Raw genomic sequence first — 72,089 nt, 5'->3', positions numbered from 1 at the left:
CCGAACCTGGCCACCCAAGCTAGAAATTTGCAAATTTTGCAGCATTTCTCCAAAACTAAAGTGGTCAGAATCTAGGTCCCTGCAAGTACTCGGAGCCACAAACACCAGCTTTCATCTGCTGCCCAGACTCTGGGGAAATGGCTACTCTTTCCCCTGGAAAATGGGATCTGTTTGCGGCCACTTACCCTTGCCCACTCAGGCCACCCAAGCAGGACATTTGGAAATTTTGCAGGATTTCTCCAAAACTAAATTGGTCAGAATCTAGGTCCCTGCAAGTCCTCGGGGCCACAAACACCAGCTTTCATGTGATGCCCAGACCCTGGGGAAATGACTTCTTGACTTCTTTTTCCCCTGGAAATTGGCCTCTGTTTGCGGCCACTCGCCCTGGCCGAACCTGGCCACCCAAGCTAGAAATTTGCAAATTTTGCTGGATTTCTCCAAAACTAAAGTGGTCGGAATCTGGGTCCCTGCAAGTACTCGGAGCCACAAACACCAGCTTTAATCTGCTGCCCAGACCCTGGCGAAATGACTTCTTTTTCCCCTGGAAAATGGCCTCTGTTTGCGGCCACTTGCCCAGGCCGACGACTGCCACCGAAGCTAGAAATTTGCAAATTTTGCTGGATTTCACCAAAACTAAAGTAGTCAGACCAGGCCAATCCAAGTCCTCAGAGCCCAGAATGCCAGCTTCCATGTGATGTCCAGACCCTGGGGAAATGGCTTCTCTTTCCCCTGGAAAATGGGATCTGTTTGCGGCCACTTACCCTTGCCAACTCAGGCCACCCAAGCAGGCCATTTGGAAATTTTGCAGGATTTCTCCAAAACTAAAGTGGTCAGAATCTAGGTCCCTGCAAGTCCTCGGGGCCACAAACACCAGCTTTCATCTGATGCCCAGACCCTGGGGAAATGACTACTTGACTTCTTTTTCCCCTGGAAAATGGCCTCTGTTTGCGGCCACTCACCCTGGCCGAAAGTGGCCACCCAAGCTAGAAATTTGCAAATTTTGCTGGATTTCTCCAAAACTAAAGTGGTCGGAATCTAGGTCCCTGCAAGTCCTCAGTGCCAGAAACACCAGCTTTCATCTGATGCCCAGACCCTGGCGAAATGACTTCTTTTTCCCCTGGAAAATGGCCTCTGTTTGCGGCCACTCACCCTGGCCGACCCGGGACACCCAAGCTAGAAATTTGCAAATTTTCCTTGATTCCTCCAAAATTAATTGGTCGGAAGCTAGGCCAAAGCAAGTGCACATAGCCCCAAACGCCTCATTTCATCTGATGCCCAGACCCTGGCGAAATGACTTCTTTTTCCCCTGGAAAATGGCCTCTGTTTGCGGCCACTTGCCCAGGCCGAACCTGGCCACCCAAGCTAGAAATTTGCAAATTTTGCTGGATTTCTCCAAAACTAAAGTGGTCAGAAACAAGGCCAATCCAAGTCCTCAGAGCATCAAATGCCATCTTCCATCTGATGCCCAGACCCTGCGGTAATGATTTCTTTTACCCTTGGATAATGGGATCTGGTTGAGGTCTCTCGCCCTGGCCGAATAGGGCCACCCAAGCTAGAAATTTGCAAATTTTGCAGCATTTCTCCAAAACTAAAGTGGTCAGAATCTAGGTCCCTGCAAGTACTCGGAGCCACAAACACCAGCTTTCATCTGCTGCCCAGACTCTGGGGAAATGACTTCTTTTTCCCCTGGAAAATGGCCTCTGTTTGCGGCCACTTGCCCAGGCTGACGACTGCCACTGAAGCTAGAAATTTGCAAATTTTGCTGGATTTCACCAAATCTAAAGTAGTCAGACCAGGCCAATCCAAGTCCTCAGAGCCCAAAATGCCAGTTTCCATGTGATGCCCAGACCCTGGGGAAATGGCTTCTCTTTCCCCTGGAAAATGGGATCTGTTTGCGGCCACTTACCCTTGCCGACTCAGGCCACCCAAGCAGGACATTTGGAAATTTTGCAAGATTTCTCCAAAACTAAAGTGGTCAGAATCTAGGTCCCTGCAAGTCCTCGGAGCCACAAACACCAGCTTTCATCTGATGCCCAGACCCTGGCGAAATGACTTCTTGACTTCTTTTTCCCCTGGAAAATGGCCTCTGTTTGCGGCCACTCACCCTGGCCGTCCCGGGACACCCTAGCTGGAAATTTGCAAATTTTCCTTGATTCCTCCAAAACTAAATTGGTCGGAAACTTGGCCAAAGCAAGTGCTCATAGCCCCAAACACCTCATTTCATCTGATGCCCAGACCCTGGCGAAATGACTTCTTTTTCCCCTGGAAAATGGCCTCTGGTCGCGGCCACTTGCCCAGGCCGACCATGGCCACCGAAGCTAGAAATTTGCAAATTTTGCTGGATTTCTCCAAAACTAAAGTTGTCGGAATCTAGGTCCCTGCAAGTCCACGGAGACACAAACACCAGCTTTCATCTGATGCCCAGACCCTGGGGAAATGACTTCTTTTTCCCCTGGAAAATGGCCTCTGGTCGCGGCCACTTGCCCAGGCCGACCATGGCCACCCAAGCTAGAAATTTGCAAATTTTCCTGGATTTATCCAAAACTAAAGTGGTCAGAATCTAGGTCCCTGCTAGTACTCGGAGCCACAAACACCAGCTTTCATCTGCTGCCCAGACTCTGGGGAAATGACTTCTTTTTCCCCTGGAAAATGGCCTCTGTTTGCGGCCACTTGCCCAGGCCGACTCAGGCCACCCAAGCAGGATATTTGGAAATTTTGAAGGATTTCTCCAAAACTAAAGTGGTCAGAATCTAGGTCCCTGCAAGTCCTCGGGGCCACAAACACCAGCTTTCCTCTGATGCCGAGACCCTGGGGAAATGACTTCTTGACTTTTTTTTCCCCTGGAAAATGGCCTCTATTTGCGGCCACTAGCCCTTGCCGTGCCTGGCCACCCAAGCTAGAACTTTGCAAATTTTGCTGGATTTCTCCGAAACTAAAGTGGTCGGAATCTAGGTCCCTGCAATTCCTCAGTGCCAGAAACACCAGCTTTCATCTGTTGCCCAGACCCTGGCGAAATGACTTCTTTTTCCCCTGGAAAATGGCCTCTGTTTGCGGCCACTTGCCCAGGCCAAACCTGGCCACCCAAGCTAGAAATTTCCAAATTTTCTCGATTTCTCCAAAACTAAAGTGGTCAGAAACAAGGCCAATCCAAGTCCTCAGAGCACCAAATGCCATCTTCCATCTGATGCCCAGACCCTGTGGTAATGATTTCTTTTACCCTTGGATAATGGGATCTGGTTGAGGTCTCTCGCCCTGGCCGAATAGGGCCACCCAAGCTAGAAATTTGCAAATTTTGCTGGATTTCTCCAAAACTAAAGTGGTCAGAATCTAGGTCCCTGCAAGTACTCGGAGCCACAAACACCAGCTTTCATCTGCTGCCCAGACTCTGGGGAAATGACTTCTTTTTCCCCTGGAAAATGGCCTCTGTTTGTGGCCACTTGCCCCGGCCAAACCTGGCCACCCAAGCTAGAAATTTCCAAATTTTCTCGATTTCTCCAAAACTAAAGTGGTCAGAAACAAGGCCAATCCAAGTCCTCAGAGCACCAAATGCCATCTTCCATCTGATGCCCAGACCCTGCGGTAAAGATTTCTTTTACCCTTGGATAATGGGATCTGGTTGAGGTCACTCGCCCTGGCCGAACAGGGCCACCCAAGCTAGAAATTTGCAAATTTTGCAGGATTTCTCCAAAACTAAAGTGGTCAGAATCTAGGTCCCTGCAAGTACTCGGAGCCACAAACACCAGCTTTCATCTGATGCCCAGACCCTGGCGAAATGACTTCTTTTTCCCCTGGAAAATGGCCTCTGTTTGCGGCCACTTGCCGAGGCCAAACCTGGCCACCCAAGCTAGAAATTTGCAAATTTTCCTGGATTTCTCCAAAACTAAAGTGGTCGGAAACAAGGCCAATCCAAGTCCTCAGAGCCCAAAATGCCAGCTTCCATGTGATGCCCAGACCCTGGGGAAATGGCTACTTTTTCCCCTGGAAAATGGGATCTGTTTGCGGCCACTTACCCTTGCCAAACCTGGCCACCCAAGCTAGAAATTTGCAAATTTTGCAGGATTTCTCCAAAACTAAAGTGGTCAGAATCTAGGTCCCTGCAAGTATTCGGAGCCACAAACACCACCTTTCATCTGATGCCCAGACCCTGGCGAAATGACTTCTTTTTCCCCTGGAAAATGGCCTCTGTTTGCGGCCACTTGCCGAGGCCAAACCTGGCCACCCAAGCTAGAAATTTGCAAATTTTCCTGGATTTCTCCAAAACTAAAGTGGTCGGAAACAAGGCCAATCCAAGTCCTCAGAGCCCCAAACACCAGCTTTCATCTGATGCCCAGACCCTGGCGAAATGACTTCTTTTTCCCCTGGAAATTGGCCTCTGTTTGCGGCCACTCACCCTGGCCGAACCTGGCCACCCAAGCTAGAAATTTGCAAATTTTGCTGGATTTCTCCAAAACTAAAGTGGTCGGAATCTGGGTCCCTGCAAGTACTCGGAGCCACAAACACCAGCTTTAATCTGCTGCCCAGACCCTGGCGAAATGACTTCTTTTTCCCCTGGAAAATGGCCTCTGTTTGCGGCCACTTGCCCAGGCTGACGGCTGCCACCGAAGCTAGAAATTTGCAAATTTTGCTGGATTTCACCAAAACTAAAGTAGTCAGACCAGGCCAATCCAAGTCCTCAGAGCCCAGAATGCCAGCTTCCATGTGATGCCCAGACCCTGGGGAAATGGCTTCCCTTTCCCCTGGAAAATGGGATCTGTTTGCGGCCACCTACCCTTGCCGACTCAGGCCACCCAAGCAGGACATTTGGAAATTTTGCAGGATTTCTCCAAAACTAAAGTGGTCAGAATCTAGGTCCCTGCAAGTCCTCGGGGCCACAAACACCAGCTTTCATCTGATGCCCAGACCCTGGCGAAATGACTTCTTGACTTCTTTTTCCCCTGGAAATTTGCCTCTGTTTGCGGCCACTCGCCCTGGCCGAACCTGGCCACCCAAGCTAGAAATTTGCAAATTTTCCATGATTCCGCCAAAATTAATTGGTCGGAAGCTCGGCCAAAGCAAGTGCGCATAGCCCCAAACGCCTCATTTCATCTGATGCCCAGACCCTGGCGAAATGACTACTTTTTCCCCTGGAAAATGGCCTCTGTTTGCGGCCACTTGCCCAGGCCGACCATGGCCACGCAAGCAGGACATTTGGAAAATTTCCAGGATTTCTCCAAAACTAAAGTGGTCAGAATCTAGGTCCCTGCAAGTACTCGGAGCCACATACAGCAGCTTTCATCTGATGCCCAGACCCTGGGGAAATGACTTCTCTTTCCCCTGGAAAATGGGATCTGTTTGCGGCCACTTACCCTTGCCGACTCAGGCCACCCAAGCTAGAAATTTGCAAATTTTGCTGGATTTCTCCAAAACTAAAGTGGTCAGAATCTAGGTCCCTGCAAGTCCTCGGGGCCACAAACACCAGCTTTCATCTGATGCCCAGACCCTGGCGAAATGACTTCTTTTTCCCCTGGAAAATGGCCTCTGTTTGCGGCCACTCACCCTGGCCGACCCGGGACACCCAAGCTAGAAATTTGCAAATTTTCCTTGATTCCTCCAAAACTCGGAAACTCGGCCAAAGCAAGTGCTCATAGCCCCAAACACCTCATTTCATCTGATGCCCAGACCCTGGGGAAATGACTTCTTTTTCCTCTGGAAAATGGCCTCTGGTCGCGGCCACTTGCCCTGGCCCACCATGGCCACCCAAGCTAGAAATTTGCAAATTTTGCTGGATTTCTCCAAAACTAAAGTGGTCAGAATCTAGGTCCCTGCAGGTCCTCGGGGCCACAAACACCAGCTTTCATCTGATGCCCAGACCCGGGGGAAATGACTACTTGACTTCTTTTTCCCCTGGAAAATGGCCTCTGTTTGCGGCCACTTGCCCTTGCCGACTCAGGCCACCCAAGCTAGAAATTTGCAAATTTTGCTTGATTTCTTCGAAACTAAAGTGGTCAGAATCTAGGTCCCTGCAAGTCCTCGGGGCCACAAACACCAGCTTTCATCTGCTGCTCAGACCCTTGGGAAATGACTTCTTTTTCCCTTGGAAAATGGCCTCTGTTATCGGGGCCACTCACCCTGGCGGACCCTGGCCACCCAAGTTTGAAATTTGCAAATTTTGCTGGATTTCTCCAAAACTGAAGTGGAGAGAAACCAGGCCAATGCCAGTCCTCAGAGCCCCAAACGCCAGCTTAAATCTCATGCCTAGACCCTGGGATAATTACTTCTTTTTCCGCTGGAAAATGGCCTCTGTTTGCAGCCACTTGCCCTGCCAGACTCGGGCCACCCAAGTTAGAAATTTGCAAATTTTCCTTGATTCCTCCAAAACTAAAGTGGCCAGAAATCCGGCCAATGCAAGTGTTCAGAGCCCCAAATGCCAGCTTTCATCTGATGCCCAGACCCTTGGGAAATGACCTCTTTTTCCCCTGGAAAATGGCCTGTGTTTGCGGCCACTCGCCCAGGCCCAACCGGGCCACCCAAGATAGAAATTTGCAAATGTTGCTGGATTCCTCCAAAACTAAAGTGGTCAGAAACCAGGCCAATGCAAGTCCTCAGAACCCCAAATGCCAGCTTTCATCTGATGCCCAGACCCTGGGGAAATGATGCCTTTTTCCCCTGGAAAATGGCCTCTGTTTGCCAATACTCGCCCTAACCAACCATGGCCACGCAAGCTAGAAATGTGCACATTTTGCTGGATTTCTCCAAAACTAATGTGGTCAGAATGTAGGTCCCTGCAAGTCCTCATAGCTCCAAACACCAGCTTTCATCTGATGCCCAGACCCTGGGGAAATGACTACTTGACTTCTTTTTCCCCCTGGAAAATTGCCTCTGTTTGCGGCCAGTCACCCTGGACAACCCTAGAAACCCCAGCTAGACATTTGAAAATTTTGCTGGATTTCTCCAAAACTAAAGTGGTCAGAATCTAGGTCCCTGCAAGTCCTCAGAGCCACAAACACCAGCTTTCATCTGATGCCCAGTCCCTGGCAAAATGACTTCTTTTTCCCCTGGAAAATGGCCTCTGTTTGCGGCCACTCACCCTGGCCGACCCGGGACACCCAAGCTAGAAATTTGCAAATTTTCCTTGATTCCGCCAAAATTAATTGGTCGGAACTAGGCCAAAGCAAGTGCACATAGCCCCAAACACCTCATTTCATCTGATGCCCAGACCCTGGCGAAATGACTTCTTTTTCCCCTGGAAAATGGCCTCTGTTTGCGGCCACTTGCCCAGGCCGACCATGGCCACCCAAGCTAGAAATTTGCAAATTTTGCTGGATTTCTCCAAAATTAAAGTGGTCAGAAACAAGGCCAATCCAAGTCCTCAGAGCACCAAATGCCATCATCCATGTGATGCCCAGACCCTGCGGTAATGATTTCTTTTACCCTTGGATAATGGGATCTGGTTGAGGTCTCTCGCCCTGGCCGAATAGGGCCACCCAAGCTAGAAATTTGCAGATTTTCCTGGATTTATCCAAAACTAAAGTGGTCAGAATCTAGGTCCCTGCAAGTACTCGGAGCCACAAACACCAGCTTTCATCTGCTGCCCAGACTCTGGGGAAATGACTTCTTTTTCCCCTGGAAAATGGCCTCTGTTTGCGGCCATTTGCCCAGGCCGACCATGGCCACCCAAGCTAGAAATTTGCAAATTTTGCTGGATTTCTCCAAAATTAAAGTGGTCAGAAACAAGGCCAATCCAAGTCCTCAGAGCACCAAATGCCATCATCCATGTGATGCCCAGACCCTGCGGTAATGATTTCTTTTACCCTTGGATAATGGGATCTGGTTGAGGTCTCTCGCCCTGGCCGAATAGGGCCACCCAAGCTAGAAATTTGCAGATTTTCCTGGATTTATCCAAAACTAAAGTGGTCAGAATCTAGGTCCCTGCAAGTACTCGGAGCCACAAACACCAGCTTTCATCTGCTGCCCAGACTCTGGGGAAATGACTTCTTTTTCCCCTGGAAAATGGCCTCTGTTTGCGGCCATTTGCCCAGGCCGACTCAGGCTACCCAAGAAGGACATTTGGAAATTTTGCAGGATTTCTCCAAAACTAAAGTGGTCAGAATCGAGGTCCCTGCAAGTCCTCAGAGCCACAAACACCAGCTTTCATCTGATGCCCAGACCCTGGCGAAATGACTTCTTTTTCCCCTGGTAAATGGCCTCTGTTTGCGGCCACTCACCCTGGCCGACCCGGGACACCCAAGCTAGAAATTTGCAGATTTTCCTTGATTCCGCCAAAATTAATTTGTCCGAAGCTAGGCCAAAGCAAGTGCACTTAGCCCCAAACGCCTCATTTCATCTGATGCCCAGACCCTGGCGAAATGACTTCTTTTTCCCCTGGAAAATGGCCTCTGTTTGCGGCCACTTGCCCAGGCCGACGACTGCCACCGAAGATAGAAATTTGCAAATTTTGCTGGATTTCACCAAAACTAAAGTGGTCAGACCGGGCCAATCCAAGTCCTCGGAGCCCAAAATGCCAGCTTCCATGTGATGCCTAGACCCTGGCGAAATGACTTCTCTTTCCCCTGGAAAATGGGATCTGTTTGTGGCCACTTACCCTTGCCGACTCCGGCCACCCAAGCAGGACATTTGGAAATTTTGCTGGATTTCTCCAAAACTAAATTGGTCAGAATCATGGTCCCTGCAAGTCCTCGGAGCCACAAACACCAGCTTTCATCTGATGCGCAGACCCTTGGGAAATGTCTACTTGACTTCTTTTTCCCCTGGAAAATGGCCTCTGTTTGCGGCTACTCGCCCTGGCCGTGCCTGGCCACCCAAGCTAGAAATTTGCAAATTTTGCTGGATTTCTCCAAAACTAAAGTGGTCAGAATCTAGGTCCCTGCAGGTCCTCGGGGCCACAAACACCAGCTTTCATCTGATGCCCAGACCCGGGGGAAATGACTACTTGACTTCTTTTTCCCCTGGAAAATGGCCTCTGTTTGCGGCCACTTGCCCTTGCCGACTCAGGCCACCCAAGCTAGAAATTTGCAAATTTTGCTTGATTTCTCCGAAACTAAAGTGGTCAGAATCTAGGTCCCTGCAAGTACTCGGGGCCACAAACACCAGCTTTCATCTGCTGCTCAGACCCTTGGGAAATGACTTCTTTTTCCCTTGGAAAATGGCCTCTGTTATCGGGGCCACTCACCCTGGCGGACCCTGGCCACCCAAGTTTGAAATTTGCAAATTTTGCTGGATTTCTCCAAAACTGAAGTGGAGAGAAACCAGGCCAATGCCAGTCCTCAGAGCCCCAAACGCCAGCTTAAATCTCATGCCTAGACCCTGGGATAATTACTTCTTTTTCCGCTGGAAAATGGCCTCTGTTTGCAGCCACTTGCCCTGCCAGACTCGGGCCACCCAAGTTAGAAATTTGCAAATTTTCCTTGATTCCTCCAAAACTAAAGTGGCCAGAAATCCGGCCAATGCAAGTGTTCAGAGCCCCAAATGCCAGCTTTCATCTGATGCCCAGACCCTTGGGAAATGACCTCTTTTTCCCCTGGAAAATGGCCTGTGTTTGCGGCCACTCGCCCAGGCCCAACCTGGCCACCCAAGATAGAAATTTGCAAATGTTGCTGGATTCCTCCAAAACTAAAGTGGTCAGAAACCAGGCCAATGCAAGTCCTCAGAACCCCAAATGCCAGCTTTCATCTGATGCCCAGACCCTGGGGAAATGATGCCTTTTTCCCCTGGAAAATGGCCTCTGTTTGCCAATACTCGCCCTAACCAACCATGGCCACGCAAGCTAGAAATGTGCACATTTTGCTGGATTTCTCCAAAACTAATGTGGTCAGAATGTAGGTCCCTGCAAGTCCTCATAGCTCCAAACACCAGCTTTCATCTGATGCCCAGACCCTGGGGAAATGACTACTTGACTTCTTTTTCCCCCTGGAAAATTGCCTCTGTTTGCGGCCAGTCACCCTGGCCAACCCTAGAAACCCCAGCTAGACATTTGAAAATTTTGCTGGATTTCTCCAAAACTAATGTCGTAAGAAACCAGGCGAATGCAAGCACTTACAGCCCCAAACGCCAGCTTCCATGTGATGCCCAGATCCTGGGGAAATGACTACTTTTTCCCCGGGAAAATGGCCTCTGTTTGCCAATACTCGCCCTAACCAACCATGGCCACGCACGCTAGAAATTTGCAAATTTTGTTGGATTTCTCCAAAAGTAAAGTGGCGAGAATCTAGGTCCTTGCAAGTGTTCAGAGCCCCACATGCCAGCTTTCATGTGATGCCCAGACCCTGGGGAAATGACCTCTTTTTCCCCAAGAAAATGGCCTCTGTTTGCCAATACTCGCCCTAACCAACCATGGCCACGCGAGCTAGAAATTTGCAAATTTTGCTGGATTTCTCCAAAACTAATGTGGTCAGAGTCCAGGCCAATCCAAGTCCTAGGAGCCCCAATGGCCAGCTTCCATGTGATGACCAGACCCTGGAGAAATGACTTCTTTTTCTCCTGGAAAATGGGATCAGTTTGCGGCCACTTGCCCATGCCGACTCAGGCCACCCAAGCAGGAAATTTGGAAATTTTGCTGGATAGCTCCAAAACTAAAGTGGTCAGAATCTAGGTCCCTGCAAGTGTTCAGAGCCCCAATTGCCAGCTTTCATCTGATGCCCAGACCCTGGGGAAATGACTTCTTTTTCCCCGGGAAAATAGCCTCTGTTTGCCAATACTCGCCCTAACCAACCATGGCCACGCAAGCTAGAAATTTGCAAATTTTGCTGGATTTCTCCAAAACTAAAGTGGTCAGAATCTAGGTCCCTGCAAGTCCTCAGAGCCCCAAATGCCAGCTTTCATCTGATGCCTAGACCCTGGTGAAATGACTACTTTTCCCCCTGGAAAATGGCCTCTGTTTGCGGCCACTCACCATAACCAACCATGGCCAGCCAAGCTAGAAATTTGCAAATTTTGCTGGATTTCTCCAAAACTGATGTGGTCAGAATCTAGGTCCCTGCAAGTCCTCATAGCTCCAAACACCAGCTTTCAACTGATGGCCAGACCTTGGTTAAAATAAAGTCTTTTCGCCCTGGAAAAGGGCCTGTGATTGCGGCCACTTGCCCTTGCCGACTCAGGCCACCCAAGCTGGAAATTTGCAATTTTTGCTGGATTTCTCCAAAACTAATGTGTTCAGAATCTAGGACCATGCAAGTACTCGGAGCCACAAACACCAGCTTTCCTCAGCTGCTCAGACCCTTGGGAAATGACTTCTTTTTCCCCTGGAAAATGGCCTCTGTTTGCCAATACTCGCCCTAACCAACCATGGCCACGCAAGCGAGAAATTTGCAAATTTTGCTGGATTTCTCCGAAACTAAAGTGGTCAGAATCTAGGTCCCTGCAAGTGTTCAGAGCCCCAAATGCCAGCTTTCATGTGATGCCCAGACCCTTGGGAAATGACTTCTTTTTGCCTTGGAAAATAGCCTCTGTTTGCCTCCACTCGCCCTGGCCGTACCTGGCCACCCAGGCTAGAAATTTGCAAATTTTGCTGGATTCCTCCAAAACTAAAGTGGTCAGAAATCAGGCCGATGCAAGTGTTCAGAGCCCAAAATGCCAGCTTCCATGTGATGACCAGACCCTGGGGAAATGACCTCTTTTTCCCCGGGAAAATGGCCTCTGTTTGCCAATACTCGCCCTAACCAACCATGGCCACGCAAGCTAGAAATTTGCAAATTTTGCTGGATTTCTCCAAAACTAAAGTGGTGAGAATCTAGGTCCTTGCAAGTGTTCAGAGCCCCAAATGCCAGTTTTCATGTGATGCCCAGACCCTTGGGAAATGACTTTTTTTCCCTTGGAAAATGGCCTCTGTTTGCGGCCAGTCACCCTGGCCGACCCTAGAAACCCAAGCTAGACATTTGAAAGCTTTGCTGAATTTCTCCAAAACGAATGTGGTCAAAAACCAGGCGAATGCAAGTGTTCAGAGTCCAAAACACCAGCTTTCACGTGATGCCCAGACCCTTGGGGAATTACTTCTTTTTCCACTGGAAAATTGCCTCTGTTTGTGGCCACTTGCCCTGGACGACGATGGCCAGCCAAGCTAGAAATTTGCAAATTTTGCTGGATTCCTCCAAAACTAAGGTGGACAGAAACCAGGCCAATCCAAGTCCGCAGAGCCCCAAATGCCAGCTTAAATCTCATGCCTAGACCCTGGGGAAATGACTTCTCTTTCCCCTGGAAAAGGGGATCTGTTTGCGGCCACTTGCCCTTACCGACTCAGGCGACCCAAGCAGTTAATTTGGAAATTTTGCTGGATATCTCCAAAACTAAAGTGTTCAGAATCTAGTTCCCTGCAAGTACTCGGGGCCACAAACACCAGCTTTCATCTGCTGCTCAGACCCTTGGGAAATGACTTCTTTTTCCCTTGGAAAATGGCCTCTGTTTTCGGCCACTTGCCCTGGCATGCCATGGCCACCCAAGCTAGAAATTTGCAAATTTTGCTGGATTTCTCCAAAACTAAAGTCGTCGGAAACCAGGACAATGCCAGTCCTCTGAGCCTGACACTCCAGGTTTCATCTGATGCCCAGGCCCTGGGGAAATGACTTTATTTTCCCTTGGAAAATGGCCTCTGTTTGCGGACACTCGCCCTGGCCGTACCTGGCCACCCAAGCTAGAAATTTGCATATTTTGCTGGATTCCTCCAAAACAAAGGTGGTCAGAAACCAGGCCAATCCAGGTCCTCAGAGCCCAAAAGGCCAGCTTCGATCTCATGCCTAGACCCTGGGGAAATTACTTCTTTTTCCCCTGGAAAATGGCCTATGTTTTCAGCCACTTGCCCAGGCTGACTGGGGCCAGCCAAGCTAGAAATTTGCAAAGTTTGCTGGATTTCTCCAAAACTAAAGTGTTCAGAATCTAGGACCATGCAAGTACTCGGAGCCACAAACACCAGCTTTCATCTGCTGCTCAGACCCTTGGGAAATGACCTCTTTTTCCCCTGGAAAATGGCCTCTGCTGGCCAATACTCGCCCTAACCAACCACGGCCACGCAAGCTAGAAATTTGCAAATTTTGCTGGATTTCTCCAAAACTAAATTGGTCGTAAACTAGGCCAATGCAAGTGCTCAGAGCCCCAAACGCCTCATTTCATCTGATGCCCAGACCCTGGCGAAATGACTTCTTTTTCCCCTGGAAAATGGCCTGTGATCGGGGCCACTCACCCTGGCGGACCCTGGCCACCCAAGATAGAAATTTGCAAATTTTCCTTGATTTCTCCAAAACTAATGTCGTCAGAAACCAGGCCAATGCCAGTCCTCAGAGATCCAAACGCCAGCTCACATCTGATGCCCACACCCAGGCGAAATGACTTCCTTTTCCCCTGGAAAATGGCCTCTGTTTGCCAATACTCGCCCTAACCAACCATGGCCAGCCAAGCTAGAAATTTGCAAATTTTGCTGGATTTCTCCAAAACTGATGTGGTCAGAATCTAGGTCCCTGCAAGTCCTCATAGCTCCAAACACCAGCTTTCATCTGATGCTCAGACCCTGAGGAAATTACTTTATTTTCCCCTGGAAAATGGCCAGTGTGTGCAGCCACTCGCCCAGGCCCAACCAGGCCACCCAAGCTAGAAATTTGCAAATTTTGCTGGATTTCTCCAAAACTAAGGTGGTCAGAATGTAGGTCCCGGCAAGTACTTGGAGCCACAAACTCCAGCTTTCATCTGCTGCTCAGACCCTTGGGAACTGACTTCTTTTTGCCTTGGAAAATGGCCTCTGTTTGCGGCCACTCGCCCTGGCCGTACCTGGCCACCCAAGCTAGAAATTTGCAAATTTTGCTGGATTCCTCCAAAACTAAAGTGGTCAGAAACCAGGCCAATCCAAGCCCTCAGAGCCCCAAACGCCAGCTTAAATCTCATGCCTAGACCCTGGGGAAATAACTTTATTTTCCCCTGGAAAATGGCCTATGTTTTCAGCCACTTGCCCAGGCTGACTGGGGCCAGCCAAGCTAGAAATTTGCAAAGTTTGCTGGATTTCTCCAAAACTAAAGTGTTCAGAATCTAGGTCCCTGCAAGTACTCGGAGCCACAAACACCAGCTTTCATCTGCTGCTCAGACCCTTGGGAAATGACCTCTTTTTCCCCTGGAAAATGGCCTCTGTTGGCCAATACTCGCCCTAACCAACCACGGCCACGCAAGCTAGAAATTTGCAAATTTTGCTGGATTTCTCCAAAACTAAAGTGGTCAGAATCTAGGTCCTGCAAGTCAGCATAGCTCCAAACACCAGCTTTCATCTGATGCTCCGACGTTGGGGAAATTATTTCTTTTTCCCTTGGAAAATGGCCTCTGTTTGCGGCCACTCGCCCTGGCCGTACCGGGCCACCCAAGCTAGAAATTTGCAAATTTTGCTGGATTTCTCCAAAACTAAAGTCGTCGGAAACCAGGACAATGCCAGTCCTCAGAGTCTGACACTCCAGGTTTCATCTGATGCCCAGGCCCTGGGGAAATGACTTTATTTTCCCTTGGAAAATGGCCTCTGTTTGCGGACACTCGCCCTGGCCGTACCTAGCCACCCAAGCTAGAAATTTGCATATTTTGCTGGATTCCTCCAAAACTAAGGTGGTCAGAAACCAGGCCAATCCAGGTCCTCAGAGCCCAAAAGGCCAGCTTCGATCTCATGCCTAGACCCTGGGGAAATTACTTCTTTTTCCCCTGGAAAATGGCCTCTGTTTACAGGCACTTGCCCTGGCTGACTCGGGCTACGCAAGCTAGAAATTTGAAAATTTTGCTGGATTTCTCCAAAACTAAATTGGTCGTAAACTAGGCCAATGCAAGTGCTCAGAGCCCCAAACGCCTCATTTCATCTGATGCCCAGACCCTGGCGAAATGACTTCTTTTTCCCCTGGAAAATGGCCTGTGATCGGGGCCACTCACCCTGGCGGACCCTGGCCACCCAAGATAGAAATTTGCAAATTTTCCTTGATTTCTCCAAAACTAATGTCGTCAGAAACCAGGCCAATGCCAGTCCTCAGAGATCCAAACGCCAGCTCACATCTGATGCCCACACCCAGGCGAAATGACTTCCTTTTCCCCTGGAAAATGGCCTCTGTTTGCCAATACTCGCCCTAACCAACCATGGCCGCCCAAGCTAGAAATTTGCAAATTTTGCTGGATTTCTCCAAAACTAATGTGGTCAGAATCGAGGCCAATGCAAGTCCTTACAGCCCCAAACGCCATCTTCCATGTGATGCCCAGATCCTGGGGAAATGACTACTTTTCCCCCTGGAAAATGGCCTCTGTTTGCCAATACTCGCCCTAACCAACCATGGCCACGCACGCGAGAAATTTGCAAATTTTGCTGGATTTCTCCAAAACTAAAGTGGTCAGAATCTAGGTCCCTGCAAGTGTTCAGAGCCCCAAATGACAGCTTTCATGTGATGCCCAGACCCTTGGGAAATGACTTCTTTTTGCCTTGGAAAATGACCTCTGTTTGCCTCCACTCGCCGTGGCCGTACCTGGCGACCCAAGCTAGAAATTTGCAAATTTTGCTGGATTCCTCCAAAACTAAAGTGGTCAGAAATCAGGCCGATGCAAGTGTTCAGAGCCCAAAATGCCAGCTTTCATCTGATGCCCAGACCCGGGGGAAATGACCTCTTTTTCCCCGGGAAAATGGCCTCTGTTTGCCAATACTCGCCCTAACCAACCATGGCCACGCAAGCTAGAAATTTGCAAATTTTGCTGGATTTCTCCAAAACTAATGTGGTCAGAGTCCAGGCCAATGCCAGTCCTAGGAGCCCCAATGGCCAGCTTCCATGTGATGACCAGACCCTGGAGAAATGACTTCTTTTTCTCCTGGAAAATGGGATCTGTTTGCAGCCACTTGCCCTTACCGACTCAGGCCACCCAAGCAGTTAATTTGGAAATTTTGCTGGATATCTCCAAAACTAAAGTGGTCAGAATCTAGGTCCCGGCAAGCACTCGGAGCCACAAACACCAGCTTTCATCTGCTGCTCAGACCCTTGGGAAATGACCTCTTTTTCCCCGGGAAAATGGCCTCTGTTTGCCAATACTCGCCCTAACCAACCATGGCCAGCCAAGCTAGAAATTTGCAAATTTTGCTGGATTTCTCCAAAACTGATGTGGTCAGAATCTAGGTCCCTGCAAGTCCTCATAGCTCCAAACACCAGCTTTCATCTGATGCTCAGACCCTGAGGAAATTACTTTATTTTCCCCTGGAAAATGGCCAGTGTGTGCAGCCACTCGCCCAGGCCCAACCAGGCCACCCAAGCTAGAAATTTGCAAATTTTGCTGGATGCCTCCAAAACTAAGGTGGTCAGAACGTAGGTCCCGGCAAGTACTCGGAGCCACAAACTCCAGCTTTCATCTGCTGCTCAGACCTTTGGGAACTGACTTCTTTTTGCCTTGGAAAATGGCCTCTGTTTGCGGCCACTCGCCCTGGCCGTACCTGGCCACCCAAGCTAGAAATTTGCAAATTTTGCTGGATTCCTCCAAAACTAAAGTGGTCAGAAACCAGGCCAATCCAAGCCCTCAGAGCCCCAAACGCCAGCTTAAATCTCATGCCTAGACCCTGGGGAAATAACTTTATTTTCCCCTGGAAAATGGCCTCTGTTTTCAGCCACTTGCCCAGGCTGACTCGGGCCAGCCAAGCTAGAAATTTGCAAAGTTTGCTGGATTTCTCCAAAACTAAAGTGTTCAGAATCTAGGTCCCTGCAAGTACTCGGAGCCACAAACACCAGCTTTCATCTGCTGCTCAGACCCTTGGGAAATGACCTCTTTTTCCCCGGGAAAATGGCCTCTGTTGGCCAATACTCGCCCTAACCAACCATGGCCACGCAAGCTAGAAATTTGCAAATTTTGCTGGATTTCTCCAAAACTGATGTGGTCAGAATCTAGGTCCTGCAAGTCAGCATAGCTCCAAACACCAGCTTTCATCTGATGCTCCGACGTTGGGGAAATTACTTCTTTTTCCCTTGGAAAATGACCTCTGTTTGTGGCCACTCGCCCTGGCCGTACCTGGCCACCCTAGCTAGAAATTTGTAAATTTTGCTGGATTCCTCCAAAACTAAAGTGGTCAGAAATCAGGCCAATGCAAGTGTCCAGAGCGCCAAATGCCAGCTTTCATCTGATGCCCAGAACCTGGGGAAGTGATGACTTTTCCCCCCGGAAAATGGCCTCTGTTTGCGGCCAGTCACCCTGGCCGACCCTAGAAACCCAAGCTAGACATTTGAAAGCTTTGCTGGATTTCTCCAAACTAAAGTGGTCAGAAACCAGGCGAATGCAAGTGATCAGAGCCCAAAACACCAGCTTTCACGTGATGCCCAGACCTTGGGGAAATGACTACTTTTTCCCCTGGAAAATGGCCTCTGTTTGTCAATACACGCCCTAATCAACCATGGCCACGCAAGCTAGAAATTTGCAAATTTTGCTGGATTTCTCCAAAACTAAAGAGGTGAGAATCTAGGTCCTTGCAAGTGTTCAGAGCCCCAAATGCCAGCTTTCATGTGATGCCCAGACCCTTGGGAAATGACTTCTTTTTCCCTTGGAAAACAGCCTCTATTTGAGGCGACTCGCCCAGGCCATACCTGGCCACCCAAGCTAGAAATTTGCAAATTTTGCTGGATTTCTCCAAAACTAAAGTCGTCGGAAACCAGGACAATGCCAGTCCTCTGAGCCTGACACTCCAGGTTTCATCTGATGCCCAGGCCCTGGGGAAATGACTTTATTTTCCCTTGGAAAATGGCCTCTGTTTGCGGACACTCGCCCTGGCCGTACCTGGCCACCCAAGCTAGAAATTTGCATATTTTGCTGGATTCCTCCAAAACTAAGGTGGTCAGAAACCAGGCCAATCCAGGTCCTCAGAGCCCAAAAGGCCAGCTTCGATCTCATGCCTAGACCCTGGGGAAATTACTTCTTTTTCCCCTGGAAAATGGCCTCTGTTTACAGGCACTTGCCCTGGCTGACTCGGGCTACGCAAGCTAGAAATTTGAAAATTTTGCTGGATTTCTCCAAAACTAAATTGGTCGTAAACTAGGCCAATGCAAGTGCTCAGAGCCCCAAACGCCTCATTTCATCTGATGCCCAGACCCTGGCGAAATGACTTCTTTTTCCCCTGGAAAATGGCCTGTGATCGGGGCCACTCACCCTGGCGGACCCTGGCCACCCAAGATAGAAATTTGCAAATTTTCCTTGATTTCTCCAAAACTAATGTCGTCAGAAACCAGGCCAATGCCAGTCCTCAGAGATCCAAACGCCAGCTCACATCTGATGCCCACACCCAGGCGAAATGACTTCCTTTTCCCCTGGAAAATGGCCTCTGTTTGCCAATACTCGCCCTAACCAACCATGGCCGCCCAAGCTAGAAATTTGCAAATTTTGCTGGATTTCTCCAAAACTGATGTGGTCAGAATCTAGGTCCCTGCAAGTCCTCATAGCTCCAAACACCAGCTTTCATCTGATGCTCAGACCCTGAGGAAATTACTTTATTTTCCCCTGGAAAATGGCCAGTGTGTGCAGCCACTCGCCCAGGCCCAACCAGGCCACCCAAGCTAGAAATTTGCAAATTTTGCTGGATGCCTCCAAAACTAAGGTGGTCAGAATGTAGGTCCCGGCAAGTACTTGGAGCCACAAACTCCAGCTTTCATCTGCTGCTCAGACCCTTGGGAACTGACTTCTTTTTGCCTTGGAAAATGGCCTCTGTTTGCGGCCACTCGCCCTGGCCGTACCTGGCCACCCAAGCTAGAAATTTGCAAATTTTGCTGGATTCCTCCAAAACTAAAGTGGTCAGAAACCAGGCCAATCCAAGCCCTCAGAGCCCCAAACGCCAGCTTAAATCTCATGCCTAGACCCTGGGGAAATAACTTTATTTTCCCCTGGAAAATGGCCTATGTTTTCAGCCACTTGCCCAGGCTGACTGGGGCCAGCCAAGCTAGAAATTTGCAAAGTTTGCTGGATTTCTCCAAAACTAAAGTGTTCAGAATCTAGGTCCCTGCAAGTACTCGGAGCCACAAACACCAGCTTTCATCTGCTGCTCAGACCCTTGGGAAATGACCTCTTTTTCCCCTGGAAAATGGCCTCTGTTGGCCAATACTCGCCCTAACCAACCACGGCCACGCAAGCTAGAAATTTGCAAATTTTGCTGGATTTCTCCAAAACTAAAGTGGTCAGAATCTAGGTCCTGCAAGTCAGCATAGCTCCAAACACCAGCTTTCATCTGATGCTCCGACGTTGGGGAAATTATTTCTTTTTCCCTTGGAAAATGGCCTCTGTTTGCGGCCACTCGCCCTGGCCGTACCGGGCCACCCAAGCTAGAAATTTGCAAATTTTGCTGGATTTCTCCAAAACTAAAGTCGTCGGAAACCAGGACAATGCCAGTCCTCAGAGTCTGACACTCCAGGTTTCATCTGATGCCCAGGCCCTGGGGAAATGACTTTATTTTCCCTTGGAAAATGGCCTCTGTTTGCGGACACTCGCCCTGGCCGTACCTAGCCACCCAAGCTAGAAATTTGCATATTTTGCTGGATTCCTCCAAAACTAAGGTGGTCAGAAACCAGGCCAATCCAGGTCCTCAGAGCCCAAAAGGCCAGCTTCGATCTCATGCCTAGACCCTGGGGAAATTACTTCTTTTTCCCCTGGAAAATGGCCTCTGTTTACAGGCACTTGCCCTGGCTGACTCGGGCTACGCAAGCTAGAAATTTGAAAATTTTGCTGGATTTCTCCAAAACTAAATTGGTCGTAAACTAGGCCAATGCAAGTGCTCAGAGCCCCAAACGCCTCATTTCATCTGATGCCCAGACCCTGGCGAAATGACTTCTTTTTCCCCTGGAAAATGGCCTGTGATCGGGGCCACTCACCCTGGCGGACCCTGGCCACCCAAGATAGAAATTTGCAAATTTTCCTTGATTTCTCCAAAACTAATGTCGTCAGAAACCAGGCCAATGCCAGTCCTCAGAGATCCAAACGCCAGCTCACATCTGATGCCCACACCCAGGCGAAATGACTTCCTTTTCCCCTGGAAAATGGCCTCTGTTTGCCAATACTCGCCCTAACCAACCATGGCCGCCCAAGCTAGAAATTTCCAAATTTTGCTGGATTTCTCCAAAACTAATGTGGTCAGAATCGAGGCCAATGCAAGTCCTTACAGCCCCAAACGCCATCTTCCATGTGATGCCCAGATCCTGGGGAAATGACTACTTTTCCCCCTGGAAAATGGCCTCTGTTTGCCAATACTCGCCCTAACCAACCATGGCCACGCACGCTAGAATTTTGCAAATTTTGCTGGATTTCTCCAAAACTAAAGTGGTCAGAATCTAGGTCCCTGCAAGTGTTCAGAGCCCCAAATGACAGCTTTCATGTGATGCCCAGACCCTTGGGAAATGACTTCTTTTTGCCTTGGAAAATGACCTCTGTTTGCCTCCACTCGCCGTGGCCGTACCTGGCGACCCAAGCTAGAAATTTGCAAATTTTGCTGGATTCCTCCAAAACTAAAGTGGTCAGAAATCAGGCCGATGCAAGTGTTCAGAGCCCAAAATGCCAGCTTTCATCTGATGCCCAGACCCGGGGGAAATGACCTCTTTTTCCCCGGGAAAATGGCCTCTGTTTGCCAATACTCGCCCTAACCAACCATGGCCACGCAAGCTAGAAATTTGCAAATTTTGCTGGATTTCTCCAAAACTAATGTGGTCAGAGTCCAGGCCAATGCCAGTCCTAGGAGCCCCAATGGCCAGCTTCCATGTGATGACCAGACCCTGGAGAAATGACTTCTTTTTCTCCTGGAAAATGGGATCTGTTTGCAGCCACTTGCCCTTACCGACTCAGGCCACCCAAGCAGTTAATTTGGAAATTTTGCTGGATATCTCCAAAACTAAAGTGGTCAGAATCTAGGTCCCGGCAAGCACTCGGAGCCACAAACACCAGCTTTCATCTGCTGCTCAGACCCTTGGGAAATGACCTCTTTTTCCCCGGGAAAATGGCCTCTGTTTGCCAATACTCGCCCTAACCAACCATGGCCAGCCAAGCTAGAAATTTGCAAATTTTGCTGGATTTCTCCAAAACTGATGTGGTCAGAATCTAGGTCCCTGCAAGTCCTCATAGCTCCAAACACCAGCTTTCATCTGATGCTCAGACCCTGAGGAAATTACTTTATTTTCCCCTGGAAAATGGCCAGTGTGTGCAGCCACTCGCCCAGGCCCAACCAGGCCACCCAAGCTAGAAATTTGCAAATTTTGCTGGATGCCTCCAAAACTAAGGTGGTCAGAATGTAGGTCCCGGCAAGTACTCGGAGCCACAAACTCCAGCTTTCATCTGCTGCTCAGACCTTTGGGAACTGACTTCTTTTTGCCTTGGAAAATGGCCTCTGTTTGCGGCCACTCGCCCTGGCCGTACCTGGCCACCCAAGCTAGAAATTTGCAAATTTTGCTGGATTCCTCCAAAACTAAAGTGGTCAGAAACCAGGCCAATCCAAGCCCTCAGAGCCCCAAACGCCAGCTTAAATCTCATGCCTAGACCCTGGGGAAATAACTTTATTTTCCCCTGGAAAATGGCCTCTGTTTTCAGCCACTTGCCCAGGCTGACTCGGGCCAGCCAAGCTAGAAATTTGCAAAGTTTGCTGGATTTCTCCAAAACTAAAGTGTTCAGAATCTAGGTCCCTGCAAGTACTCGGAGCCACAAACACCAGCTTTCATCTGCTGCTCAGACCCTTGGGAAATGACCTCTTTTTCCCCGGGAAAATGGCCTCTGTTGGCCAATACTCGCCCTAACCAACCATGGCCACGCAAGCTAGAAATTTGCAAATTTTGCTGGATTTCTCCAAAACTGATGTGGTCAGAATCTAGGTCCTGCAAGTCAGCATAGCTCCAAACACCAGCTTTCATCTGATGCTCCGACGTTGGGGAAATTACTTCTTTTTCCCTTGGAAAATGGCCTCTGTTTGCGGCCACTCGCCCTGGCCGTACCGGGCCACCCAAGCTAGAAATTTGCAAATTTTGCTGGATTTCTCCAAAACTAAAGTCGTCGGAAACCAGGACAATGCCAGTCCTCAGAGTCTGACACTCCAGGTTTCATCTGATGCCCAGGCCCTGGGGAAATGACTTTATTTTCCCTTGGAAAATGGCCTCTGTTTGCGGACACTCGCCCTGGCCGTACCTAGCCACCCAAGCTAGAAATTTGCATATTTTGCTGGATTCCTCCAAAACTAAGGTGGTCAGAAACCAGGCCAATCCAGGTCCTCAGAGCCCAAAAGGCCAGCTTCGATCTCATGCCTAGACCCTGGGGAAATTACTTCTTTTTCCCCTGGAAAATGGCCTCTGTTTACAGGCACTTGCCCTGGCTGACTCGGGCTACGCAAGCTAGAAATTTGAAAATTTTGCTGGATTTCTCCAAAACTAAATTGGTCGTAAACTAGGCCAATGCAAGTGCTCAGAGCCCCAAACGCCTCATTTCATCTGATGCCCAGACCCTGGCGAAATGACTTCTTTTTCCCCTGGAAAATGGCCTGTGATCGGGGCCACTCACCCTGGCAGACCCTGGCCACCCAAGATAGAAATTTGCAAATTTTCCTTGATTTCTCCAAAACTAATGTCGTCAGAAACCAGGCCAATGCCAGTCCTCAGAGATCCAAACGCCAGCTCACATCTGATGCCCACACCCAGGCGAAATGACTTCCTTTTCCCCTGGAAAATGGCCTCTGTTTGCCAATACTCGCCCTAACCAACCATGGCCGCCCAAGCTAGAAATTTCCAAATTTTGCTGGATTTCTCCAAAACTAATGTGGTCAGAATCGAGGCCAATGCAAGTCCTTACAGCCCCAAACGCCATCTTCCATGTGATGCCCAGATCCTGGGGAAATGACTACTTTTCCCCCTGGAAAATGGCCTCTGTTTGCCAATACTCGCCCTAACCAACCATGGCCACGCACGCTAGAAATTTGCAAATTTTGCTGGATTTCTCCAAAACTAAAGTGGTCAGAATCTAGGTCCCTGCAAGTGTTCAGAGCCCCAAATGACAGCTTTCATGTGATGCCCAGACCCTTGGGAAATGACTTCTTTTTCCCTTGGAAAACAGCCTCTATTTGAGGCGACTCGCCCAGGCCATACCTGGCCTCCCAAGCTAGAAATTTGCAAATTTTGCTGGATTTCTCCAAAACTAAAGTGGTCAGAAACCAGGCCAATGCCAGTCCTCAGAGATCCAAAAGCCAGCTCGCATCTGATGCTCAGACGTTGGGGAAATTACTTCTTTTTCCCTTGGAAAATGGCCTCTGTTTGCCAATATTCGCCCTAACCAACCATGGCCACCCAAGCTAGAAATTTGCAAATTTTGCTGGATTTCTCCAAAACTAAAGTGGTCAGTAATCAGGCCAATGCAACTGCCCAGAGCCCCAAATGCCAGCTTTCATCTGATGCCCAGAACCTGGGGAAATGACTTCTTTTTCCCCTGGAAAATGGCCTCTGTTTGCGGCCAGTCACCCTGGCCGACCCTAGAAACCCAAGCTAGACATTTGAAAATTTTGCTGGATTTCTGCAAAATTAAAGTGGTCAGAAACCAGGCCAATGCAAGTCCTCCCACCCCAAACACCAGCTTTCACGTGACGCCCAGACCCTGAGGAAATGACCGCTTTTTACCCTGGAAAATGGCCTCAGGTTGCCAATACTCACCCTAACCAACCATGGCCACGCAAGCTAGAAATTTGCCAATTTTGCTGGATATCTCCAAAACTAAAGTGGTCAGAATCTAGGTCCCTGCAAGTACTCGGAGCCACAAACACCAGCTTTCATCTGCTGCTCAGACCCTTGGGAAATGACTTCTTTTTCCCTTGGAAAATGGCCTCTGTTTGCGGCCACTCGCCCTGGCCGTACCTGGCCACCCAAGCTAGAAATTTGCAAATTTTGCTGGATTCCTCCAAAACTAAAGTGGTCAGAAATCAGGCCAATGCAAGTCCTCAGAGCCCCAAATGCCAGCTTTCATCTGATGCCTAGACCCTGGCGAAATGACTACTTTTCCCCCTGGAAAATGGCCTCTGTTTGCGGCCACTCACCCTAACCAACCATGGCCAGCCAAGCTAGAAATTTGCAAATTTTGCTGGATTTCTCCAAAACTGATGTGGTCAGAATCTAGGTCCCTGCAAGTCCTCATAGCTCCAAACACCAGCTTTCATCTGATGACCAGACCTTGGTTAAAATAAAGTCTTTTCGCGCTGGAAAAGGGCCTGTGATTGCGGCCACTCGCCCAGGCCCGACCTGGCCACCCAAGCTAGAAATTTGCACATTTTGCTGGATTTCTCCAAAAGTAAAGTGGTCAGAAACCAGGCCCATGCAAGTCCTCAGAGCCCCACATAACAGCTTCCATGTGATGCACAAACCCTGGGGGAATTACTTCTTTTTCCACTGGAAAATTGCCTCTGTTTGTGGCCACTGGCCTAGGACGACGAGGGCCAGCCAAGCTAGAAATTTGCAAATTTTCCTTGATTCCTCCAAAACTAAAGTGGTCAGAATGTAGGTCCCGGCAAGTACTCGGAGCCACAAACTCCAGCTTTCATCTGCTGCTCAGACCCTGGGGAAATAACTTTATTTTCCCCTGGAAAATGGCCTCTGTTTTCAGCCACTTGCCCAGGCTGACTCGGGACAGCCAGGCAAGAAATTTGCAAAGTTTGCTGGATTTCTCCAAAACTAAAGTGTTCAGAATCTAGGTCCCTGCAAGTACTCGGAGCCACAAACACCAGCTTTCATCTGCTGCTCAGACCCTTGGGAAATGACTACTTTTTCCCCGGGAAAATGGCCTCATTTTGCCAATACTCGCCCTAACCAACCATGGCCACGCACACTAGAAATTTGCAAATTTTGCTGGATTTCTCCAAAACTAATGTGATCAGAATCCAGGCCAATGCCAGTCCTAGGAGCCCCAATGGCCAGCTTCCATTTGATGACCAGACCCTGGGGAAATGACTTCTTTTTCCCCTGGAAAATGGGATCTGTTTGCGGCCAGTTGCCCTTGTCGACTCAGGCCACCCAAGGAGGACATTTGGAAGTTTTTCTGGATATCTCCAAAACTAAAGTGGTCAGAATCTAAGTCCCTGCAAGTACTCAGAGCCACAAACACCAGCTTTCATCTGCTGCTCAGACCCTTGGGAAATGACTTCTTTTTCCCTTGGAAAATGGCCTCTGTTATCGGGGCCACTCACCCTGGCGTACCGTGGCCACCCAAGCTAGAAATTTGCAAATTTTGCTGGATTCCTCCAAAACTAAAGTGGTCAGAAACCAGGCCAATGCAAGTCCTCAGAACCCCAAATGCCAGCTTTCATCTGATGCCCAGACCCTGGGGAAATGATGCCTTTTTCCCCGGGAAAATGGCCTCTGTTTGCCAGTACTCGCCCTCAACCAACCATGGCCACGCCAGCTAGAAATTTGCAAATTTTGCTGGATTTCTCCAAAACTGATGTGGTCAGAATCTAGGTCCAGCAAGTCCGCATAGCTCCAAACACCAGCTTTCATCTGATGCTCAGACGCTGGGGAAATTACTTCTTTTTCCCTTGGAAAATGGCCTCTGTTATCGGGGCCACTCACCCTGGCGGACCCTGGCCACCCAGGCTAGACATTTGTAAATTTTGCTGGATTTCTCCAAAACTAAATTGGTCGTAAACTAGGCCAATGTAAGTGCTCAGAGCCCCAAACGCCTCATTTCATCTAATGCCCAGACCCTGGTGAAATGACTTCTTTTTCCCCGGGAAAATGGCCTGTGATCGCGGCCACTCACCCTGGCGGACCCTGGCCACCCAATCTAGAAAACTGCAAATTTTGCCGGATTTCACCAGAACTAAAGTGGTCAGAAACCAGGACAACGCCGGTCCTCGGAGATCCAAACACCAGCTCACATCTGATGCCCACAACCAGGCAAAATGACTTCTTTTTCCCCTGGAAAATGGCCTCTGTTTGCCAATACTCGCCCTAACCAACCATGGCCGCCCAAGCTAGAAATTTGCAATTTTTGCTGGATTTCTCCAAAACTAATGTGGTCAGAATCGAGGCCAATGCAAGTCCTTAGAGCCCCAAACGCCAGCTTCCATGTGATGACCAGACCCTGGGGAAATGACTCCTTTTTCCCTTGGAAAATGGCCTCTGTTTGCGCCCACTTACCCTGGCCGACCATGGCCAGCCGAGCTAGGAATTTGCAAATTTTGCTGGATTTCTCCAAAACTAAAATGGTGAGAATCTAGGTCCTTGCAAGTGTTCAGAGCCCCAAATGCCAGCTTTCATGTGATGCCCAGACCCTTGGGAAATGACTTCTTTTTCCCTTGGAAAATAGCCTCTATTTGAGGCGACTCGCCCTGGCCGAACCTGGCCACCCAAGCTAGAAATTTGCAAATTTTGCTGGATTTCTCCAAAACTAAAGTCGTCGGAAACCAGGACAATGCAAGTCCTCAGAGCCTGACACTCCAGGTTTCATCTGATGCCCAGGCCCTGGGGAAATGACTTTATTTTCCCCTGGAAAATGGCCTGCCTTTGTGGCCACTCACCCAGGCCGACCATGGCCACCCAAGCTAGCAATTTGTAAATTTTGCTGGATTCCTCCCAAAATAAGGTGGTCAGAGACCAGGCCAATCCAAGACCTCAGAGCCCCAAACACCAGCTGAAATCTCATGCCTAGACCCTGGGGAAATTACTTCTTTTTCCCCTGGAAAATGGCCTCTGTTTGCAGCCACTTGCCCTGGCTGACTCGGGCCACCCAAGCTAGAAATTTGCAAATTTTGCTGGATTTCTCCAAAACTGATGTGGTCAGAATCTAGGTGGCTGCAAGTTCTCGGTGCTGCAAACACCAGCTTTCATCTGATGCTCAGACCCTGCTGAAATGACTTTATTTTCCCCTGGCAAAAGGCCACTTTTTGCGGCCACTTGCCCAGGCTGACTTGGGCCACCCAAGCTAGAAATTTGCAAATTTTGCTGGATTTCTCCAAAACTAAAGTGGTCAGAAACCAGGCCAAGGCCAGTCCTCGGAGACCCTTACTCCAGGTCACATCTGATGCCCACACCCTGGGGAAATGACTTCTTTTTCCCTGGAAAATGGGATCTGTTTGCGGCCACTTGCCCTGGCCGACGATGGCCACCCATGCTAGAAATTTGCACATTTTGCTGGATTTCTCCAAAACTAAATTGTTCAGAATCTAGGTCCCCCCAAGTGCTCAGAGCCGCAAACACCAGCTTTCATCGGATGCTCAAACCCTGGGTGAATTACTTTATTTTCCCCTGGAAAATGGTCTGTGTTTGCGGTCACTCGCCCTGGCCGTACCTGGCCAGCCAAGCTAGAAATTTGCAAATTTTGCTGTATATCTCCAAAACTAAAGTGGTCAGAATCTAGGTCCCTGCACGTCCTCGGAGGCACAAACACCAGCCTTCATGTGATGCCCAGACCCTGGGGAAATGGCTTTTTTTCCCTGTCAAAAATGGCCTCTGTTTGGGGCCATTCGCCCTGGCCGACACGGGCCACCAAGCCAGAATTTTGCAAATTTTGCTGGATTCCTTCAAAACTACAGTGGCCAGAAACTAGGCCCCGGCAAGTCCTCAGAGCCCCAAACGCCAGCTTTCATCTGATGCCCAGTCCCTGGGGAAATGACTTCTTTTTCCCTTGGAAAATGGCTTTGGTTTGTGGCCACTCGCACGGTGGTCTCTGCGCTAAGAGCCGCTTTCTCACATCCGAGAGACGGAGAGCACGGCACCTTTTAGGAGTCAAAGAACGAAGCCACACCATACACGGCCTGTGTCCGCAGCTATCAAATTGTTAAAAGATAGTGGCTTGCCACTCGCCTGCATCCTACATTCGCATAAGCCTTCGAATAGAAAGTAATCTTGGACAACAAATCTGCGCTTTCTGCTAGTTCTCCCTCAGACCTTCGTAGATAACCTTGCTCTTCCCTTTATGTTCTGAGATGCAAAGATCTTGTGAACTTCAAAGGATGGGTCGGGGGATGTGTACTGTGCTGGCACAGTTTCTCTTGTTTAGACGGAGTGGAAAGCTTTCTGCTGAGGTGCAGAAGGCAAGAAATGCAGAATACAGAGATACGGAGCTGTCAGAATCTAAGTGCCAGTCCCGGACGTCTTTCAGTAGAAGGAGTGACTCGGAGCGCACCGCGAAAGGAACGGTGATGTCTGCGCGAAGAGCCCTTCTTCGCATCCGAGAGACGGAGAGCGCGGCACCTTCTAGGAGGCGAAGAAAGAACCGCATGACACCTGGCCTGTGTCCGCAGCTTTCAAACTGCTAAAAGATGGTGACTTGGCACTCGCCTACTCTTAATTTTTCATTTGCCTTCGAATGGAAGGTATTCTTGGTCAACTTTTCTGTGCTTGCTGCTAGTTCTGCCTCAGACCTCGTAGATAATCTTGCTCTTCCCTTTAGGCTCTGAGATGCAAAGAAATCGTGAACTTCAAAGGATGAGTCGGGGGATGAATGCCATGCTGGCACAGTTTCTCCTTGCTAGACGGAGTGGAAAAGCTTTTTGCTGAGATGCAGAGGGCAAGAAATGCAGAAAACAGAGATACGGAGCTGTCAGAAATTAAATGCCTCTGCCAGGCATCTTTCAGTAGAAGGAGCGCCCCCGAGCGCACCGTGACTGCCACAGTGATCTCTGCGCGAAGAGCCGCTTCTTCGCATCCGAGAGACGGAGAACGCAGCACCTTCTAGGAGCCGAAGAACGAAGCCGCACTACACCCAGCCTGTGTCCACAGCTTTCAAACTGCCAAAAGATAGTGGCTTGCCACTCGCCTGCCTCTTACAATCGGATAAGCGTTTGAATGGAAAGTAATCTGGGACAACTTTTCTGTGCTTGCTGCAAGGTCTGCCCCAGCCCTCCGTAGGTAAGCTTCCTCTTCCCTTTAGGCCCTGCGATGCAAAGAACCCGTGAACTTTCAAGGATGGGTCGGGGGACGTATACTGTGGGGGCACATTTTCTCCTGGCTAGACATAGCGGAAAACCTTTTTGCTGAGATGCAGAAGGCGAGAAATGCAGAATACAGAGATACGGAGCTGTCAGAAACTAAGTGCCGCTGCCAGGCGTCTTTCCGTAGAAGGAGCGCCCCAGAGGGGACCGCGACCGGCACGGTGATCTCTGCGCGAAGAGCCGCCTCTTCGCATCCGAGAGATGGAGAGCGCAGCACCTTCTAGGAGGGATGAACGAAGCTGCACAACACCCAGCCTGTGTCCGCAGCTTTCAAATTGCTAAAAGATAGTGGCTTGCCACTCACCTGCTTCTTAAATTGTCATTAACATTCGAATGGAAAGTAATCTTGGACAATATTTCTGTGCTTGCTGCCCATTCTGCCCCAGCCCTCCGTAGATAACCTTGCTCTTCCCTTTAGGCTCTGAGATGCAAAGAAATCGTGAACTTCAAAGGATGGGTCGGGGGACGTATGCTGTGCTGGCACAGTTTGTCCTTGCTAGATGGATTGGAAAAGCTTTTTGCTGAGACACAGAAGGCAAGAAATGCATAATACAGAGATATGGAGCTGTCAGAAATTAAATGCCTCTGCCAGGCATCTTTCAGTAGAAGGAGCGCCCCGGAGCGCACCGCGACCGGCACAGTGATTTCTGCGCGAAGAGCCGCTCCTTCGTATCCAAGAGACGGAGAACGCAGCACCTACTTGGAGGCAAAGAACAAAGCCGCACAACACCCGGCCTGTGTCCGCAGCTTTCAAACTGCTAAAAGATAGTGGCTTGCCACTCGCCTTCCTCTTACATTCGCATTAGCATCCAAATGGAAAGTAATCTTGGACAACTTTTCTGTGCTTGCTGTAGTTCTGCTCCTGCCCTCCGTAGATAAGCTTCCTCTTCCCTTTAGGCCCTGCGATGCAAAGAACCCGTGAACTTTCAAGGATGGGTCTGGGGACATATACTGTGCTGGCACAGTTTCTCCTTGGTAGACGTAGTGCAAAAGCTTTTTGCTGAGATACAGAAAGCAGAAATGCAGAATGCGGAGATACGGAGCTGTCCGAAGTTAAGTGCTGCTGCCAGACGTCTTATGGTAGAAGGAGGGCCCCAGAGAGCACCGCAGCCGGCACAGTGATCTCTGCACAAAGAGCCACTTCCTCGTGATGCCACAGGCCCAGAGTCTGCTGCAAGACAGTGTCAAACTTTCCCCCCCACACCTTGTGGGGGGGGGTACCTGGACATTCCCACCTGGCCTGACCATATATTATCCCATTGGATTCTATGCTTTTCGGGGGGACCCTCACCACCAAAAAGACCATCTGGAGAGGATCATTGGGATACCAGTGGGATCAATGGAATGGCGATATTTTCTTTCTGTCCCCCCACCTCTTTTCTACTTATTTTCCTTCCTTCCTTCCTTCCTTCCTTCCTTCCTTCCTTCCTTCCTTCCTTCCTTCCTTCCTTCCTTCCTTCCTTCCTTCCTTCCTTCCTTCCTTCCTTCCTTCCTTCCTTCCTTCCTTCCTTCCTTCCTTCCTTCCTTCCTTCCTTCCTTCCTTCCTTCCTTCCTTCCTTCCTTCCTTCCTTCCTTCCTCCCTCCCTCCCTCCCTCCCTCCCTCCCTCCCTCCCTCCCTCTCTGTCTCATATTTACTATTAAATAAAAAGCCATCCTATTGACTTTGGCATATGGTCTCATTTGCACCTTAATTCGGGCAGAGGAATTTCTAATAACTTTAAAAATTGGACCGAGACACCATCCCTGGAGGGATTTAAAAGATGTGTAGATGTGGCATTTGGGAACACAGTTTAGTTGTGGGCTTGGCAGTGCTAGGTTACTAGTTGTACTCAATGATCTTAGAGGCCTTTTCTCACCTAAATGATACTATGATTTAAAATGTCCCCAAATTGCTACAAGCCAAACCAAAACTTTTCATACAGAAGAATGCCTAGGTGGAGACAATGACAACTGAAACATCTCAGTGATTACTTTGAGTCCAAAACCACTGCAGATCAAAAAGGCCCACTGAACACTTGAAATTATTTGCCATTTTCCATGTGAAATTAGATCCTATTTTTTTGATCACCATTAACTGAGGGATGATCTAGTCTCCTAGAATAAAGGAAGAGTGGCTAAACTACTTCTAACAAGATGTGAAATAAGAATAGCAGGAGAAAGAATTGAAGTAATGGTTGTGCCAGACCCCAACTCAGTTCACAAGCACAACAGAAAGCAGCTAATAAAAAATATAATAGAAAATCTTGTAATGATTGCCTATCCCATCTGAGGAAAGATGGAATCTCAATGAATCCACGTCACTGAAGATATTTTGTCACATTTTTCAAAGGAAAAATAATTTTATTTCCTATTTCATTTACATGGTGGTAAAAGAAAAAATATTAATTTTTTACAGGTTAATTTTGGTAAGAAATAAAACCAGCAATATATTTCCTCTCTCTTACCCCCCCCCCCCGCCAATCTCACAGAAACTGCTTGCAAATGGGAAATTTGGAAAAGCCTGGTGATGTTTCTTCCAATGTGTCTATTCCACATACCCACAAATATTTCTGTTTCCAATGGTGTTTGTCCCCATTAATTTCAATACTGCTTTCAAGGCAATAAAATTAAGCCTTGCCTAATGTCGTGGTTTGACACTGGCCCAACACAAGGCACCCACAAAAGTCACTTGCTCATCCTTCCCTACCACAGCCAAGCAGAGGAGAGAAAAAAAAAAATTAATGAAGGCTTAATGAGTTAAGGACAGAGAGCAAACACTTCAAGGGCAAAACGGGCTCAACTTAAGGTTGCAAAGGGAATTTATTACTAACAGAATGAGAGGAGGATAATGAGAAGTAAAATAAGCCCTTAAAACACCTTTTTTCCCCCAGCCCCTCCCTCCCTGCCACTGACAGTGAAGGCAGACAGGGCATGGCGGTTTTTGGGTCAGTTCATCACTGAGATTTTCTTCCACTGCTCCGGGAGAGGAGTCCTTCGCCTGTGAGACTGTGGGGCGCCTCCCATGTGAGACAGTTCTCTGTGAACTTCTCCAGCCTGGGTCTGCTCTCACAAGCAGCAGCCCTACCATACCTGCTGCAATGTGAATTCCCCAACAGGCAAACAGTCCTCCCAGAACTGCTGCAACATGTCTCTCCAGGGGGTGCAGTCCTCCAAGGAGAGGCTGCTCCACCTGGAAGCAGGGGCCCTCTCTCTCCACCAGGTCGTCATCTGGATCACTGCCTCCTCCAGGCATCCACCCGCTCTGACATGGGCACTTCCCCCACAGGCTGTGGGTAGAACTCTGCATCCCCTGTGGACCCATGGGCCGCAGGGGGACAACCTGCTTCACCATGGTCTTCACCACGGCCTGCAGAGGAATCTCAACTCCAGCACCTGGAGCACCTCTTCCCCCTCCTTTTCCACTGACCTTGGTGTTGCCATGTGGTTTTCCCTCATATGTTCTCATCTCCTCCTCTTGTCTGACTAGAAGCAAAATTGCGTGATTTTGTTTTGATTATCATCTTAAATATGTAATCACAGAGGTGTTACCAACCTGTCCTGGGGCTACTGTATGGTCTGGTATGTCATTGTCTGGGGTTTTTTTCTCTGCTCAGAAATGGGTCCTGCAGCTTTAAGCTAGGCCCAGAGAGACAGAGAGGGTGAAGCAGAGGACAGAAGCAGCATGCAGTTTGTTTGCACAAGTTTCACTTTAATCCCCCGGAACTCCTCTCTCAGGAACTGTGCTGCCTAGCACGAACAGTGAGAGAGAAATAACACTCTCAGTCCTCTCTGAGCTCTCAGCTTTTGCAGAGAGAGAGAGAGAGAGAGAGGGTGTTTTTCTTTGGTTTTTTTCACTGGTTTTCCCTGTGACATGATCCGTCCTAAGGACGTGATTCGTGAAGGTTCTTTTCACTGATCTCAGGGTGCAAAAACTGACACGACAAGGGGGTTTTGCAGTAAAATCAAAACAAATGTTCTTTTATTGAATAACCGCAGCAAAAATGCGTTAGGGAAAAGAGGAATGAAGAGAAGGGAAAGAATAAGAAAAAAAAAAGAGAGAGAGAGAGAGAAAAAGAAAGGAGGTGTATAGCTACCAGACGTGCGGATGACAAAGTCCCTCGAAGTCCAGTCGATGAAGAGCCTGTCGTCTTCACGTCAGGGGAGATCTCAAGGGTACCAGTCACCTCTAACCTCTTTTATAGTCCTTTTTGATTGGGGGAAGGGGACACATTTCAAAATAGTCTATTGAGAAAGGGTACAAAAAGTCCATCAGTAGTCCATCAGCACTAGGCGTTGTACAGAAAGTCCATCAGCAGTAGGCAAGAACCATTGTCTTCTCAGTCCAGTGGTCACTTGCAAGCTTGTTTTGGTTACCTGGCCTTCCCCACACACGCCTTCCCCCACCCTATGGTAGGGATTTCAGTCTCAGTCTTTTAGGGAAAAAGAGGGGGCTTTTCCATGTAGGAGTCGCATGTCTCAGTCCTTGAGGGGAGTACCTTCTCCCATCTCAGTCCATCTGTCATGGTGGTACGATGAAGGGGAATGGAGGGTCCTTTAGTGATGACCACTGAGAAGGTCATTCCAGAGAAAAAGTCCAGCCAAGTCAGAAGGTTGGAGAAATTCCAGGACCAGCGTTGCTAAGTGATGCAGGCGAAGGAGAGCACACTGCCCCTTCTCGGGTGCAGTGTTCCATGGGTTGAGCAAACACAGACAATAGTTTGGCTTGGTGGACCAGTCAGACATGGATTTTCAGAACAGGATCTTTTGCTTTCCCTGGTAGTCTTGACTTTCATGACGATCGAGAGGAAAAGAATGAGGGAAATTTCAGACAGACACTCACACCCTGTTAGCTACAGCAAGAAAGGTTTTCCCGGGACTATGTCTTTTTTCTGGAACTGTTCAGCCCTGATCCAGACCAAAAACTGAGAATAACACTAGGAGCTCATGCCTGTGCCCCACTGGGGGCCCGGGACGCTGCATTCCAGCACTGGAGGGATTGAGAGTGACTGAGCAAGGCTGAGACATACCCACGGAGGACTCCCTCTGAACTACAGAAAAACTCTCTCTGAATTTACCATCTCTTCAGAGCAATGAGAGCTTTCATTATTTAATAGTATTCATTTTTTCATGCTTGTGAATACTTTGCTTGTTAAATAAACAGTTTTTTTCCACTTTTCACCAAGGAGATTTTCTGCCGAACCAGTTGGGGGAGGGATGACTGGAATTGGCCTTTTAGAAGAGACTCCTTTGGGAGGTTTCTTCCCAAATTTGTCTCAAACTAGGACACAACCTCTCTCATTGGCCCAGATTTGGCCAGCAGCATGTCTATCTTCAGAGCCATCACAGATTGGCCCTGTCGGACATGATGGAAGCTTTCAGCAGCTTTTCACAAGAGCCACCTCTGTGGCCCCCCCAGTACCAAAAACTAGGCTGTGCAAAATCGATATACCGAAGTGCTTCCAAATGTTGACTTCATTTTAAAGGTGATAGAGTGATGGGAAGGCAGAGATGTGAGTCCACAACCTCGATGCAGACCATCATCACTTTGGTACTGCCAGGCCAGGAGGAAGGATGATGGGGACATGACCAAGCTGCTGGCTTTTCATTTTTAAAAGGTAATTGTAGATATCGGGAAAGGGTGAATGGGTGAGTTGTGAAAGAGATTTCCTTGCTAGTGAGCCCCACACTTGTGAGAGACAGGAAAGTGATGTCTTGAGACATATTGGGATGCATGTGTGTGGGGAAAGGCAGGCCAGGCCTTGCCCTGGAAAGGCAGTGCACTGCCCCCAATGATGCACCCCTAGAACTTTGTGTCCCAGTCCCACAGTGGCTGCCAATCATGGTGCACAGGTGGCAGTGCTTCACACTACCCTAACTCAACTCCTGAGTGGCCAAATGACCAGAGGTCCCTCCTGGGAGAAGGGGCCATGAAGGCCAAAGGGTATTTAGGCCTAAGACGAGGCCATCATGTTTGTCTGGGCCCTACCTTTTCTTAGAGTTTCTATCATCATTGGAACCCAGGAGTTGGTAGGTATATGTGTGCTTTTTGTGAAAAATTAATATTATATGATTGGCTTTTCACAAATATTAAAATGAATATTATATGTGTTAGATTAGAAAGTGTCCTAGGGTGAGGTTATGATGCTTGTATCCCCAATTGTGTGTTCTGTTAATGCTGGATATTATGTTCTGTGCCTTCAAGACTGGCTCTGAAGAGCAAGGTTTGTTTTGGTTTGTTATCAGCCTGCTCCCCCATGGCTAGCGGAACAGAGACGGGGGAGTACATAGTGTGGCTTTTGCTTTTTAGCTTTGCTTTTTGCTGCTTGCTTTGCTCTTGCTTCTGCTGTGCTCCTGCTTTGCTTTTGCTTTTTGCTTCTGCTTGTTAGATAGTTTAGCTAAGCAGCCCAGATTTTTTTCCCTGGACTGTTTTTCCTTTCTCTTTTTGGAACCATTCAAACCTGCTCCGGACTGGGACCTGGGAAACACTGAGAGTTTGCATCTTGTGGCCTGCAGCAGCTATCCCCAGAGCTGGAGGGAGCGACAACAGTGACCACTCCCAGGAAAGACTTTCTGAATTTGTCATCCCTTTCAGATCGGTGAAAGAGTGTTGTCATCCAGTATTGCTCATTTTGTGTGCTGGGGGTGTTTTGCCTGTTAAATAAACAGGTTCTTTCCACTTCTCTCCGAGGAAGGCTTCCCGAACCGGTAGGGGGGAGGGGCCATGTGGGTTTGCTTTCTGGGGGGGGCCCCCTTTGGAGATTTTCTTCCAGATTTGCCCCAATCCAGGACAGAAAGTTATGCTGTATTAATTCTCTTAAGTAGTGTGTTAAATATAGTTTGCGGTTATAACATAATGTTAAAATAGAAACTATGCTATGTAAGATACTTTTTAACTAGCTCAAGACATGAGATAATCAAGAAATTCTTCGCACAGAGATAACAGCAACAAGACACTAAGATCCCAAAAGAGAATAATTATTGCCCCCTTATCAGAAAAGACACATTTTCTTCCACCTCCTTCTCATCTTTGAGGCACCAACAGGATTAAGAAGGAGAAGTTGACAATAACCAGAGAACACCCTTTGTTTGGAAAGAATTTTTGAATCATCTATGAGATATATGAATATGCAACAGGCTATTGCTTTTAAGGGTTAATCCTTTGTTAGCGAGCTATGCTTTCAAGAGGAAAGCATCCGAATGTTCGTAAGTCTTTGCTTTTATTGTCCTTTATTGTCCTAACTCTGATTGTCCAAATTCTTATTGCTCTAATTTGTATTACTATTTTTATAACCATTTTATTACTATTAAACTTTTAAATTTTTTAAACAAGTGATTGGCATATTTCACACTTTTCTATATATTTTCTGTCTTTTTCTTCTTCTAATTCCCTCTTCTTGGAATTTCTTGAGTAACTTGAAATCAAATGGCCTTAAAGTTTGCCAAGTTGAATGAGCCAAGTTAATGCTCTGAGAAGTGTTTTATGTTGATTGAATGTTGTACTAAACCTTTTGCCAAAGTTGTCTGATTTTCTGAAGTTACCAGTAAAGTCTTTGGTGTTATTTTGACCTCTTGAGAATATCTTGATGGTGTTTCTCCTGGGTGTCTAACTCAGAGTACATGAACCATTGTAAGCCCTTCTAAAAGGATCACCGAGTGAGTTGTTTGGGGCCTTACAATGCTCTGCAGATGAGGAGCAATTTCCAGTGAGAGGCTGAATTACCAGTTACCTGATGTCAGCCTGGGCAGATTCGCTGGTCCAGTCTATGTGTACATGCAAAGCCGCTGTCACAGTATTCCTATGAATAAAAAACAAAACAAAACAAAAAAGCTTTAAAGCACATTTTAAAGCAAATCAGTGAAAACCAATGTCAATTAATTGCTTTGCCTAAACAATCTCTGTGATTTCATATTTGAAACCTTAATGGTTATAATCCAGATCGATCCTAAGGGATCTCCAGCACTTTGCCTACCATGGATGGTGGAACTCAGTGAGGCTCCAGTGTCTTCAGTGGAAATATGGTAATTTATGCTACCCAGAGGTTTCCTTGAGAAATGAAAACAGTTTGATTTCTATTGAGGAACAGGGCTGGATGTAGCCAAGGCAGTATTGAACAGGTGTACATGTACCTATACACATTGTATATGTAGCTATATGGCAGACTTTTGCTACACCATATGGCTTCATTGAGAAGCTCTTAGAGAAAGAGCTGCATCCTGATGTCCCCTCTTCCCTCAGTATATCTGCTCCAGCAGGGATTGCTATCAGCTCTGGAAATGCAGACACCTCTAGGCAAAGCTGGCCCTATAGCTCCCAGTCCTTCTTGATTCACAGCTCCCAGTCTTTTTTGACTGCAGCTTCATAGTGACACAAGAGCATGAGAATGATCCCATGTTAACAAAAACGTGGCAAAACTTCTTCACAAACTTTGAATTGAACCTGTATTTTGCTTGGAAAACATTTACCTTTCCCCACTGGGTCTGATTCTCAGTCTAATAGAAGAAGATGAAGCCAGACAGAACCCTTACCTGTGCAATCTTTTCCTCGGTGGGAGAGAAAGATATTTTCCAAGGGTGACAGATGTAGCCATGATATTTTCTGAAAAATCCTTTTGCCAGGATTTTTCTCCTGAGAAGCTGAGGAGCCTCAGGAAAGAAATGTAAACAATAATTATCTGCTGCTGTGGAATGCAACAGGTGCATCTGTGTTTGGTGATTGGTGCATGTTGGTTGTTTCTAATTAATGTCCAATCACAGTCAGCTGGCTTGGACTCTGGGAGTCACCAGCTTTTGTTATCATTCCTCTCCTGTCCTTTCTAGCCTTCTGAAGGATCCTTTTCTCTCTATTCTTTTAGTATAGTTTTAGTATAGAATTTTAATATAATATATATCATAATATAATAAATCAGCCTTCTGAAACATGGAGTCAAGATTCTCATCTCTTCACTCATCCTGGCACCCTCGAACACAACCATAGACAGATTAGTATGTGGAAGGCTTGGTGACAAGGCACCAGCGGAGTGCTGTAAGGCTAAATGCATTAAATCCTCCTCTAATTCCCAAAGCAAAGCCACAGCCAGCTCGTGTGAGATGACCACCATTTCTAGCACTGAAGATCAGGGGCCAAGAACCTTGTCTTGTCCTTGAAGCCACTAGCGAGGAAGGAATGACGCCATCTCCTGCTCCTCAGTTTATGCACTGCAAATGGAGTACATGCACATCTTCCTCCTTGAACTCCCGCCTATATAAAAACTTAATGTATCACTTAATTACTTGTTCAAATGGCATATGCCTGAAGGCAGTATCCTGGTCATAGAATACTAACATGGTTTCAGTTGGAAGGGACCTTCGAGACCATCTAGTTCCACCCCCCCTGCCATGGGACAGGGACACCTTCCAGTAGACCAGGTCACTTAACTTGCTTCAGTCCTCCATTCCTCTTCATTGGGAAAAATTGTTGAGTCTGCTTCAGCTTGCCTTTGTGCAGGGCTGGGACTGGGTGAGGGCAGCTAAAATAAATGATCATAGGATAAATCCTAAACACAAATGGATAATAATAATAAAAGGCATGATGTGCATCAAAAAGCCACTTTGCAGAAGTTGATGGGTTGGGGCAGTTTTACTGGAGGTACCTCTCCCTCTTTGGGCAGCTGAAGCTAGATGAGATGAAGCCCTCCAGGGACATTCAGACCACATGGGGCTTTTGAACATCTACTTTACATGTGTCACCATCCCCAATGCCAAAAAACCTTTTCAGCGCCCCAGAAAAAAAAACTTGAGATAGGTAGTAAAAACCTAAGTGACACAAATACAATCTGCTGTGGAATGAAAGGGGGGTGGTGGACAGCATCTGGGAAGACACAGACTTTAGTGATGGCTGCAGACATAAGCCTGACTCCCACTACGATCACTTTACACATCCACGCATCATTCAGAGCCCCAATGCAGTTGCTACATGCTGCTTTTGAAATGCCTTCCCTGCCTTGTAATTTCTTGATGGGTTTTTTTACTTTGCTCTCACACAAAATGAACCGTGATTCCTTGCTGTGTCTGCTCGCACCATCCCACCTGTGGATGGACTAAGGACAATCAAGCAAATTGACTGTTGTAACCAGCATTTCAACCTCCAAGCACTGATAACCCTCTGCTCAGATCACTTGCTTCCATTTCCACAATCTAGAAAGTTATCCTTAGACAGGAATAAGAAATTTAGCAGAAGCTCCCTGGTGTAGGTGGAAACACTCTCATTTGCTCTACAAAGCTGTGGATCAGGCCACAGCTCCTTGAAGGATATCACATTGATAGTGAAAGGCAAATTAGACATTTTGCTTCTCCTAGATGGAAAAAAAAAAAATTGCAGTTGATCTGATTTACCTTTCTGCCAATGTATTTAAAAAATGCTCCCAGGCTGAGGACTTTGACAGCTGAGATTTCAGATTAAATGAGACTGTTTATGTCATTGTTGGAACCTTCTGAAAAATGCTACTTTTGATGGGAATGCTCACAAGACCGTTAGGTATAATGGTCTCAGCCATATCAATAACTGTTAAAGCAGAGAGACACAGACTCCCCAGGCAGGTACAAAGGAGAGCACTTTATTGCAAAAACCAGGCCTTTTAAAGCAGTTAGGCCTTTATCAGTTACATAGTTTTAAAGCATAACAAACATAATCCAATCAACCACCATACACCACGATGTGAACATGTGATGGTTATATAACTTGTTTTTCTACCTCTAATTCAGCTGTGTCACTTTCCCATAGTCCTTTTCTACTTAGCCAAAGTAGCAGGCTGTAAGAGACAGTCGGAAGTTTCCCTCATCTGCCTCACAACCATCACAAGGACAGAGACCGGGACCCTGAGGACCCTGACTGGAGTTCTGGCCTGGTTGAGGTGGATGCTTGCCAAGTGATTGTTTGCAGGTATGTTTGCCTCCATGGTACACTGCTTCTAGCAGGGCCTGGTAAAGGAGCCCTATATGCTTGCACCTGCTTCATGACAATAGCCCATTAATTTTCCCACCTCTTGGCCAAATGAACTTTCTGGGGTAACTTTGGTGATCCCCCGCAGAAAATCCCTCATCTGCCTTGCGACCACCACGATGGACTGTCCTGGTTCAGGGCAAATTTGGGAGAGAGCCCCCAAAGGGGTTCTTCTAGAAAAGCAGATTCAATTGGCCTCCTTGGAGAAAAGTGGAAAAAACCTGTTTATTAAACAATAAAACCTCTTGCAGCTCCAAAAGAGATGACAAACTCTGAAAAGTCCCCTCCCTGGGTTGCAGCTTGGCTCACTCAGTCTCTTATTAGTCCCTCCGGTGCTGGAAATGCCACGGCCCAGGCTCGGCCCGGTGGGCCACAGGTGCGAGCTGCCAGTGGTCTTCTGGGTGTTCAGTCCAGAGCAGGTTTAAACAGGTCCAAGAAAAAGAAAAACCACAGTCCAGGGAACTTCTCTGCCTCAGCTAGCTAAAACTAACTAAAGGCAAAGGAGAGCTCTGTCCCGCTGTCTGTCCATCCGTAGACAACAACAGTCCAGGACAAGGAATGTGGAGGAGTGAGTGCAGTTTCTGAAAACAAACTGCACGCTTCTTCCCTCCCCCCTTCACTCTTGGGAACAATTCTTAAAGGTGTAAAACTTATTTTTCAGCATAAACAGAACAAGACGATTGGGGATAAAAGCATCATATAGTTGTTATGAATATGATGGCAATTTGTGCTGATAGAATATGACTGTTCGAATGAAATATAAAACTTTAAAATCACACCAGCATGGGAAAAGGGGATTGCTTCACAGGGTGGGAGCCAAGGAGGAGGTGTGTCATTAACATACAAAGTGGACCTAGCCTGCACAGGAGATGGGCATTCTCACTGGTATGAACAGGAGAATGCCCAGCGATGATGGCCCATGAAGATGTCCTTCTCAGATAGATGGGACCATCAAGGATATACATCTGAATGCAGGATGCTGGGAACTGAGGAGCAGATACACATCAGTTCCCGGACAAGGTTTTGTCCAGCACAGGACAGAGAATAAAAACAACATGAATATGAAGAACTCCAAGGAAGGACAAAGGGACTCTGCCGCAGGCAAGAAAAAGAGTATAAAACCCAGACTCTGCCAAGCAGCATTTGTGAACAGAGGGGGATTCGGCACGATAGAGGTTGGATCTGAGTTCACCCAGCTTCGATCCCAGGGTTGGTGCTGTCCTTGTTAGCTGTCAGGACTGTATATCGGTCGTGAATAAATTTATCTTTTATTTTTATTAAAATTGGCTGGATCAATTTTTACCTATAACATAGTCAACCCAGGACACAGACAGAGATTGAAGCCCCCTCCCAAGGACTGAGACTGAGATCCCTATAATTCTGACACGGGGCACTGGCCCGACTGTAGTGGAACACTGCCAAGTGTTGCCTGCAGATGTGTTCGCTGGACCAAGACTAGTTTCCCATAGAAACCAGTCCTGAAACAATGGGTCCCACTCACTGCTGAGATTGACTTATCCTGTTTTGGAACATGGACTGTCTGTACCCATTTTCAATAGACTTATTCTTCATTGTCTTTTAACTGTTCCCCCCTTTTTGGAGGACTATAATAGACTCCTGAGTTAACCAAGACTTTGAGATTCTCCCCAATGTGACAAGACGGATCTATTGGCTGGTCCACGAGGATTTTGTCTCTATGTCTGGTAGCTATACCCCATCCCCTCTTTCTCTTCCTCTTTCTATCCTTTCTTCTCCTTTCTAAACCTTCTATCGCATTTGCTCTGGTCACTCAATAAAAGGTGCATTTGTTTTGATTAATACTGAAATCCCCTCCCTGGTGTTTTTTGCACTCTGAGATCAGTTAACAAACCATCATGACCCCTGCTTGTATGAGCGGATCATGACACAGGCCTGAGCCATGATTTTACAAGGGTAACACGGCCCTCATTTTGTAAGGTTTTACCTATATGCAATATCTCCCCCTTCCTCTGTTTTTTGTGTGAAGGGTTCATGTACCCTAATGCCAAAAATGTCTGGACCTGTAAGGCAATTATCCTACTAAGACTTTTACTGGTCATCTGCTGGACACAGGATAAGATACATGGAATACAGATCACAATCAATAAAAACCCATTAAATACACACATGCCACTGACAGAGTCCAGCAGCAATAGAAAACAAAAAGATGGTGTCCAATGTCCCCAAGAAGTGGAAGTAAATGGCTACTGTTCCTAAGTTCATATGACTGGATTTCAGGGGCCATACTGTTTAAGCAGGAGGAAGTCCATTAGCTAGAAATGCTGTCTTTGACATTACTGAATATCCTTCTGGAAGCATGGAACAGGGAATAACTGAAGAAGGTCAGCAAGAACACAATAATATGATGGTGGGTGCAGTGGGAAACAAGGCCTCTGTTGGCAGGCTGCCTCCGTAAGCCTCCAGACACAGCCATGTTCCTGACAGTCCTACCCCTGCTCCTGCCTTGACTACAAGGGCTGGATGGTGATTAGGTCATTTCTCCTCTTACTGGGCCTCATCTTCTCGGAGGTGATCGATGTTTGTCCAGATGAGCAGGTAACCACTTTCGACCTGTTGGCGATAGAACACAGGCATACTTTCTCTCCTAGATTAGTAAATCAGCTAGGCCTTGCCATTGTCCACCCAATTGTGGATCCTTATGTAAAACTTTTAGAAACTGGTTCCACACGCACAAATCTTCAGAGCAGTATTGCTCTGCCGGGGATCAAAATTGATGATCTGCTTTCAAAATTTCTAGTGTAAATATTGCATTATCTAAATGTTCTTGTGGAGTCATATTCCCCCTTCTTTGTTTTTTCAACAACACTATGAACATGAAGGCAACATAAAAGTAAGACAATATATGTGGTAAAGTAATAAACTCACACCAAGCAGAAATAAGCAAGGTAATACACATAATCAGTAGCACACAAGAGAAAGGATAGTGATTTGGAACAATACATCATCAATTGCCTAAATACTGTACTGTAGCCATGATATTTTATGAAAAATCCTTTGCTAGGATTTTTCTCCTAGCTGAGAAGCCTCAGAAAAGAAATGTAAACAATTAACTATCTGATGGCTGTGGGATGTGGTCTGGACATTGTTTACCAACAGATGCATCTGTGATTGGTCCATGTGAGTTGTTTCTACTTAATAACCAAACATAGATGCAGCTGCTTCAGACTCTGAGAGTCACGAGCTTTTGTTATTCATTCCTCTCCTGTACTTTCTAGCTTCTGAAGGATCTTTTTCTCTCTATTATTTTAGTTTAGTATAGTATTTTAATATAATATATATCATAATATAATAAATCAGACTTTGAAACATGGAGTCAAGATTCTTGTCTCTTCCCTCATCCTGGCACCCTTGAACACAACCATATTTGGTTAACTCCGAGTGTGGGGCATTGATGGTCACCACAAATAGTGACCTGGACTCCAGCCTGGAGTGCAAGAACTGAGACCCTGAAGATGGGCAGAGTTCACAGCCAAGGCTGAAGACAGAAGAACCTTCTGAAGTTTCCCAGACATCGTGTCCAGAGACCGCAGAGCAGCAGAGCTGCGCAGCTGCTGGAGCCACAAGGACACTATCTCAAGGTACTGTTAACTCTTCCCTTCCTGAAAATACTGCCCTTCGCAGAATGTGGTTTCAAATTTGGGACAATGTGCCTACGGAAACTGAGGTTCCGTTCTCTTTATCAGAGGAGAAAATTATTACCCTCTGGCGAACCTGGGGACGCCAGGACAGAGTTCATATGGTGAAGAGACATTTCTATGAGTTTTTCAGATGGGCAAAGTTCCACGGATTTGTTACAGATTTTATATATTCTCTTGATTTAAATATCTGGGACTTCATGCATTCCTTTTTTGAGGAGACATTTGACTGGGGTCTTAGCTTTCTGAGAATTTATTCGGCGTTCTCCGTGTTTTGAAGCAGAGAGAGGATGTGGTGGAGTTCGTTGCCAAGTGCAGGGGCCGTGCTCCCTTCCTGCCAGACCCAGCAGGAGAGAAACCTGTCCAAGGACACAAACAGGGTTTCCAGCCCCGCCCCCGCCCCCCCCCCCCCCCCGATGTGGGGGGCGATGCACCCACGGCTGAGAAGTTTTTTTCTGCTCCTTTGGGGCATTCGCAAATGAAGCCGCTTTCCCCCCCCCCCCCCCCCCCCCGCCCCCTCGTTGCCCTCAGGGGGGATGTGAGTTGACTCCGTCGCGCCGGCCGGTGCTGCGGGCCCCACTGCGGACAGCCCCGGGGGAGGCGCCGGTCCCCGCGGCCCCGCCCGCGGCCCCGCCGTTTGCCGGCAGAGTTTGTCAGCGTTCCGACCGCGGCAGCACCGCCTCCCGCAGCTTCTCCCGTGTTGCCAGGCAACAGTTCAACAGCGACCCGCGCCTGCGCTGCCGCTCCCAGAACCAGGAGGAGACGCAGCAGCCCCTGTGCGACCGATTTGATGCCGGCGTCCTGCCCGCCACCCCCTCATGCAGAGACAGAGCTCGCATCTGCGCTGTCGCCCCCGGACCCCGGAGAAGACGCGGCTGCTGCCTCCAGCCCGGTGGGGGATGCGCCCCCGCCGCCCCTGGCGATCCTGCTGCCTCCTGCTGACTTGACTGTAGTTCGAGATGATGCTGAGAATGGCGCTGAACCTGTGGGACCGTCTCCGGAGCCGATCCCGGCACCCGCGCCTCTCCCACCGGCTACCCCAACTGTTCTGCCGCCTTCGGGGACCCTGTCCTCCGTGTCTGTGTCTGCATCAGACCCTGCGGACAGCCTGTCCCGTAGCGGAAGTGGCGTGGCTCGGCTGCTGACAGCCGGTGCCACAAGAGTGAACGCTTTCAAACTTAGTATTTTTGTGGGACACAGTGTTTTTCAAGGGTCCATTCGCGTGTGGTCAGGGGCTTCTCCCTGGGGTCTGGGGTGCCTGCCATCCCTCGTGCACCCCAGAGGCGTGGGGGAGGGGGCTCCTGAAACTTCTGCCTCTGGTCCCGAGCCCGAAGTGGGTCAGGGTGGTGCCGAGGTGTTATGTGTTATGAATAAAAAGTTATCTATTTTTTTTTAAGGTTGCAGAGTTAAAACAAGTTGGACCAGTTGCTGTTAAGTTAGCTTCATTGTTAAGAGTTCTTCAATTACCTGTTAATGGTTGATGATTAACCATTGTCCCCCTGATGTTTGCCAGGGAATGATACCGGACCCTGCAAGTATCAGGAGAATGGGAGTGGCATCAGAGCTAGTATGCAGATGAGAAATGCATTGCACCAAATTTTGCCGTTTTCTAGGAAAACCCCTAAAAATAACGAGCCAACATAGAACTAGGGGACCTAAGTGATGTCTAAGGATGGGAGTGTAGTCGAGTGCCTGCTTGGATCCTTTTTGCTTCTCACCCTAACCTGAAAAGATGTTGACTACAAAAAGGACCCGAGGTGTTGGACCGAAAAGGCGGAATCTCCTAATCTCTTGTGAGGACAGAATCCCCAGCTCTGCCTGCAGACCAGCAGACAAAGCTGCATCCTCCTCCTCCTCCGTGCCACTCCCGGGAGCACCGGCGGTGTGGGCGCGACCTGTCGATTTCTCCCACCTGAGCTGATTCTTTTTAATAAAGGCATTAAAAAAGGAGAAAGATCTCCTGCCCTATTTATTTCAGCTTGGGAGCTCGTCTGGGAGAGCCACGCCTGAAGAAGACACCAGGACTGGGATGGCCGCCCACCCTGGACCTGCAGGACAGCTGGATATCAGGACCAGAGAAGTTCGGCTTGGGACAGTGACACAGATCAGTGCCGGATTGGTGAGAATATCCGGCGGCGGGAGTGGGAGGCAAGCGAGTTATGTGTGAGACGAGGGCCGGCAGCTCGGCCCCTTGAAGCGAGTGAAGACCCCTCAGTACCGCGGTTCCGCACCCCCGTGAGGGGGCCGGCCGGGAACAGGGGGAAGCGAGTGGAATTGGTGATTGAGGCGCCTCCAAAGGGGTACAGAGGACCCCCCTTCCGGGCGTGCGGAGGAAATAGTGTGTGAGTGGCAAGCACCCCAAAAGTCCTGACAAAAGAGGTCAGGCATACAACCTCAGAGGCCAGGGTGTCGAGGTCTTGTTGGTTGAGTCTTGGCAAAGGAGGCCAAGGTCTCAACAAAGTCCTAACAAGAGGAGTCAGGCAAATTGGAGTTTCAGCGGAACAGGCCGGAACTTCTTAAATAAGATAGATTTCCTTTAGGGTAGAGGCATCTTTGTGATTTTTTTTTGAGACCGAAAAAAATGGGAGGGTGTAATAGTAAGAAAAGTGGCCAGAGACTGAAGAATATACCTCCCCATAGTCCCCTAGGTGAACTATTAGAGAAATGGAACTCTATAGAAGCCACAGAAGGATTAGATAAAGTTAAGATGATTCACTATTGTCTAGAAGTGTGGCCAGAATTAGATGTACAAGGAGGATGGCCATGGTGTGGGACAAAAGACAAGTGGATGAGTCAACAACTGAGTCAGTATCTGACATCTCGAGAGGATACTGATCCTGGGCAATTGTTATATGTAGCTTGTTGGTTGAATGCTATCAAGAATGAAGGAGTGCAAATCTGTAAAGTGCAGAGCAAGAAAGAGGAGAATGAAAGAGTGAATGCTGAAGTTAAAGAGATTCCCAAAAGGTGGGACCCCCTAGACTACTTGCCTCCTGATGCTCTTCCACCTTATAACCCTCTCCTTCGAGCACATCAAATAGCAGATCTGGCTCCTCCCCCGGCAGCCATGGTGGCCATTCCCTCACTATCCCCTTCAACTCCTTTAGCTGCTTCTGCACCACCACTAGTACCTACTTCACCTGCTGCATGCTCCACCCTTTCTCCAGCTCCATTTAACATGCACCCAAGCTCTTCTCCCCCTCCTACTGCTGTCCCTCCACCTCCTCCTAACTGGGACACAAATGCCTCCTTACCTAGTAACCTCTTACCACCAAATACAGCTGCGGACCTATAGCAGGTCCAGGTTAATGCTAATACCCCTCAAATGAGTAATCTTGTGTCTGAAGATGGGCCATACTGTGGTACCCAATCCAAGACCTCCGAGGTGGAGAGACTTTTTCCCCTTAGAGAAGTTCCTATGGGAGGAGTAGTGGAAGGTGTTGGTTTTGTAAATGTTCCTCTAACTGCTTCTGAGGTGAGAGCATTCAAGAAGGAGTTAGGGAATCTAGTTGAAGACCCTGTGGGCATTGCCAACCAAGTGGATCAGTTCTTAGGTCCAAATATCTACACTTGGGGGGAGATGAATTCCATTCTAAATATATTATTTTCCCCAGAAGAGCTCCAAATGATTAGGGCTGCTAGCATAAGAATTTGGGAAAAAGATAACCGTCCAGGGTCCCCAGTGCCATCAGGTGAAGACAAATTGCCACTAGTGGTTCCTAATTGGGACCCTAATCAAGAGGAAGGGAGGAAAGCCATGATAGAATATAGGTCTTTGATAATTCGGGGGATCAGAGAATCAGTTCCCAAATGAACTAATACAAAATTGGCATTTGGCGGGGCACAAGAGAACGATGAAACTCCTGCTACTTGGTTTAATCGCCTAAAGCAGAACTTCCAATTGTATTGTACAATAGACCCAGACACCAAAGAGGGTGAAGTGCTACTAAAGGTCCAATTTGTTACTAAATCTTGGCCTGATATACGGAGAAAACTGGAAAAGATTGAGGATTGGCCAGAGAAAGACATTAATGAGTTATTGAGGGTGTATTTAGGGAGGGAAGAAGAAAAAGCAAAAGCCAAGGCTAGGATCATGGTTGCTATAGCTAGAGAAAGTGTGGGGGCAAGAAACTCTTTCCCACAGTCTAAGGTAACAAAAGAGTGGGGGGGTTCACCACCAGGAGCAGACAAAGATAAGCCAGTACTGTCAGGGACAGGAGGCATGGAGAGGCCTCGAGTCCCTTTGAATGAAAGGCGCTGCTATTACTGTGGAGAAACTGGACCCTCCCCCAGACTGTTCAGCCTGAAGTTGTGAAACCTTTGCTAGCTGATCAAGAGAGCAAAGGAAGCAGCTTTAGGACCAGGGGATCCGGTAAAAGTTTTTAAAGCAGAAACCACACCTAAGGAGGGAAAAAGAAGAACCCATATTTTGTGAAAAAAAATTAAAGATTTAAAGTTACATCAAGGGCAACGGGGGGAGTGGTTAACATCAGACGGACGAGTGTTTTTAAACAAAGCACTTGCTCAGACAGTGCTAACAGAACTACAGAAATTAACCCACTGGGGAGTCCAAGGACTATGTGATTATTTCCTAAGAAATAACCTGTGCATAAGTGTATATGACTTAGCAAAAGCAATTACAAAAGAGTGCTTAATTTTCCAAAAAGTGAACCAGAACGGAATGGTGAATACCATAGACTCAGACCGAGGTCCACACTTTGTGGCCCAAACATTGCAAAATATAATTGAAGCCTTAAGAATAAAATGGAGATTACATACTCCGTGGCACCCCTAGAGTTCTGGGAGGGTGGAACGAATGAACAAAACTCTCAAAAATATATTGACTAAATTGATCGAAGAAACAAAAATGAATTCGCTAAAGTGTTTACCCCTAGCGCTCTTGCGCATCAGAACAAGACCCCGGTCTGATATAGGGATTTCACCCTATGAAATGATGTTCGGATTGCCATTCTTGTTAACACCCTATAGCACAGGAGACTATCTGGAAGGAGAAGAAGCTACAAGGAAATATTTAGAAGTCATTGGAAGAACCCTGGAAGGACTTAGAAAAAGAGGATACCTCCCCCAAAACTCCCCTCTTGATACAAAAGCACACGACATCAACCCAGGAGATTGGGTTTTAATAAAATCCTGGAATTATAGACCATTAATGCCTAAATTTGAAGGCCCCTTTCAGGTACTCCTCATCGCTAATTCTGCTGTGCGAACCAGAGAAAAAGGTTGGACCCACATCACAAGAATTAAAGGAGCAGTCCCAACACCGAGCATTGGACAGGATTCGTCAGTGTCTCCCTCTGGCATTGGACCAGATTCCACACTGCTCTCACCCCCTAACTCGGGACAATATTCAACCACATCAGGAGTTAATTCAGCTGAGTATACTATTATAAAAGGAACAAAAGCCTTAAAGTTGACGCTCAAAAGGAAGAGCCAAAAAGACTGAACTGCATAAGAAAAGAATTTAAAATCATAACATGTCTTGAAGTGTTTTAAAAAAAAAATTGTAAAAGTTAAAAACCATTAATAAGTAATTTCGGTTAAATCCTCCCAACTTAGTACCAAAGACTCCAGGTTAATCTTCTGCAGAGTGCTCCCGTAGGAGAGACCAAATTAATAGGGACGTATCAAGAGAAGTTTAACCGGAGAAGCAAGAGACTCTAAAAAACTTGGAAACTTCTTCTTAATAAAATCCCCAAGAGGCAAGGCCGGGTGGGCAGGCTGTGCAAGATGACCCATACCGGACTCTTGGGAAGGGTAGTAGTAATGGCTTTAATTGCTGGTGGTGCTCTGGAGAGCCCAGGAGAGCTGTGCAATGAGTGCTACCAACCCCTCGGTGAGGAAGAAGAAGTAAGTTCCTTGTTGAGAGTCCACAACAATTTAAACTGTAATTGTGTTAACTTCTCCCAATTGATCTTTTATCAAGAGAATAAGAAAATATATTGGATGGCCCAGAACACTGCCACCTTTAGGCAGCCACTCCTGGGAGAGTACCCTGTAGGAGAAGCCTGGTGGTGCTTTGAATGTGATGCTACTGAAGCAAGCCTGGTAAATCTGGTCAAAGGAAATGGTATTTCTAAATATTGGGAGGGCACGACAAAAACTAATATATTTCGGGAGACCCCTAAACACCTGTTTTGGTTCAATAGTACCACAGCATCCACTGAATTGCCAAGAGACTGGTCTGGCGGTTGCATCATTAGAATTATAAAACAAACTGTCTTTATATTACCCAAAGAATCTGGATCAAGTTTAGGAGTTCCTATATACGATGATTTAAGAAAAACCAAATGGAAGAAGCGATATATATTAAACAAAATTATGAAATTACAAGCAGAATTAGAGGTAATATCTAATCAGACCACATTAGCTCTTAATCATATTCATGACCAACTTGCCCAAACCAAAACAGTAATTTATCAAATCAAATTAATTGTAGCAGTCATTAGAAACACCTTAAACGAAATAAGAAAACTAGCATATTTAAGAAATCAAAGGGCTCCTACACTTGATTCCAGTTGGTAGGATAAACTATGGACTTTCAAAAGAAGTTGGAAAACTATAACCTTCTTGACTGTGTGTACACTTGTTAGTTTGTTCTTCTTATTTCCCTGCTTAATTAAAATAATGGAATCTGCTGTACAAAATAACCTAATAATCTCTAAAGAAATTAACCTGAAAACAAAAAAAGTAATGAAGTTGAGTAAATATGAGCACCCAAATGCTCAGGAAATTTATAATCAATACAAAACATATAAGAAATTCTATGTTAATGAGCCAAAAATTACAAGTTGATGCAAGCTTAAGCTTACGCCTGATCAAAGAAAAAGAGGGGGGACTGTTATGAATAAAAAAGTTATCAATTTTTTTAAGGTTGTAAAGTTAAAAAAAGTTGAACCAATTGCTGTTAAATTGAAGGTTACCTGCATGTTGCAGCCACCTGTTAAGAGTTCTTCTTCAACTACCTGTTAATGGTTGGTGAATAGCCATTGTCCCCTCTAATGCTTGCCAGGGGTGATACCAGACCCCCCAGGCAGCAGGGGAAGGGGAGTGACATCAGAGCTAGTATGCAGATGAGAAATGCATTTCACCTGTAAGTTTCAGGAAAAAACGCCTAAAAACAACGAGCCAACATGGAATTAAGAGACCTAAGTGACGTCTAAGGACGAGGAACTTAATCCAGTATCTGCTAAGATCCTTTTACTTCTCACCCTAACCTAAAAAGGTCTTAACTAGAAAGAGGACCTGGAATGTTAGACCAAAAAAGGGGGAATTTCCTACACCCCCGTGAAGACAGAAGCCCCAGCTCTGCCTGCAGACCAGCGGACACAGCTGCATCATCCTCCTCCTCCATGCCACTCCTGGGAGCACCGGCGGTGTGGGTGCGACCGTCGATTTCTCCCCACCTGAGCTGATACTTTTTAATAAAGGCATTAAAAAGGAGAAAGATCTCCTGGCCAATTTATTTCAGCTTGGCAGAAAGCAGGAACACTGCCATTTGCATGGCAGGGGTGAGACACAGTGCAAAGCGAGCATCGCTCACTTGCTCTGGGGACAGAACACCCCCAGATCCGGGATCCAGATCTCCAGGAAACCTTCTCTTCCCCAGCTGCCGGCATGCACCGGTGGTGCTGGGGGCAAGAAGCGTTTGGTCACTCCTGCTCCCAAGGCTTTGGCAGCACCCTCGTGCCGGGTTGTGAGAACACAGGGCCTGCCTCACAGGCCAGGTCTGAGCCGTTTGGCTCATTTTCCTGCGCCGGGGCATCCGCCTCAGCCACTGTCAGGTTTGGGGGTTTCGCTTCCCCCATCGGGGCCCGGGCCACCTCTCATGGCCTGGGTCTGGGTTCCCTGGTCAGTCCACCAGGACCAGGGCCACTGCAGGGTGTTAAAAGGCCCTCTGCTGTTGCTGGTCTTCTTAAAAAAAAAAAAAAGAATAAAAGAAAAGTGTAAAGAAGGCAGCTCAAAAGCATTGAAAAGCCAAGAATTAGCCTCAGCCCACGTGGTTCAATTAAGGGCTGTGGCTAGGGCATTCCAGAAATTTTCTCCAAATTGTTTGATAACTGTCAATGGATTTTGATAATTCTTGATGATTTTGTTTAGCAGTTCTTTGTTTCAGGATTCTGCAAGCCTGTTTCAGGACCCAAAGGGACTTCCAGAGATGTCAAAGAGGAACATCTTCAGTCCATGGACTTGGAAATAAATGGGCAGGAGATCTTTCTCCTTTTTAATGCCTTTATTAAGAAGAATCAGCTCAGGTGGGGAGAAATTGACGGGTTGCGCCCTCGCCGCCGTTGCTCCCAGGCGTGGCACGAAGGAGGAGGATGATGCAGTTTTGTCCGCTGGTCTGCAGACAGAACTGGGGACTCTGTCCTCACGGGAGAGTCGTGGAGTCCTTGGTTTGTTTGTTTAAAAACCCGGGGGGTCTCTTTAATCAGTTTCTTTTTAAGTTAGGGTGAGAAAATAAAAAGGTCCAAGCAGGTACGGGACTATGCTCCCATCCTTAGACGTCACTTAAGTCACATGTTGGCTCGTGATTTTAGGGGTTTTTCTTGTAAAAACTGTAAAACTGTAAAAACCCAAGGTGCACTGCATTTCTTATTTGCATACTGGCTCCGATGTCACTCCTATTTTCTTTACCTCGGAGGGGTCTGTCCTGGCAAGTGGCCAGCATCAGGGAAACAATCAGTTAATCACCTGCCATTAACGGGTGATTAAGGGCTTTTCTTCGGCAGCGAAACCAAAGGAGTCTGACCCGGTCTGACTTGGTTTTTTTAACTCTGAAACTTAAAAAAAAATACAACTTTCTATTCATAACAGCTCCCCCCTTTTTTTCTTTGATCAGGCTTAAGCTTAAGCTTGCATCAACTTATAATTTTTGGCTCATTAACATAGAATTTCCTATATTTTTTGTATTGATTATACATTTTCTCAGCACTCAGGTGATCATATTTACTAAACTTCATTACCCTTTTTGGTTTTTTCAGGTTAATTCCTTTAGAGATCCTTAGGTTATTCTGTACAGCAGATGTCACTATTTTTGTTAAACATGGAAATAAGAACAGACTAACAAGTGTACCCACAGTGAAGGTTATAGTTTTCCAACTTTTTTTGAAAATCCATAGATTATCCCACCAACTGGAATCAAGTGTAGGAGTCCTTTCATTTCTTAAATATGCTAGTTTTTTTATTTCGTTTAAAGTGTTTCTAATGACTGCTACAATTAATTTGATTTGATAAACTACTGTTTTGGTTTGGTTGAGTTGGTCATTAATATGATTAAGAGCCAATGCGGTCTGATTAGATATTACTTCTAATTCTGATTGTAGTTTCAAAATTTTGTTTAACATATATTGTTCCTTCAGTTTTGTTTTTCTCAAATCCTCATATATAGGAACTCTTAAACTTGATCCAGATTCTTTGTGTATTATAAAGACAGTTTGTTTTATAATTCTAATGATGCCACCACTAGACCAGTCTCTTGGCAATTCAGTGGATGTTGTGGCACTATTGACCCAAAACAGGTGTTTAGGGGTTTCCTGAAAGATATTAATTTTTGTCGTGTCCTCCCAATATTTAGAAATACTTTTTCTTTTTATCAGATTTACCAGGTTTGCTTCAGTAGCATCACGTTCAAAGGACCACCAGGCTTCTCCTACAGGGTGCTCTCATAGGAGTGGCTGCCTAAAGGTGGCGGTGTTCCGGGTCATCCAATATATTTTCTTATTCTCTTGATAAAAGATCAATTGGGAGAGGTTAACACAATTGTTGTGGACTCTCAGCAAGGAGCTTACTTCTTTCTCATAGAAAGGTTGGTAGTACTCATTGCACAGCTCTCCTGGGCTCTCCAGAGCACCACCAGCAATCAGAGCCAGCACTACTACCCTTCCCAAGAGTCCGGTATGGGTCATCTTGCACAGCCTGCCCACCCGGCCTTGCCTCTTGAGGATTTTACTGAGAAGAAGCCTCCAAGTTCTTTAGAGTCTCTTGCTCCTCTGGTTAAACCTCCCTTGATCTGTCCCTGCTAATTTGGTCCCCCCTAGGGGAGCACTCTGGAGAAGATTAACCTGGGGTCTTTGGTACCAAGTTGGGACGACTTAACCAGAATTACTTATTAACAATTTTTAACTTTTACAAATTTCTTAAAACACTTCAAGACATGTTATGATTCTAAACTTTTTTCTTACGCAGTTCATCAGTCTTTTTGAATGTCAATTTTAAGTCATTTGGTCCTTTTATAATAGTATACTCAGCTGAATTAACTTCCGATGCGGTTGAATCCTGTCCCGAGTTAGGGTGTGAGGGTGGTGTAGAATCTGGTCCAATACCAGAGGGAGACACGGATGAATCTTGTCCAATACTCGAGGGTGAGACTGGTCCTTTAATTCTCGTAATGTGAGTCCAACCTTTTTCTCTGGTTCGCACAGCCGAATTAGTGATGAGGAGTACCTGAAAGGGGCCTTCAAATTTAGGCATTAATGGTCTATAATTCCAATATTTTATTATAACCCAATCTCCTGGGTTGATGTCGTGTGCTTTTGTATCCAGAGGGGAGGTATCCTCTTTTTCTAAGTCCTTCTAGGGTTCTTCCAATTACTTCTAAATATTTCCTTGTAGCTTCTTCTCCTTCCAGATAGTCTCCTGTGCTATAGGGTGTTAACAAGAATGGCAATCCGAACATCATTTCATAGGGTGAAATCCCTATATCAGACCGGGGTCTTGTTCTGATGCGCAAGAGCGCTAGGCGCAAACACTTTAGCCAATTCATTATTGAGAGTTTTTTTCATTCATTCCACCCTCCCAGAAGTCTGGGGGTGCTACGGAGCGTAATCTCCATTTCATTCCTACAACTTCAATTATATTGTCCAATGTTTGAGCTACAAAATGTGGACCTCGGTCTGAGTCTATGGTATTCACCATTCCGTTCTGGTTCACTTTTTGGCAAGTTAAACACTCTTTTATAATTGTTTTTGCTAGGTCATATCCGCTTATGCACAGGTTATTTCTTGGGAAATAATCACATAGTCCTTGGACTCCCCAGTGGGTTAATTTCTGTAGTTCTGTTAGCACCATCCCAGCAAGTGCTTTGTTTAGCAACACCCGTCCGTCAGATATTAACCACTCCCCTATATCCCTTGATGTAACTTTAAATTTCACAAAATATGAGTTCTTTTTTCTTTTTCCCGACTCGGGTGTGGTTTCTGCTTAAAAAAAACCCTTTTACCAGATCTTCTGGTCTTAAAGCTGCTTCCTTTGCTATCTTGAACAGCTAGCAAAGGTTTCACAACTGTAGGCTAAACAGTCTTGCGGGGGGGGGGGTCCAGTTGCTCCACAGTAATAGCAGCAGCTTTCACTCAAAGGGACTCGAGGCCTCTCCATGCCTCCTGTCCCTGACAGTACTGGCGTATCCTTGCCTGCTCCTGGTGGTGGACCCCCCCACTCTTTTGTGGCCTCGTACTGTAGGAAAGAGTTGTTTGCTCCCACACTTTCTCTGGGTATAGCAACCATGATCCTAGCTTTGGCTTTTGCTTTTTCTTCTTCCCTCCTTAAATACACTTTGAATGCTTCCCTCAATAACTCATTAATATCTTTTTCCTGCCAATCCTCTATATTTTCCAGTTTTCTCCGTATATCAGGCCAAGATTTAGTAACAAAATGGACTTTTAGTAGCATTTCACCTTCACTGGTGTCCAGGTCTGTTTTGGAGTACAATTGAAAGTTCCGCCTCAGGCGATTAAGCCAAGTGGCAGGAGTTTCATCTTTCTCCTGTATACCCTCAAATGCCAGTTTTGCATTAGTTCCTTTGGGTACTGATTCTCTTATCCCTCGAATTATCAAGGACCTGTACTCCATCATGGCCTTCCTCCCTTCCTCCTGGTTAGGATTCCAATTGGGATCCACTAGTGGCAATTTTTCTTCTCCTGATGGCACTTGGGGCCCTGGACGGTTATCTTTTTCCCAAATTCTTATGCTTGCAGCCCTAATCATTCGGGACTCTTCTGGGGAAAATAATATATTTAGAATGGAATTCATCTCCCCCCAAGTGTAGAAATTTGGACGTAAGAACTGATCCACTTGGTTAGCAATGCCCACAGGGTCTTCAACTAGATTCCCTAACTCCTTCTTGAATGCTCTCACCTCAGAAGCAGTTAGAGGAACATTTACAAAACCAACACCTTCCACTACTCCTCCCATAGGAACTTCTCTACGGGGAAAAAGGTTTCTCTGCTTTGGAGGTCTTGGATCGGGTACTACATTACGGCCCATCTTCAGACACAAGATTGTTCATTTGAGGGGTATTAGCATTAGCTTGGACTTGCTGTAGGCTAACAGCTGTACCTGGTGATGAGGGGTTACTAGATAAGGAGGAATTTGTGTCCCAGTTAGGAGGAGGTGGAGGGACTGCAGTAGGAGGGGGAGAAGAGCTTGGGTGCATGTTAGGTGGAGCTGGAGAAGGGGTGGAGCATGCAGCAGGTGTAGTAGGTATTAGTGGTGGTGCAGAAGCAGCTGAAGGAGTCGAAGGAGGTGGTGAGGGAATGGCCCCCATGGCAGCTGGGAGAAGGGCTGGATCTGTTATTTGAGGTGCTCGAAGGAGAGGATTATAAGGTGGAGTGGCATCAGGAGGCAAGTAGTCTAGGGGGTCCCAACTTTTACCAATTTCTTTAATTCCAGCATCTCCTCTTTCATTCCCTTCTTTCTTGCTCTGCACTTTACAAATTTGCACTCCTTCATTCTTTACAGCATTCAACCAACAAGCTACATATAATAATTGCTCAGGATCAATATCCTCTCGAGCCATCAGATAGTTACTCAGCTGTTGACACATCCACTTGTCTTTCGTCCCACACCATGGCCATCCTCCTTGCACTTCTAATTCTGGCCACACTTCTGAACAGTAATGAATCATCTTGACTTTATCTAATCCTTCTGTGCCTTCTATAAAGTTCCATTTCTCTAATAGTTCACCTAGGGGACTGTGGGGAGGTATATTCTTCAATCTTTGGCCACTTTTTTTACTACCGCGCCCTCCCATTTTTTTCTGCCTCTAAACAAATCACAAAGATGTCTTTTTTTTTCTCTAAAGGAAATATATCTTATTTAAGAAGTCTCGACCTCCTGCCAAAACTCCAATTTCACTGACCCTTTCCGTCAGGACTTTGTTGAGACCTTCGCCTTCCCTTGCTAAGACTCAACAAACAACCAAAATACAAAAAAACATCCTCGAGGTCCTGACCTCTGCGGTTCGCCTGACCTCCTTCGTCAGGACTTAGAGAGACCTTGGCCTTCCCTTGCCAAGGCTCAAACAGTCAAACCTCGAAACCCTGGTTTCTGAGGTGCCCGACCTCCTTTGTCAGGGCCAAACTGCCTGATACCCTAAATCCTAAATTTCTTCGTTCGGACCTGTATTAGGGCCAAACTGCCTGATAGTCTAAATCGCCTAACTTCCTTCGTTAGGACCTGTATCAGGGCCTTTGGGGTGCGTGCCACTCACACAGCTATTTCCTCCGCACGCCCAGAGGGGGGTCCTCTTTACCCCTCTGGAGGCGCCTCAATCACCAGTTCCACTCGCTTCCCCCTGTTCCCGGCCGGCCCCCTCGCGGGGGTGCGGAACCGCGGTACTGAGGGGTCCTCACTCACTTTGAGGGGCCGAGCTGCCGGCCCTCGTCTCACTCACACACACTCGCTCGCCTCCCTCTCCCGCCGCCGGATATTCTCACCAATCCGGCGCTGCTCCGTGTCACTGTCCCAAGCCGATCTTCTCTGGTCCCGATAGCCAGCTGTCCTGCAGGTCCAGGGTGGGCGGCCATCCCAGTCCTGGTGTCCTCTTCAGGCGTGGCTATCCCGGACGAGTCCCCAAGCTGAAATAAATGGGCAGGAGATCTTTCTCCTTTTTAATGCCTTTATTAAGAAGAATCAGCTCAGGTAGGGAGAAATCGACGGGTTGCGCCCTCGCCGCCATTGCTCCCAGGCATGGCACGAAGGAGGAGGATGATGCAGTTTTGTCCGCTGGTCTGCAGACAGAACTGGGGACTCTGTCCTCACGGGAGAGTCGTGGAGTCCTTGGTTTTCTTGTTTAAAAACCTGGGGGATCTCTTTAATCAGTTTCTTTTTAGGTTAGGGTGAGAAAATAAAAAGGTCCAAGCAGGTACGGGACTATGCTCCCATCCTTAGACGTCACTTAAGTCACATGTTGGCTCGTGATTTTAGGGGTTTTTCTTGTAAAAACTGTAAAACTGTAAAAACCCAAGGTGCACTGCATTTCTTATTTGCATACTGGCTCCGATGTCACTCCTATTTTCTTTACCTCGGAGGGGTCTGTCCTGGCAAGTGGCCAGCATCAGGGAAACAATCAGTTAATCACCTGCCATTAACGGGTGATTAAGGGCTTTTCTTCGGCAGCGAAACCAAAGGAGTCTGACCCGGTCTGACTTGGTTTTTTAACTCTGAAACTTAAAAAAAAATACAACTTTCTATTCATAACAGACTTTCTCCTGAAACTCAGTTGTTTGGACTTGAAACAATGAACTTCCTTTGCATGAGTTTTTGCATTTTCTTATATTGTAAGATTGTTTTAATGATATGATAGAATTTGATGTTCTAAAGATGAAGAATCGCCATGATCATTCCACATCAGCACTTGATTGAAGTTTTGATTGGCAACAGATAAACCTCAAGAAGTATTTGTTCTCTCTTCTGCATGGGCTCAACAGAGGAAATTGCAAACACTTTTCTTTTTAATTTAATTTAAAATTAAAAGGGTGAAATGTAGCCATGATATTATATGAAAAATCCTTTGCTAGGATTTTTCTCCTATTCTAGCTGAGAAGCCTCAGAAATGAAATTGTCCTATGGTGAGAAGGAAGTGAGTTTTTTGGGAGGTTGTGGTCAAACCAATCAGTGCTTGGATTTGAATATTGGCACCTGGTTTGGCCACTGAAGGTATGGACCGCCACTGAGAACACAGGGGGTTAAACGAGCAGAGAACTCCCAGGAGAACTCTCTCTTGGTCTCGGACAGTGAAGGAGGTCAGACCTCCCCTGCCCAGCTAGGGCTGGGTGGGGGAGGGGAAGCCATGCAGCCGGGTGAGGTTGACCGGAGCCTTGGGCAGAGGAGCGGGGTGAAGGCTTTGCAAGATGGAAGGGTGGAGGAGCCCTGAGAAGCATCACCCCCACCCCCGGGGAGAGAGATCGAGAGAGAGAGCCATTGCTTGTTCTGCCTTGAAATTCAATATCATGTGCTTGCAGCACAGCCTGCCAGAAGGAAAAGTGGGGGATGCAGCACCGAGAACCTGCCTCCGTGGGAGTTCTGGGCAGACAGACGCGAAGATTTTAACCCTTTTCTTGAATAATGGAAACCTTACAAATACTGATCCTCCTGAATCTGAATGAAGAGAGAGAGAGATGAAGCAGGAGGAAATGGGCAAGTGTGATGAAAGTTGGTGCAAGTGAGAGATGTCAGAAGAGGTGAGAAGAATCCTAGGTGGGAGGAGATGATGGAGTGGCCTTGGGCTGGACTCTTTTCTTGTATGGCCATGGACAGACCCATGTTTTTCCTGTGACACTGAGACTGCATTTATGGGGAGGCAATGTCTTGGAGCCAAGAGAGTGCGGTGAAGCAGTGGCATGAACAGAGACATCTGAGGAGGGTGTGGAATGCCCTCTGTCTTCAGTAAAGAAGAAGATCTCTGTTCACGAGGCCCCTCGGCCCCAGGGGGTGAAATTTTGGGGGGGACTGGTGTCCTGAAGCTGAGAGACTGTTGCTTTTTTGTAACTGGGCAAAGCATCCTTAAAAGGGGAACCCTAAAAGCAGTTCTGGTCCATGTGCAGTGGTGAGAGCACTGGACATGGAAGGAAGAAGTCACGAGGGCAAATGTTCTCTGACCGGTGCCACGAGTGACATGGAAACACAAGAGGTTTCAACTGTGTTTCCAGGGGAGGCCTATAGTGCAAAGGGGGGGGGACTCCTCTCTCCCTGATGGACTGAGAGTTGATTATTTGAGAGGTGGTAATGGACTGAAAGTTGATTATCTGAGAGATGGTGACTGGGTGAAAAATCTAAGGTTTTATTTCATGCTGTGGAGGAAATGGGGGAAGGAGGAGGAATGTATTTGGGGGGTTTTCATTCTTAATTCTGTGTCTGTTCCTTTTTAGATATTGTAGTTAATAAAGTTTTTTTTTCCTTTATCCCTAAGTTGGAGCCTGCTTTGGTCTATTTCTGATCACATCTCACAGCAGCCACTAGGGAAAGTATATTTTCATCGGGGCACTGGCATTGTGCCAGCATCAAACCATGACAGAAATGTAAACAATTAACTATCTGATAGCTGTGGAATATGGTCTGGACATTGTTTATCAACAGGTGCATCTGTGATTGGTCCATGTGAGTTCTTTCTACTTAATAACCAAAGATGCAGCTGCGTCAGACTCTGAGAGTCACGAGCTTTTGTTATTCATTCCTCTCCTGTCCTTTCTAGCTTCTGAAGGATCTTTTTCTCTCTATTATTTTAGTATAGTTTTAGTATAGCATTTTAATATAATATGTATTATAATATAATAAATCAGACTTTGAAACATGGAGTCAAAATTCTTGTCTCTTCCCTCATCCTGGCACCCTCGAACACAACCATACTGTACCATCACCCAGAGTCTGCAATAGCTGGCAAGCCCTGTTTCACAATGAGGACCTAGAGAACCATTCCTGGGAAAGGTTTCCAAGTTTACCTTGAAAGGGGATCCAGCTGTTATAAGCCCAAATTCGCAAGTCAAAGTGACCTGATTACATTTTTACTGCAGAAATACCTGGGTCTTTTGGCATACTTCTGACCAGCCAGAGCTGGGGCTTGGCCAGAGCCAAGGCCTTAACTGCAAGGGTCTCCCTACCATATTGTACAGGAAGGCCTTTATTAACAGCAGTTGGAAAAGTTTCTTAGAATTATACATGTCTTGCAGATAGCTACACAACTGTATGTGAAAGTTTGTAAAGCAGCTGCCTTTGTCATTTATCCTTAGCTAAGTAGTCAATGGTACCGTGAACAAACTGCAAACAACCAAAAGAATGCATATGTGTAACCTCAAATAATATCTTATGGGGAATGCCCATTATAAGAAGTCAGTGAATTCACGCTATGACTATAACGACATATCCAAAATCATTAATACAACAGCAATAATTGTCCTAAGAAGTTGAGATAATATTTTTCCACACATCCATGCATATATTACATTAAAGCAAAATAAAAGCAAGAAAGAAAGCACTAAACAGCTTACAATAAATAACAGCCACAATCTGGAATTGTTATTCATTCTTCTATGTTACCTATGGAAGATAAACCAGCAAAGACTGTTATGAATAGTAATCTCAATTGACCAATGCAAAACATATATACCCACAGACTCTTTGATGAAATCAAGGATCTAATAAACCACATCTTCACATATTTTTACACAACTTTTTATATTATATTCTTAAGTAGTTGCTTACCAATTCTTCATCACAATTATTTCAGTTGGTTCCATCTTATCTCTATAACAAAAGAACTGTGTCTTGTCATTTAAATGAGCATGTTTCAAAAAAACTTCACTGAAACTTAATGTCACTCAAATGTAACAGAAAGTACACCTAACAGAACTTAGTTAACATTACTGAAACTGAACAGAAATTAATCTTAATAGAACTTAACAGAACTTAAAATAACAGCTCTTAAACTAAACAACACTTAACCTTGCTTAAATTTAACAACACTTAAACTTAACACAACTGAACCTTAACATCACTTGAACTGTACAGAATTGAAACATAGCAGAACTGAAAATTAACATCACTTAAATGTAACAAAACTAAAGTCAGAGTTGAGAGTATTCCTTTAAAATTTTCAGATACAGCAGAATTTAACTCATTTTGACTCCATCGGTACAAGACAAATTTGTCATACAACAGTAAAACATCAATGAACAATATGCAAGCAAACAACTGATTTGTAAATGAAATAGCAGCAACATTTATTTACTGGAGAGATTATAAAGGTGCAGCAAATACATTGTGATTTTATATAATTTAGGTTTAAGAATAGTTTACGGTAACTGCAAACAGTATTGAAAATACCCATTCACAGTCAGGACTTTTCTGGTGTAAGCATAACTTTTCCAGGGTATTTTAAAGTGCAGCTTTACTCAGAAAAATGACAACAGTGCATATCTTGGTAAATTGCACTTCAAACCTGCTCAGTTTGCAGATGGTAAGACAGCTTTTCAAGATTGCCTGTACAATAGATTTGAGCTTGGACTATTAAAGGTAATGGGATGTCAATATTTAAATCTAAACCAGCAAGGACCTAGTTATATAATACTGCCATGAGTTCTGCACAGGTAACTCAGTTAGGTCAGTGGGTGTGTAAGATTGACACTTGTATATAAACAGCTACAAAGTCATGGTGTCAGATGATTCTAAAAGAGTGAGCTACTGTTTACTGCACTTGTGGTCCATCAATGTACTTACACTGTTTTGATATCAAGTCCAATTTCAATTTATACATGGCAAAGAAGAATAATTACACTTGAATTAACTATTCCAGGGATGGGAATGTTACACATTCCCAGATATTTAACCCAAATAGGCCCCATCCATCAACACCTGAGCAGAGAATTAGAATACATTTGTATTGCTGAAGGTGAATTCAAGGGATAAGGTATTAAAGGCCTCTTCAATGTCTCTTCTTCATTGGGTGAATTTATTTGCCCTGTCCCTGGAAATGTTCAAGGCCAGATTGGACAGGGCTCTGAGCAACCTGATCTAGTTGAAGATGTTCCTGCCCATGGTAGGGGTTTGGACTAGAAGACCTTTAGATGTCCCTTCCAACCCAAACCATTCTATGACCAGAAAGAATGCACCAAAACCAGCAGCATCTATATCTCTGTTTCTGCCTGTAGTGGGTTGACACTGGCTGGGTACCAGACACCTACCAAAGCCTCCCTATCACTCCCCTCCACAGCTGGACAGGGGAGAGAAAATATAACAAAGGGTTCATGAGTTGAGGTAAGGACAGGGAGAGATCACTCATCAAGTACCATCACAGGCAAAACAGACTTAAATTAAAACATCTTCCCCCCACCTCTCCTTCCTTCCCAGCTCTACCTCCTTCCCCTCAATGGTGCAGGGAGATGGGGAATGGGGGCTACAGTCAGTCCATCACAAGTTGCTGCTGTCGCTGCTCAGGGACAGGAGTTCATTCCCTGCTGCACTGTGAGGTCCTTTCCATGAGAGACAGTTATCCGTGAACTCCAACGTGAGTCCATTCCATGAGCAACAGTTGTCCACAAACTGCTGCAACATAAGTCCATCCCACAGGCAACCATTCTCCACAAACTGCTGCCATGTGGGTTGCTCTTCCATGGGGCACAGTCCTTCTAGGACAGGCTGCTGCAGTGTGGGTCCCCCACAGGGACACAAGTCCTTCCAGGAAACCTGGGCCAGCATGAGGTCCTTTCTCCATGGGTTTGCATGTCCCTGCCAGGAGCCTATTCCAGCACAGGCCTCCCATGGATTCACAGCCTCCTCTCAGGCATCCATCTGCTCTGGCCTGGGTCTCCTCCACAGGCTGCAGGTGGATCTCTGCTCCCTTGTTGTGCTAGTTTGAGAGCAAACCAGTGGGAGGAATTAATTCCACACAAATATGTTGTGAGAGATTCCAAATCAGAACTAGAATTTAATAGGAAAATTACAAGAAAGGCAATAGTACATAAACACCGGCTTAGACTGACAAAGTCAGAATACAACCTGTCACCCTGTTGGTCAGGGTGGTGTTAGCAGTCTAATTAAATGGTGGTTGCAGTCCTGTTGGAGTGATGGATGTGGTCCTGTAGAAGCAGTGATCCTGTAGAAGGACTTGGTCCTTCTCTGGAGGTCCAGTGGTGATTATCAATAGCTCTTGTCCTCTGGGAATCCAGTGGTAGTAGTATCATGGTGTTCCAAGCCTCAGATTATATACGGGTAGAAATGTTTGGTTCCTCCTGCCAGGGCAGGGCATCTCACAATGGGATGATGTAATTCCGAGTCATTCAGTGAGACCTTGATGGCCCATTAGCAGAGACGGCCACTCCAGGGTGACTGCTGCTTCCCTGGAGGGAGTTATCAGGGTAGAGTCATAGACAATGTAAAGAACACTGCCACACCCATTTTAACAATTTATGTAGACGGTAGTAGAATATGTACATTTGGTTACAGCTTTCATTGTAACCCAAGACACTTGTGGACCTCCATGGGCTGCAGGGGCACAGCTGCTTTACCATGTTCTTCATCACAGGCTGCGGAGGAATCTCAGCTCTGATGCATGGACCACCTCCTTCCCCTCCATCTCCACTGACCTTGGTATCTACAGAGTTGTTCCTCTCACATATTCTCACCCCACTCTTCTCTGGCCACAATTACAACTGCGCAATAACTTTTTCTTCTTCTTCTCCTTCTTCTTCAATATGTTATCACAGAAGCATCACCACTATTTCTAATTGGCCCAGCCTTGACCAGAGGCATATCTATCTTGGACCCAGCTGGCATTGGCTCTGATGGACATGGAGGAAGCTTCTGGCAGCTTCTCACAGAAGCCACCCCTGTAGCCCCCCATTACTAAAACCTGGCCATACAAACCCAATACAACTATCCTTGAGTACTTTGCTACCATGTCCCTGCACTAAAGGGGAAGCAGGATCATCATGGCATTGCTACTGATTGTGCCTTTAATATCCATGCTTGCACAAAGTAGGTGAGAGGCCTGCCAGGGAATGTCCCACCCTGCCCGCTGCCTTGCCCACCTTCCGCTTTCTCTTCCTCCCTGTCTCCGCACCTCTGAGCAGCTGGGGTGAAGAGCAAAGCACAAGCACAAGCACTTCATCCATCCAAAAAAGATATTACCTCTGTTTCCACCATCCTACTCACCTCCACCCCAGCTCTTTGCTTGGCCAGCATGTTTTTCTTCTGCTGCAATTAATACTTGACAAGGCAGAACATTCCCCCTGCTCCAGATGAGCCCAAGAGACAGTGCAGCCAGAGGAAATTGCTTAGAAGTGAGGGGAAAAATAAATTAAATAACCAGAGCAAACAAAGGCTCAAAACTCTTACCCAGCTAGCACATCAGGCAAGTTGGCACCACTCTCAGGTGTTGCTGCGTAAGCAGGGGCTGTATCAGGGTTGGTCCAGTGTATTGGGTCTGACTGAGAGTTCATTTTCCCTTAGCAGCCCTCACAGTGCTGTGCCTTCCATTCAGAGCTGCAAGGATCTTGATAACACACCAGTCATTTGGCTACTGCTGAGTAGTGTTGTCCCTCCTACATTCCCCCTCACCCCCCATTAAGGGTCTGGGGGTGGCAAGATCCTAGGAGGGGAGACAACCAGGCCAGCTAACCCAAATTAACCAAAGGGAAATTCCATACCATATGGTATCAGCTCAGATATAAAAGCTAAGGGAGAGAGGAGGAAGGGGTGGGGGGCATTACTGATTCTTCAGTGTTTGCCTTCTGGACAAACCACTACATGTGCTGAAGCCCTGCTTCCTGGGAAGTGTCTGAACATGGCTTGCTGATGGGAAGTAGGGATTAACTTTTCCCCTTTGCTTATGCAGATGCAAACTTTTGCTTTCCTTTTTTTGCTTTAGTAAACTGCCTTATCTCAACCTACCAGTTGTTTCCCCTCTTATTTTCTCTCCCTTGTCCCACTTGGAAGGGGAGGGATAGAGCAGCTTGGTGGGCACCTGGTGCCCAGCCAAGGTCAACCCACTACAGTCTTTTTTTTTTTGACACCCAAACATTGGACAACATAAAGGCATATATATATATATATATATATATATATGTAATGCTACCGTAAATTGTAAATAGTAGTTATCAAGTAGTAGACTCCTGTGCAGCACATGGCATTTGTCAGCTGCACTGCTTATCTCTATTTTGCTGAGTTGAGTTTTGGAACATGTTAACACAAACAATGGCTCTGTACTTTGCCATATACTGATGGCCTCATTATGCTGGGCGAGCTATCTTCTCTGGATGATGAGGGAATACACTTCCATCTCCCTGCCTGAGATTGATGTGAATGCATTTATAATGCAGGTTCCCTTGATCATTGCTCATCCTTATATAAGCTGTTTAATACTGTTAATATCACCTAATACTGTTGATACACTATGGAGTTAATGGAATCTGCTGTCATCTTGATGTAAGAGGAAACAAACTTTAGGTAAGGAGCTATTGAAATCTGCCCTGAGGCATCCAGTTCCTGGGTGGCAGGGTGAGTGGAAGGATTTAGGCAAGTTTTTAAGGCAGTTATCACCTCCCATTACCTGGGATTTTAGACCTGAACAGGAAAACAACCCTAAGAAACTGACCCCTCAACTGATAGAAGGGTGCCTTGCCTACCCTAATAAAAACCAGAAGCTTCTCGCCCTGTACTGGGGCCTGGTCTGTGCATACAGAGCCACTGTTCAGTACTCTCAGAGGACTGTAGTTGAGACAAAATCCCAAACTGTGTTTGAGGACACTATGCCTTGTTGCCACATTCTCTTCATAGAGAAAAGCAAGGAACAATTCTTCCCAAGGATTTCTGAGATTCACATTCTCTGAACCTCAGAGAAAAGGAAAACACAATTCTTATCACTTGCTGTGCCTGTGTTGTGCCAAAGTAGAATGCAATATGGAGATTGTTTACCCAAAGTGAGGATGTTTTGTTTCCTTGGCCTATTAGGGCCAAGAGTGGGTGTGTGTTGGACTGTCAGCTGACAGTCACAAGAGAGTAAGGAGATGAGTACAGTTCTGTGCAATTGTGTGCAGGGTGAGTGCTTGGCAGATTCAGTTTAGATGAAATGTATATAGTATAGTATAATAAAGTAATTAATTAGCCTTCTGATAAGTTGGAGTCAGATGCATCATTCTCTCCCCTTCCTCGGGGGTCACCCATGCGGTGATAATGCCTGAGACAGGGACTCAAACCACAGCAACTACAATAGTTGCCCCAGTAGTAAAACCAAAAAAATGGACAAGGCAAGTTACAGGCCCATAACACCGATTAGTAAAGGAAGAAGAAGAGGAAGTGGAAGTAACAGTAGGAAAGGAGGGGTTAGATCAAGAGGCAGGCCCTTCAACAAAGCAATTGAAAGTAGTGAGGTCAATCAAACAGGGAACCAAAATTACTTGGTCCCTGACCTCATTAGAACTTTGAGACTTGCATAAAGATTACAGCCACCAGCCAGGTGAGTGGATTTCTGCCTGGCTGCTTTGATGCTGGGATAATGGGGCCAACAGTCTGCAGTTAGAAAGTCATGAAGCCCAACAGCTGGGATCCCTTGCTAAAGATTAGGAAATTGAAACAGGAATTGGAAAGGAAGGAGCAATTTGCAGCCTTTGGAAATGGCTTCTCTCAAGTGTGAGGTCAAGATATCCATTTAAGGAAGATCTAGGAAACTCCCCAGGTGTCCTGGGGTGACTTTATGATGCTGAATTGTATCCCCATCCATCCGTTTAGCCCAGAAATAAGTTCTGCACCTTTAAAACTAGATCTCAGAGCAAAGGGGGGGGGGGGGGGGGGAGGGAGAAAAAAAAGCCATGGAATTTTTTTCACGGCTGTATTCAAAAACATAGAAATAAGAGCTTCATCTCTCTCTCTCTCTCTGTGTTCTCTGCAGCACAAACAGCAGGAAAGAGCTCTCCTTTGCTTTTAGTTAGTTTTTAGCTCGCTGAAGCAGAGAAGTTCCCCAGACTGTGGCTTTTCTTTTTCTTGGAACTGTTCAGCCTTGCTTTGGACTGAAAACCCGGAAAAACACTGTGAACCCATGGCTGTATCCCACTGGGGCCCAGGACGTGGCATTTTCCAGTGCAGGAGGGACTGATAAGAGACTGAGCAAGATGCAAGCTGAGCTACACCCCACGAGAAGGAGTCTCTCTGAATTTGCCATCTCTTCAGAATAACGAAAGGTTCCATTGTTTAATATTATTCATTTTTTCATGTTTGAGAATATTTTGCTTGTTAAAGAAACAGGTTTTTCCACTTTTCTAAAAGGAGATTTATGTCACCTGAAATGGTGGGGGGAGGAACCACTTAAATTTGATTTGTAGAGAGATCCCTTCAGAGGTTTCCTCCCAAATTTGTCCTAAACCAAGACACCAGGGAAGTGGACCACTGTAAGACAAAGGCATCTAGTACTTGAGAGAATTATCAGTGCTGGAAGTCATGTATAGTGATCTAAAAAGTGATAGGGTCCCTAAAGATTGAGAGGATGCCCCTTGCATAATGGCCATGTGGAGGAAACTGGTTCAAAGCTCCCCTACATCATATTCCAGAAGCTTGGTAGCAATGTATTACCAGAAAATGGATACAACAACTGTAGAGATGGAGTCGTCCTGGCTTCAAAATGTAGAAGAAGCTCTGGGTACTTCCACATCCTTACGAGCCAGCACTCCAGCTTTCAGGGGGCAGCCCAAGAGATCACTCCACTCCTGCTGTGGTCAGAGAAAAGGGAAGCCCCCAAGCACAGGCCACATAACTAACTCTGGTTCTTTCTGTGTGAGCAGGGGGAGAACACAAGGAAGTGAGATGGTGAATCCACCTCTAAGCTGGAGGCCTGTGTCCGTAAACTGAGTGGGAAGAGACCTGTTAAGAAGGGGCCACCCAAGAAGACTGCCAGTGTAGTTGCCTCAGAGAGACAAGAAGGCAATCAGAAGTCTCCCAGACATAAAATAACTGAAATCACTATCTTTAACCCTGGTGTTGGAGACTGAAATGTTATAACTTATGACTTAAACATCTTAATGAAGGACTTTTGCCTATTATAGCAAAACTGTATACAAGCTACAGAGGAGACTACCATGCTCTGACTAAGGCCCTGCACTACACATTGATGGAGATAAGATAAAGTGACTCAGGTCTGGGCTGGGGGAAGAAGAATACATTCACAGAGGGATCAAGCTTAGCACCTTTTGGGTAGAGACAAGAGCACAGGGCTATCAGCTTCCAGGCTGGAACAGACCCTCATACCAAAGCGGGGGAGGAGGTTGTGAGTGTGATGAAAAAACCTCTGGTCTGAGGCAGTGAATGCCCATCCTCCGCTGTGCAAACCAGCCCAGCTGCAGATGCCACTTCACCCCGGGAAAGCTTTATCCACAGGAAGGACAGCAGAGGGGGTGTCATGGCCCATCAAAGCTCCCCCGCAAAGGGGTCCCCACACCCTGCACCAGAGGACTGCAATATGATGCAACATATCCACAGTGTTGCAAGGGACAGTGTCAAACTTGCCCTCCCTAGGGGAGGCACGTGGGCATTCCCACCTGGCCCAAACATATCTTAATCCACTGGATTCTATACTTTTTGGCAGAGGGGCTGTGGGGGACCCTCACTACCAAGAAGACCAAGTGGAGAGAGCAAGGAGATGTCATTGGGACCCTCTGAAGGATGATATTGTGAAAAACACCATTCACTTGTGTTAAAATTTTAGAAGTTTAATAGTAATGAAAATAGTAATGAAAATAGTAATAAAAATTAGGACAATAAGAGACAATAAAAAGCAAATAATTGCAGACATCTGAATGCCTGGCATTCTGCCACAAAGCACACCTTGCTAACAAAGGATTGCCCCTTAAAAACAATAGCCTATTGCATATTTACATATCTCATACATTATTTAAACATTCTTTGCAAACTAGGGTGTTTCTGCTTAATTTTAGCTTCCCCCCCTCATCTTGTAAATCAGTCTTCTTGGTTCCTCAAAGTCTGAGCTTTCCCAATAAGGAGACAATAATTATTTTCTTGAGATCTTGGTGCCTTGTTGCTGTTACGTCTCTCCAGATAGGATAATGTGAAGAATTTCTTGATTATCTTTTCCATTCCTGGAGGTAGTTACAAAAAGTATCTTACATCACATAGTTTCTATTTTAATATTATGCTATAGCCTAAAAACTATGTTTACCACACTACTTAAAAGAGATTAATACAGCACTACTTAAAAGAGATTAATGCAGCATAACTTTCCAACATAACACATATACTATTCATTTTAATATTTGTGAAGAGCCAATCATATAATATGCATTTTTCACAATATGTTTCTAACTAACCCCTGTAACTCTCTCCCTGTTCCCTCCCTCCCACACACACCTCCTTTTCTCTTTCTTTCTTTTCTCTTTCTTTGTCTTTGCCTTCTTTACTGTTAAATAAAATATATCAAGTTTTTTGGCACCTACATCTAAACTCATTTGGTTTTAATCAAGTTTTGGGGCATATATTTTGAACCTTTCTGGGTTCTATCCATTTTATTCACAGAGACAGTTCTCCTTGCTCTTCTGTGTTAAACTGGTTCATAACACACCAGAAATAATCTGTTACTCAGTGAGGTCAGTGGCAACAGTGGCAACAGCGGCAACAGCAGCAGCAGCTACAGTAAGTAGCACTAGATTGAGCTGGACAAGAGGTTCCCTGTGTCAGGGAAACTCAGGTAAGAGCTGAGTGACCCATCAGGAATCAGTCAGGTCCTGGTGATGCCTTAAGGTTTTAGCCTTTATATTTTTCAAATCCTGTACTGCATTAGTGCATAACTAAACTCCATATAAAGTGCTAGCTACTGTCTACACATTTTGGTCAGACAAAACAATTCCTCTAGGCCTGAAACTCAAGGAGACCCTACAGCCTCAGGCCCCAAAAAATATAAACAAAAGTGAGTTGGGGAGGACCAAACTGGGGGAATATAACTTCATTACCTGAAGCTGTAACTGGAGGATTAACTTCTGATATGTAAATAGACTGAACTTATAATTGGCTGAAAAACTTGTGACCATCCATTTTGGGTGTAGCCCCTTGAGGAGGCATTGTCTCCGTTTATGTATCTGAAGGCCCTTCATTAAATATATCTGCTTTTATTCTTTTAACTTTGTCTGGCCTCTGTTTCTAGGTAAGCCCAAAAAAAGCATCCCTGGCAGCTCTTGCAAGTGAGGCTAATGTGGAAAAAGGCATAGCCCGGGCAAACACAGGAGATTTAAATGGCTCCAGGGAGCATGAGCAACAGGGAATGTGACAAACATGGCAAGCAAACAGGATGTTACATGGCAGTTTGTACGGCAGTTTGTGAAGAAGGACACAGAGGAGAGGCTACACCATCCTACTGAGTGGTAAACAAGCATCAGCCTTTGTTTGACAACAAAAATGATGTCTACCCATTGCAACTGCTGGGCTGAAGCTGAAACCCAGACAGAGGTGCCACACCTTCCTCAGGTAGATGCCTATACCCAAACAGATGTCTCAAAGGCTGAGAGAGCTACCTAAACTTTCAGCTGTGGGGAACTCCAGAATGTGGAAGCCCCCCTGGAGCCTGAAGGGAGAGGTGAATGCCATGGGTGCAAGTGTGCCCAGATAGACAAACTTTTGGAGGAGGTTGCAACACCGCATGAAGAGCTCACCAGGCACTGTACTATGTGGAAATCTGAGTGGGAAACTGATGCCTGGTATTATGCTCTCACACATGGAGAGCAACAGTCTTGCCTTAAGTCATTGGAAGCTGAAGGTACATTAGCATCTAACCTTGAGCCATTAGGCTTGTCTAATTGTCCTGGGTTGACTATATGATGCTTTTATCCCCAATCGTCTTGTTCTGTTTATACTGAATAATAAGTTTTACACCTTTAAGACTCTCTTCCAGACAGTGAGGAGGGGAGGGAAGAAGCGCGCAGTTTGTTTTCAGACTGCTCTCACTCCTCCACATTCCTGCTCCTGGACTGTGTTGTCTGCGGATGGACAGACAGCCAGACAGAGCTCCTTTTTTCCCTTTTTCTTGCTTTTAGTTAGTTTTAGCTAGCTGAGGCAAAGAAGTTCTCCAGATTGTGATTTTTTTTCCTTTTTTCTTGGACCTGTTCAAGCCTGCTCTGGACTGAACACCCAGAAGAGCACCGGCAGCTCCACCTGTGGCCCCCCTGGCCGGGCCTGGGCCACGGCGTTTCCAGCACCAGAGAGACTGATCAGAGACTGAGTGAGCCGAGCTGCAACCTGGGGAGGGGACTGTTCTGAGTTTGCTTTCTTTGGAGCAGTGAGAAGTTTTATTGTTAATATTGTTTGGTTTCTATTGTTTAATAAACAGGTTTCTTTCCACTTTTCTCCAAGGAGATATTTTCTCCCGAACCGGTTGGAGGGGGGAGGGGCAATTGAATCTGCTTTTGTAGAGAAGCCCCTTTGGGGGTTATCTCCCAAACTTGCCCTAAACCAGGACACTAATTCACAAGACAAGGGAGAATGGACTCTTGTCCCTGCTCGGAGCAGGTGGAAGAGTCATCCCTGTGCTACCACTGTGCCCCTACAAGACAGATAGGTAGTTAAGATCAAAAAGAGGAGAATCCTACTAAGTACAATCAGCCACCCCTATTAGAACAAGTTAAGTGCAGAATAAAACTCCCCAACTAGTCAAAGTTAGAAAGTGGCATATTTATTAACAGTGTTGGACACAAGCAGAGTAATCTCCCAAAGGCATGTGCAAAAATCATAGGCTCTGGTTCTCTATTTATCTAGAAAGTCTTACATATTCCTATAATTACCCAAAACACCTAAT

Source organism: Passer domesticus, chromosome W (assembly GCF_036417665.1).
Source record: "Passer domesticus isolate bPasDom1 chromosome W, bPasDom1.hap1, whole genome shotgun sequence".
NCBI classification, from domain to species: Eukaryota; Metazoa; Chordata; class Aves; order Passeriformes; family Passeridae; genus Passer; species Passer domesticus.
Note: the sequence above shows the minus strand (reverse complement) of the source record.